This window comes from Dama dama, chromosome 18, assembly GCF_033118175.1.
Source record: "Dama dama isolate Ldn47 chromosome 18, ASM3311817v1, whole genome shotgun sequence".
Taxonomy (NCBI): domain Eukaryota; kingdom Metazoa; phylum Chordata; class Mammalia; order Artiodactyla; family Cervidae; genus Dama; species Dama dama.
In genome coordinates, this window is record NC_083698.1 from 10,809,292 (window position 1) to 10,881,380 (window position 72,089).

A 72,089-nucleotide genomic window follows, 5' to 3' on the forward strand; every position below is an offset into this window, starting at 1 on the left:
CAGTGGGGGGAAGATGGACTGTTCAGCATATTGATTTTACAAGTGGGGAAAAATGAATTAAGACCACATCAGGAATTATGACTCACACCATACATAAAACTCAGTGCCAGGTGGACATACATCTGGAAAGCAAAGCTCCGAAATGCTTGCAAGACAATATAGGAAAATATTTGTATGCCCTTAAGTCACAAAAAGATTGCATTTAAGACCTTTTACAAAAGCACAGAACATAAAGGAAAAGAGTGAAAAAATGTCAGCATTTATATCTGGAATTGATTATCACCAAAGACGTCATAAGGAGAATAAAAATACAACCTCCAACTGGGAGAGGTTATTTGCAAAACACACAACTGTCAAAGATGAGAAATCAAAATGTGGCAAAGACGTGTGTAAATCAACCATAAAAAGTCAAACTAAGAGAAAGAACAAAAGGCGCTTCATGGAAGAAGGAACACTGAGTGGTTCGTAGGCAAATGAAAAGATGCTTAATTGTATTAGCAGTCAAGGAGAAGCAAAATAAAATCACAGTAAAATGCCATCTCACCTCCCACAAACCAGCAAAACAAAAGAAAAAATCTAATAAGAGTACATGAAACAACAAGAACAGTCTTCGAATATCGGAGAGAGTAGACATCATCACAACTTTGGAGACAATTTTCACGCCTTCGTCATGTTTTACAATGCTTTGATGTAGCAGTGACCCTCTTAGGAGCGTGCTGGGTGAATGAGAAAACATACCTCATTTCTAATATAAAAGTCAAGCAACAATCACAACACTTGGTATATTCTATTTCTTAAGCTTGACGGGTGTTTCATGATTTTTATTTTCTGGCCACACCGCAGGGCATGTGGGATCTTGGTTCCCTGTGTGAAGTTGCTAAGTTGTGTCTGACTCTTTGCCACCCCATGGACTGCAGCCTGCCAGGCTCCCCTGTCCACGGGATTCTCCAGGCAAGAACACTGGAGTGGGTTGCCGTTTCCTATTCTAGGGGATCTTCCCGACCCAGGGATTGAAACTGAGTCTCTTGTGTCTCCTGCGTTGGCAGGTGGATTTTGATATTACTGTTTTATAATTCTGATAGGGTTGTGATAACCACAGCAAGTAGAGTTCATCATCATTAATGCCAGATGGCTGCAGAAAATATTGAAAGGGCAGAAGCCTCAAAAAAAAATTCCCAAACCTCATGCCTCCCCTTCAAAAATTATTAATTATACACAACTTAGAAGCTTTCATTTGAATATGGATGACTCACTGCCGCTGTGCCCCTGAAATCCCCTTTATCCTTAAGATTTTCTGCGGTCTGACACCAACAGCACTCTGGCTTGCAACAACGAGTTAGTCCTGTTGCTTTTCCAGTTTATGTAAGACATATTTCCTCCTGAATTGATCCCCCTGGACAGCGGTTTCCAGACTTTTTAGCTTACAACTTGGTATTTGATTTGAGGTAGATGCACAGCTTTCCAGAAAGTGTTGAATGCCACATAAATATTTAAAGATGATAAAAAGGAGTTTTGAGAATTTGAGGTTGAGTTCTCATAGAGCTAAAAAACACAGTTGAAATTCACTGACAGAGTGTATCGAAAAGCACACGAAGACAGACATGTCTTAATTAGGATATCACTGTTTTGGTGTAGAATCTTCTGAAATGAAAACATCACTGTGCCCACCATTCTCTTAAGTTCAGAATAACGAAGCCTGCCGGCCTGCACTGACATCTTCTGTTCCACATGGACTAGTCATTCTTTTATTCATTGTGTTCTTTATGAATTTCATGATCCTAATCTGACTCATATTTCAGTAATGAAAGGAAAACTTAGCTATGGCTCTCCAAAACAAACAAGCAAAAAAAACCATGTCTCTTGCTTTCAGCTATTTTTGTTTCTGTGTTCTTCATAAACTTTGGGAGTTTTCACAGTAAAGAGAAAGATCAGTTGTAGCATCCTCTTTAGGGAGATGCATCTGTTTATACTGGCTTCTTTCAACAAATATAGGAAGTATATTAAAAATGCAAAATATGATCTCTGTATCTCCTCTCATAGAAACTGTTAAATGTTATCATCCATAATGCACAAGAATTGGTAACTTTGTGCACATTTTCATTTTCTCATTATTTTCCTTCCCAAACTTAGAAAATTAAGTTGGCAAACAGATTTATCCAAAGCTTCAGAAGGTGGTTTCTTGGTCTTTGAGGTATTGACTTCATCAGCATCAAATAAACTGTAGAAGAGAGGAAGACTTGAGTGAACATGATTAATATAAATAACCATAAATGCAAGTCCAGATCTCTCCTTTTTCCTCAAATAACCTTATCAAGGCTCAGACAATTACCGTATTTCTCATTCCACTTAGTTTCAGGAATTGGCTTCTCTTAATTAGGTTGAATTACTATTGTTTTCTTTTAATTATAAAATAATTATTGTTCTTTTTTTGACATTTGAAAAGTATGAGAAACTAAAGAAGAATATGAACATTTGCTAATGTTCCACCTTCTAGGGACAATAAAAAGCTTCTGCACAGTCTAGGGAACAATTAGAATGAAAAGGCATTTTTACGGGATGGAAGAAAATGTTTACACATCAATAGCTGATAAGGAGTTAATATCCAAAATATATAAGAAACACCTTAAACTCAGTTGCCAAAAAAAAAAAAAAAACAACCACACACCTGATTTTAAAATGGGTAAAGGACTTACTTGAATAGACATTTCTCCGAAGAAGACGTACTAAACGCCCAAAGGTTTACGAGAAGATGCCCAACATCACTAACCATGGAGAAATGCAAATTGAAACCACACTGAGATATCACCTCATACCTGTTAAAATGACTACTATATATACATACATATATAATAAGAGTGTTGGCAAGGATGGGAGAGAAGGTGGAAATCATTTTCACTGTTAGTAGCAACCTAAATTGGTGCAGTCTCTATGGGAAACAGTATAGAGGTTCCTCAAAAAACTAAAAATAGAAACATTGCGTGTGTGTGTGTACACTAAGTTGTGTCTGACTTTTTGCTGCATCATGGACTGCAGCCCTAGGCTCCTCTGTCCATGGAATTTCCCAGGCAAGAATACTGGAGTAGGTCGCCATTTCCTTCTCCAGGGGATCTTCCTGACCCAGGGATCAAACCCAGGTCTCCTGTATGTCTCCTGCATTGACAGGTGGGCTCTTTGCCAATAGTGCCACCTGGTATGACCCAGTAATCCCACCTTTGTGTATATATCCAGAAGAGTTGAAACAAGAATCTCAAAGAAATATTTGCACTCTCACGTACCTGACAGCATTATTCATAGCTAATATGTGAAAAGGCTTTCCATGTGGCTCAGCGGTAAAGAGCCTGCCTACCAACGCAGGAGACGCAGGAGACACAGGTTCAATCCCTGGGTTGAAAAGATCCCCTAAAGTAGGAAGTGGAAACCCACTCCAGTATTCTTGCCTGGAAAATTCCATGGAGAGAGGAGTCTGGCAGGCTATAGTTCATGTGGTCACAGAGAGTTGGACATCAGTGAGCAACTGAATACACACACAAGATGTAGAGACAACCTACATGTCCACTGACAGATGGATGGATTAAAAAAAATGTGGTTCATTACAATGAGATGTCATTTAGCCAGAAAGAAGGAAATCCTGCCATTTGCCACAACATGGGTGAACTTGGAGGACATTCTACTAACTGAAATAAGTCAGTCACAGAAGGACAAATACTGTGTGATCCCACTTATATGAGGCATCTAAACTAGTCAAACACGTGGAAGCGAGTAGAACGGTGGTTGCCAGAGTCTCGGAGGGTGGGTGACATGGAGGAGCTGGTGTTCAGACGTAAAGTTCCAGGTATGCGAGATAATTGATTAAGTCCTGGAGATTTCCCTGGTGGCTCAGATGGTAAAGAATCCCCCTGCAATGCAGGAGACCTGGGTTCGATCCCTGTGCTGGGAAAATCCCCTGGAGAAGGAAATGGCAACCCACTCCAGCATTCTTGCCTGGAGAATTCCATGGACAGGGGAGCCTGGTGGGCTACAGTCCATGGGGTCTCAGTCAGATATGAGTGAGAGACGACCACTTCACTTCCTTGTGTTTAGATTGCTTACTAATACTATATGGTATACAAACAATTTTGTTGAGAAGGTAGAGCTCAGGTCAAATGTTCTTATTACAATTAAACAAGAGAGAGGAAAAAAACATTTTATTTTAACATTGTCTCTCTCTGTTGAATTTTGTTTTGTTTTCAAAACAAAACTTGAGCTCTTTAATACTGCATTACCACTGAATTACCTTGAAATGTAAAGTTGATTTTTTTTTTTTTTTTTTTGCAAACTGGCACATTGTTCTTCCTTTTGAATTTTAAAATTTGACTTTGCTGAAGGGAATTTCATTTTCTCTCATCTGAAATTACAAACAGATCTCTTCTGTGCCTGAGTTAAGCATGAAATTGAGGTAATTAAAGATGAGTAAAGCTGAAAGTTCCCTGAACAAAATCAAAGTGAAAAAAAAAACAAACCACTGTTGTGACTAAAGTGGCATTGCTCATAAATCTTCTGGGGATTGTGCTTTTGTCTTTGTTTTCGTTTTCCCCCTAGTTTCTTTTTCAGAGTAGGTCTAGGTAAAAATTTGAGTGCAAGAGACTGGTCAGAATGATTGCAAGCAGGTGGATTATTGCAATGGTCTTTTCTTCATTTCTGTAAATGCCTTGCTTGTTTGTCTAGCAAATGTTCATTATGTACCCATGGTGTGCCTTTCCACAGCACTAAAACGCCCGTGCATCACATATAGGCAGGCAGCTGCTGATTTATGAATTCCTAACCTCCTGTCAGCCAAAGACCACCAGAATCCCCTTTGCAGCTGACCAGGTTGGGTTTCTGCCTCCCCACTGCAGTGCTGAAGAGCGCAGGACACGGGGAACCAGGGGGCAGAGGGGTCTCAGCAAGAGGGAGTCGGAAAGAACATGTTACAAGATTTAGACTTGGCTTGGGTGATTGGTAAGAGGATCTAAGGAGGCAGAGTTGGCAGCAGACTGGATGTTGCTGAAAAAGAGACCATTTCTAGGTTTGGGTGTTCAGTGGGTGGCACAATAAGTTGGTTTATTTATTTATTTATTTTTGGTCTGTGCTTAGATAGAACGTAAAGAATCCACCTGCAATCCAGAAGACCCAAGTTTGATCCCTGGATTGGGAAGATCCCTGGAGAAGAAAATGGCAAGCCACTCCAGTGTTCTTGCCTGGAGAATCTCCATGGATAGAGGAGCCTGGCGGGCTACGGTCCATGGGGTCTCAAAAGAGTTGGACACAACAGAGTGACTGTTGTTTTTTTTTTTTAAGATAGATGCATGAAGTGGTCTCTCTCTGTTCCATTTTATCCATATCTCAGCATGACCTCGTCTGGAGCTAGAGATTGTCTGTGTCCAACGGGAAAATAAAATGACCTGGCTCTGAATGTTAGACCAGCTTGTAATAACATCACAGTCTACCTGTAAACATCAGTCGCTAAAATCAAGGGCTTCTTTCTTTGTTTTTCTTCTCTGCTGGCCTAGCCAGGGACTCTCCTCCCCACTGAGGACAGGACCCCGGGCATCACCCTGTTCCTTCCCTGCTTTGCTTAGGGTGGTTCCCTTTCCACCCTGGCCTCTGCTGTGGCCACCTGCCCAGGGACTCCTTTCCTGCCCTGTGGCCTGTGCCTGAACGGGGACAGAATCCACCTCCCACCCCCTCACCCCTCTGCACCTCTGGTATCAGATGAGGAGACAGGGAAATTGTGGACATCCCTGCAATCTCGAGCGTCCAGGCCATCCGGCCCCAGCTTCTCCCACACACCCCCCACAGTGCACCCATCTCCATCATCCATTCTATGAACTTGCTTCCATGCACTCCCACCCACCTCCACGGCCAGCACCTTAGACCAACCCCCTGTGCACTCTCAATAGCACTATTATCTGCTGATCTCCCTGCTTCCCAGGTGGTGCTGGTGGTAAAGAATCCGCCTGCCAGTGCAGGGGACACAGGAACCAAGGGGTCAGTCCCTGGGTGGGGAAGACTCCCTGTGGCGGGAAATGGCAACCCACTCCAGTATTCTGGCCTGGAGAATTCCATGGACAGAGGAGCCTGGTGGGCCACAGACCATGGGGTTGCAAAAGGTCAAACAAGACTGAGCACACACACACCCTCCCTGCTGTTATCCTTGACCCTTAAGACTCCTCCTGCACACTCTTTCTAGAATAATCTTCCACAAATGCAAATTAGTGGCGGTACTACCCACCTCTAACAAAAACCAATCTGATTCCAAAGCTTGCCATGAAATGACCTTTATGTGTCTTTCCAACATGTAGCTCTGAGTTCTTTTCACTCCTCAAATAGCCTCTATATGCATATTTCCTCCCAAGTCTTGACCTCAACACACGATCTTCCCTCTACTTGGAACCATTCTTCCTCCTTTTCCCTCCAGTTTACATCTATGGTTGTTGTTTAGTCAATAAGTCGTGTCTGACTCTTTGTGACCCAACGGACTGTGGCTCTCCAGGCTCCTCTGTCCTTGGGATTTCCAAGGGAAGAATACTGGAGTGGGTTGCCACGTTCGTCTCCAGGAGATTGTCCCGACCCAGGGATTGAAACCACATCTCCTGCATTGGCAAGTGGATTCTTTATCACTGAGCCACCTGGGAAGGCCCAGTTTACAGCTCAGTTGTCCTTACAACCTCAGCCTCGCTCTGCCTTAAATAAGAGGCCCCACCGAAGCATCTCCCTGTCCAATGCAACCGTCTCCACGGCCGCCTCTTCACAACACTTGGTGCCTTTATTACAGTCACTCAATGTCTGTTTTACCCAAAAGACCGTTTGTCCTGTGAGGAGCAGCCTATCTGAGTTCATAGCTATATTGCAGTGCCTGGCATGCAGTGACGCTCATCAGAATATTTGTTGAATATGTGAACATTAATTAATTGTGGTATCCAAGTAAAAATGCTATAGTAAGTGCCACTACATTATATTTCACTGTGAGTCCTAAGACTTATATTACATTTCATAAATAGGGTTATATAACCTATCTAGGGAAATCAATTAGTATATCAAATATGGTTCTGTGGGCAGGTAGGACCTGAACTCTGGTCAAAAACCATCATAAATAACTTTCTGTAATGTATCTCAGTTATAGTAGGTGGGCTGTCTGTGATTTCTCATGTATCTTTGTATTAAATTCTATTTTAGGTTGTGCCATTTCGTTTTTATAATTTTCATCTCCTTTCTATTCAAAGAGATCATAGGACCCTTAAAGACAGGGAATACATCTCACATTATTTGTATGTTCTAAAATTCCAAGCAGTTTCAGACGTACACAAGGACTAGGTTGAATGTTTGTCTGTTAGATTTGATTTCTGCCCTTAATGAATTGGGCTTGCTTAATAAGATAATCAGTTTCCATGAAATAAATAAGTGACATCTGCTTCCTCTTGGTCTTGTGAATTATTGCTCATTCATTATTCATTTGGCCACTCACTGTTCATAGGACCTTGGACTTAACATCTATGTTAAGTATTTGCTGTGCATTATGAAGGAAAAGCAGCTATCTTCTTTTGGGGAGTTAATAAATAAATCAATAATTGTAATGTGAAACATGCTAAGGTATAAGCATAGAAGCAGCGTTAACTAACTAAGGGAGTGTAGGAGGTCTTAAAGGGGAGAAGAGGGTGTGCCCAGGTTATTGCTTTCAATAGCATAAAGGTAGACTATATCACTGTTATGATTCTATCCTGTTGCATGATGTGTAGATGCCATAATGTGCAGCTCACATCCCCCTTTAAAAATAAATGATTTAGCTTTCCAGTTGCTAGGAGTACTGACAGCAGAAAGCCCTTGGCATGCGTGCCTGCCAAGTTGCTTCAGTTGTGTCTGACTATTTGTGAGCCTGTGGATTGTAGCCCACCAGGCTCCTCTGTCCATGGGATTCTCCGGGCAAGAATACTGGAGTGGATTGCCATGCCCTCCTCCAGGAGAACTTCCTCACTCAGGAATCGAACCCATGTCTCTTACGTCTCCTGCACTGGCGGGTGGGTTCTTAACCACTCTCTCCACCTGGGAAGCCCAGAAAGCCCTCAGCCCTCCACAATTGGCACCCTCCAAGGATTTCTCAGCTGAAGGATGCCATCTCATCCAAGATCATGTCTCCTATGGTGGTGTAGTTGTTCAGTCACTAAGTCATGCCTGACTCTTTGTGACCCCACGGACTGCAGCATTCCAGACTCCTCTGTCCTCCACTATCTTCTGAATTTGAATTTGCTCAAATTCATGTCCATTGAGTCAGTGATGCTATCTAACCATCTAATCCTCTGCCACCCTTTTCTCCTATTGCTTTCAATCTTTCCCAGCACCAGGGTCTTTTCCTATGAGTGGGCTCTTCACATCAGGAGGCCAAAGTATTGAAGCTTCAGCTTCAGCATCAGTCGTTCCAATGAATATTCAGGGTAGATTTCCTTTAGGATTGACTGGTTTGATCTGCTTGCTGTCCAAAGGATTCGCAAGGGTTTTCTCCAGCAACACTGTTCAATAGCATTAATTTTTTAATGCTTAGCCTTCTTTATGATCCAACTCTCACATCCATACATGACTACTGGGAAAACCATAGCTTTGACTAGATGGACTTTTGTTGGCAGAGTGATGTCTCTCCTATGGCAGCCCACCCTCATTGACTGATTGACATGGGCAACAAAGCCTGGTTCCTTGACCCCAATTCAGGACAACTCAGAAAGGTTATCCCAACCTCAGAACTCCTCAAATGAGGCCCCACAGGGACAGATTCTCAGTTTCACTTCTCCTCCTGCTTAATTTTGCATTTTTTTCCCTTCCTTTCCATCAGTGATAATCTTAACAGCATTCCCTAATGAAACTCCTACACAGTACCATTTCCAAGTCTGTTTACCAAGGAAACCAACCTGCAACAGGTGGTCGTAAGGAGTTATCAAGGGGTCTTAAGCAAGAAAGTAACAAAAGCCAATATATATTTCTTTAACATGAACTTTCCTGCACTTAGGAAAACCAATTAGGTTTTAAAGAAAAATGCACATCAATTAATTTATTTCATCAGGGATTATTCCTGAGGGCTGAAAAACCTGGTATGCCAGCTGCAAAATCATGTAGTGTTGATATTTTCCAGTGATGGATCATTTTTATTCATTATTGACATCATATTCATCTTTTTAGGATTTTTTTAAATATCAGAATTTGTTAAACTTTGTTTCTGAGCAAAGGCACTACAAAGTAAAATCTTTATACGTAGGATTTGATAATCAGAAAATTATCCTAAGATGCAAAATACATTTCTCATTTTCAGAACATCATCCTAGGTTAAAACAACGGGAAAACAACAAATTTTCCACAACATGTATACAAACTTTTAAAATTACTTGACTTTACTATGGCCAAAATTGTTTAAATTCTACAAAGTAGGATTGTTTTGTTCCACCATTGAAAGCTGCATCCTTTTAATTTTTTCTTTCAACTGTTTAAATCCTAAAGACAGATCATGTAGACCAATGGATAATTATATTAAATAAGGGATGCAGTTGACCAGTTATATTCTCAGTTTTTTTTCTTCCACCTCTGTTGAAAATTATCAGATTACCTTTATTTATTCAAACTGCAGTTATTGAGAATCTGTTATAAGGGAAGCACAGAGAATGGTCATAAATAAAACCCATCCAAACCTACCAATGGAAAACCCAACTCCTGGCTTTTCCTTCTCATGTATTATTGGGAGTGTCTCATGTGAGTTTCCATAAATCCAAACGCCATGGGGTCGACTGCCATGTTGGGAATCCTGTTTCTTTCCTCCCCTGCTTTGGCTCCCTAATGCTGAACATCACCACTTGTCCTTCCATGGGAGTTTCACATTCTCTACGGGCACAGCAGTCTCCTGAAGGCACCAGCAGGGTTTCCTAAGACCTCAAAGAGTGAACATTCACTTCTGCCAGTCTCTCCAGATTTCACTCAGCCCCAAGTGGAAGCACAAGTGTCCAGAAGTTGTCAAAATGCTGTGTATAGTTCAAAAAGAGGACAGACTCTTCCCCTGTTCTGGTTTCATTCTGCCACAGGAGTTTCCATGTTGCTCGCTCAGACATGAGTCCTCGTATCTTTGCAGAAAATGAGCCGGCACACAGACACCACGCTGAGTGCAGACTTGTCCTTCCCTTCAGGAACTAAGGCTTTGTCAACACTATTCCTGTCCAACTCCTCTTGGAATGATTTTCCTTCCAAGAATCCTCTTCGTTCCTTGTATGCAGAGATTTGTATGGATCTACCCATATTTTGGAGGCTTCCCGAGTGGCTCAGATAGCAAAGAATCCACCTACCATTCAGGAGACCTGGGTTTGATCCCTGAGTTGGGAAGATGCCCTGGAGAAGGGAATGGCAACCCACTCCAGTGCTCCTGCCTGGAGAATCCAGAGGTGCCTGGAGGGCTACAGTCCATGGGGTTGCAAAGAGTCAGACACAACTGAGCGACTAAGCACAGCATAGCACCCATAGTTTATTCGGTAATTCTGAACCCTGCAGTGATCACAGTTAGACTGGGGATAAGACAAAACAGTAAATTATCATGCTATGTCTGTCTTAAGCGATTCTCGAATTTTTTAAATTGCTAACATACTTCCAGATGAATTGCAACCATCAAATTATTTGTAAATGGTAAGAAGAGAACAAATTGCTGCTATTTTCAAGTACCCCAATATTTTTTCTCTCTCAGATGGTCATAAATTCCAGATTTTTATTAATATGTTTTTAAAAGAAGAGCTGATTCAGTACTGTTCCAAATTTTGAGAACCATCTTATCTTATAGGAACAAGATTTAGGCATTTGAGTGAATGAGGGAGATTTATTTAAAAGGTTATTGGGAATTTTAATACTTTAGAGTCTTTCTTGACAAAAAGTGATGGTAAAACGTTAAAAGGGTTATCATCTTAAAAGTGGAAAGAGAATTTGTGACACAAAGTCAGGCAAAAAAAAAAACCTTTTAAAAATTGTATTGTATGAAAAAATTATAACTTCTGAACAGAAAAAAATTAATCCTTATTCATCATTCAATATATTATCATTTAATATGAAGGACAGCAGAATGCACTTATGAAATACTGAATAAATTTGCATTTTAAAGTAATTTAATTTTCTCTAACATAATTTGGATGACTCAAGTGAAACATAAAGGAGTTAACCGAACAGATTATTTCAAGTATAAATTTTACAGGCAAAACATATGTCAGGTACAACTCACATTTTTATTCCTAAGAGAAATTTTGAACACTTTACAATGATAATCATGATGCAAAAATCATAAAATTCCAATATATTTGAATGATTTAATTTCAATAAGACTTTCTTTCTTTTGTAATCATGAGTTTAACTTCTGCCTCCAGCACTTTCATTATTCATAAAACTATTCCATGTCACTCAGAATTGTTTCTTCATACACTGAGGGTTTATTGCAGAGAATTATACAAGATATTAAGATTTGTTAGAATAAAAAAAAACAATCAGAATTGCAGTCAAGTAGACGGCAACACTGATGATAGCTATCTGTATTTCCAATTCCAGATAGCTAGGACTGCTTGATCTTTAAAGACATATAAGGAAGAATACTCAAGTGAGTAGCCATTCCCCTTCTCCAGGGGATCTTCCTGACCCAGAGATCAAACAAAGCCAGGTCTCTTTCATTGTAGATTCTTTACCGTTTGAGCCATCAGGGAAGCTCTATATAAAGAAGTCTACAGCTGCCCTGTATCACCACCTCCAGCAAAGAACAACCCATCCTGCCGAAAGTTGGATATAAATGCTGGTTGTGAATTACAGAGTTACACCCTGTGTTACTTAAAAAAAAAAAAAAGTCAATGTTATCCCCTTCTTTTCTTGAAGGACTGGGGGTTAAAAGCCTAAGAGACAGAAGTCAAAAGGTTGGTGATGTCTAGTAGAAGCAAGATCTTTACAGAAAAGCAGCAGTACGATAAGACATTTGATTGGCTGAGTTACCAGACAGAAAGATACTCAGAGAACGAATTTAAGGCTACCTGTATACACTACCATATTTAAAATGGGTAACCAACAAGGACTTTCCTGTAGCATCGGGAACTTTGCTCAATATCATGTGGCAGCCTGGATGGGAAGGGAGTTTGGGGGAAGATGGATACTTACATGTATGGCTGAGTCTCTTTGGTATCCACCTGAAACTATCACAACATTATTAATCAGCTGTGTATATGTTCAGTTGCTCAGTCATGTCCAATTCTTTGCAACCCTTTGGACTGTAGCCTGCCAGGCTCCTCTGTCCAAGGGATTTTCCAGGTAAGAATATTGGGGTGGGTTACCATTTCCTCCTCCAGGGGATCTTGCTGACCCAGGAATGGAACCAGAATCACCTGAGTCTCCTGCATTGCAGGCAGATTCTTTACCCTGAGCCATGGGAGAAGCCCATTAATTGGCTATATTCCAATGTAAAATAAAAATTTTAAATAAAAAATAGAAGTTACTGTCTATAAAAAAAAACTTATTTTGAATTTGGAAGTGGTCTTAAAAGAGCTTAGAATGCCTAAGAAAGACTGATATATATATATATATATATATGTGTGTGTGTGTGTGTGTGTGTGTGCGTGTACATATATATATATATATATTTAGCTTGGACTATATAATCCTATATGGAGCAATTGCACTAATATAGCTATGAGCCAACTGGTTCCTTACAAGTGGAGCTCATCAAGTCTGTGCTACTCACAGATTTCTGGACAAGTCTATCTTACAACTTACCACTTGAAATCTGCTCAGAAGACAGCTCATTCTTACTTTTAGCAGATACAGAAACAGTTATAAATTCTAGGCCAAGGTGACAAAAATATTTAAATTATACATTCTAGGTTTGTATCTTCCAAAGACCACTTAATTTAAAATGTGTATGACTATTAAGGTTTTTATGGGGGGAAAGCGTGTGAAACATATGCATACATTTGCAAAATATGTCTTTTAACCTCCTTAATACCTCTAAGTATTTGAGAATACTTTTAGCAATGTAAGCTGTATTTTTTTTTTTTGCTTTTGATCTGCCTGATTTCAACATTAAGTCATATGTAAAAATTAACTGTGATAATACTTATGATCCCCATGAAGTGTTATTAGAAATTTAAAATATAGCATTAGCCACACTGTTGGCTGACAGTAAATGTTACAAAGAAAGTCTTTTGAAAGTTTGCCCATGTTTGCATCAATAAGGTATAAGTAGACTTATTTGAGACGCCCACACTCTTTTAATTGAAAATATTTTTGTAAGAAAATATTTCTTCCATTGTATTTTCATGCATTTAACTTATTAATTATTTAATAAATCATCTATTGATGTATTAACTATTAATATTTAAATCATGTTATAGTATTTAATATTGATTAATGTATTATTATTACATTCATTTAATTTAGTTCTTTGCAGAATTTAATGACCATGGTTTTTGTGGTCTCTTCTGTTGATGTACAATTTACATAGTTTTAAATTTTATAAGGATTCTTTGTAAGAAGAATGTGCTCAGTTTTGTTCACTGTGAACAAATCTAATTTTTGTGGTGCTCATATTTCCACATAATTCTCACAAGTCACTTTTTTAAAGTAGACAGGCAATTTTAATGTAATTTGTGTTGATTTTCCAGAAATCCAGGAAGTTTAAGCAGATTTAAACATTCACTTCATACTGTTTCACAAATGAACCACATGCTGCGGCCAACTGCATTTAAATCTTATGACAATTCTCATGACAAGAATTTGTTCTGTTATTTGAATGTTTTATGCTTTGTGTATCAACTTGGTTTCTGGTTTTGAACACGATAAACCATTATTTTAATCATTATTTCTGGTTATTATGCTTTTGAATCAGTAAGAAACTCTTACTCATTAGCCATTAATTTTTTTATTTTATGGGCCAAGCAGTTTAACTGTATACCTCTAAAATAAATGTGATGAAGTTGAAACTATTCTCTGATGGAAAATGTACTAATATTATTAGCAAATTTACTAATAATTGCTGGCATACTACCATTCATAGCTATTACAGATCAAATGCAAAAGATGATTCATATATTCATATATATCTTCTTTTAATAAAAATATATCTCTGACATGACATATTCTTTTGGGTGTGACCAACCTTAATACATATTCTCAAGTGATGGTTCATTTCTCCTGTCAAATTATAACTTTGCTACTGGAGATTTGGGGATATGTTACTAAACTTCTCTGTGCCTCAGTTTCCTTACCTGTAAAATGGGAATAGACAGTACAAACTCATGAGCTGCTCTTAAAATTTATATTCATTTTCTATTGCTGCTGTAACTAATGACCACAAATTTAGCTTCTTAAACAATACCCATTTACTATCTCTCATGGTTCTCTGGGTCAGAATTCCAGGTAGAACACCCCTCAACTGAGTCCTGGACTTAAGAGTTTCACGAGGGCAAAACCAGCAGAACTATGTTCTTTTCTGGGGGTTCTCGGGATGAATCTGCTTTGGAGCTCACTCAGGTTGTTGGCTGAGTTCAGTTCTTTGCAGTCCCAGGACTAGGGTCCTCAAGCAGCAGCCTGTCAGCATGGGGTCAGTCTTTATTGTACAGGCTGCCAGTGTTTCTTCCCATGCTTTCCATGTGGCTCTCTGTAGCTAGGGTGCACTGAGTCCCTTTCATACTTTGAATATTTCTCACTTCTGCTACCTCTCTCATCTCCAGCCAGAGACAGTTCTCCATTTTCAAGGACTCATGGGATAAAATTGGCCCCATAAAGATAATCCAAGATAATCTCCCCAATTGAAGGTCCATTTGTTGTTGTTCTTAAATTACTAAGTAGTGTCCAGCTCTTGGGCAACCCTGTGGACTGTAGGGGTCCAATCTCCTCCATCCATGGGATTTCCCAGGCGAGAATACTAGAGTGGGTTGCCATTTCCTTCTCCATTAAGGTCCATGATCATATTTTTATCTACAAAATGATACGTAACATATTCACATGCTCTGCGAATTAGGATGTGGAAATCTTTGAAGGGCTATTATCCTGCTTATACCACAAGATTAAACAAACTAATTCATGGAAAATGCTTAAAACAATGATGCAAACTTGGTTCTTATTTTTACAGTTTAATAACTGTGGCATTTCGCATATACAGTGTTCCATGACATAACCTGCATCCAACATTTTGTAATGACCCATCATTAGTGTTTATTAGTGTGATGGGCTGTGGGTGCATTATTAAACCACAATATTTTTTAAAAAACCATCCCTCTGCCACAGTCATTTCTGTGGTGCCAAGCTAAAGTGATGTTTAAAAATATATTTAAAACCTGAAGTCAAATTAGAATATATCTGTCAACTGTGAATTATCACTCTAGAAGAGAAATTTCATGTTTGTAACTAGGAAAATAATTCAATCTGAGCACTTGACAGACTGGGCTTTTGCTATCACTGACATTAGAAAATTAACAACAACTAGGCAAGCTTACTAATGCATTAAAAAAAAAAACCTGTCACTTTAGGGTTCCAGTTTGATCAAAAACTGAAATACAGACATATTTTAAGTCCACAGTGGTTCTTGATTATAGGAAAGTCATCTCAATGTGCTTGAATAGGATTTTCTTATTTCCAAAAGATTTTTTTGCTATTTTTCCATTAATTAATTTATTTTAGTTGGAGGATAATTACAATATTTTGATGATTTTTGTCATACATCGACATGAATCGATCACAGGTACACATGTGTTTCCCCATCCTGAGCCCCCCTCCCACCTCCATCTCCACCCCATCCCTCTGGGTTGTCCCAGAGCACTGGCTTTGGGTACCCTGCTTCATGCATCAAAATTGTACTGGGCATCTGTTTTATCTATGGTAATGTACATATTTCAATGTTATTCTCTTTAAAATTACAGCACAAAATGTAAAATATCTCATAGAAAACTAGAGGATCCCTTGAAAATACACGGAGTCCAGTTGGAGAAATATTTAGGCCTGAAGAAAGTTTTTAAATAAAAATATATTACATAAATATATTTATGTGAATCCTTTTCTCTGGCTTAATCTTTGAAAAAAGAAATTGCACTTTTTTTTTTACATTTTGGAATCCTTATTTCCACATAGAAACTTGCTGTCTAGAGTTAGTTAAGTGGAACTTAACATGTTGCTTAATAAACATAGCAAAGTAAAAGGAGAATTAGCTAGGTTTCAATATCCATAAATATGTTAGGATTTCCACTTTGGTTTTCATATAAAGTATGACTAGTTCTTCAATTTCACAGAGTAAAAATCAAAATGAAATAAACAGGAAGAATTCCTAAGGTACTATTTCCCTCCAGTCACATCATAAGATTAAAATCTGGATATCTGGAGTGTTACATATTTTCCAGATGCCTTTCAAGCATTTAATTTTCTATTTATTACAGTAAGAGTCTGTCATTTCACTGTGGCAGATAAAGAGGCCAGAAAGCTATTTAATATACTAAACGCTAGTAGACAAAGCAGAGCAAAAAGAGAAAGAAAGAAAGAAAATATATATGTATATATATATGCACACACACACATACACTCATACACAAAATGCCCTGATGATCAGTATGACCCTCATCAACTTTAAGTTTGACATCTCTCAAACCCTTTAAGTAACATGATGATTTATAAATAAATACATACCTTGTTAAATACAATGGCAAATTGATTTGTTCTGGAAATAACCTATAGGGCTGAGAGGAACTAAGAGTCCCAGGTTCTGACTCTGAAATATACGCTAAATGGAAAAGTTCAAACAGAAAACCAAAACCTCAATAAAGGGGCATTGAGAGAACAGTAAAAAGGAAGCATTCAAAAAGAAAAACAAACCTCAAAAAAAAAGTTGTTCAAAACATGCCTACAGAGCCATTTATAATTCCTGGGTATAGCTCAGTATTTGAATTACGTGTCTCTTAATTATCTGGGCTGCAATTTATCACCTGGTCACGTGTTTCAGGCAGAACACAGGCTAGACCAGAACAAAATAGTGATCAACGGGAGTTAGTTCCATGATGTACTGTTGATTGCATATAAAACAAGAAGGGTTTAGGGTTTATCACTTTGTTGAAAACAGTTTGTTTTCTTCTACAGATGCAGCCATTAGTTAGCATAACATATGGCTGGAGGGTAATTAAGAAGCGGGTACCTAACAGAATATGAATAAATAAACCCCATTCCACCTCTTTGCCCCTACTGGTCTTTATAGCAGAACTTTGGCCCATAAATATTGGTTTTATTTAATGACATGAGGAATTTCGAGGAAAAAGCAAGTTTAGGGAAGAAAGGAGAAGAAACCCAGTGGAGAGTTTGCACATGCTAAGTCTGAGATGTCTGTTAGACATCTGTCTCCTGGGATCAAATAGATAAATCAAGAAGAAGTCTGGAGATATGAATTTGGGAGTGGAGCATATGATGATATCTATGGCCACAGGGAAAGGACAAAATTTTCCTGGGAACAAGTACATGAAATAAAAGACAGCTGAGGACTGAGTCTGTGGTTCTTCAGCATCAGATGTCAGGCAGAGAGGAAAAAACAGAGATTGATAAGAAGCAGCCAATAGGTAAGAGGAAAAAAGAACGGTGCCCTGCAATATAAGTCCTGAGGTGTTCCAAGAAGGAGAGAGTGACCAATGATACCTAATGACAGTGAGAGGCCCAGTGAGTTGAGGACTGAGAACTGACCACAGTGCTTGGGAGCAGGGAAGTCTTCAATGACTTGAAAAAGCAGTTTTAGTGGAATGATGGAGATGCAGTAAGATAAAGGGCTTGCAGTTGGCGCCAGTGGTAAAGAACCCGCCTGCCAACGCAGGAGACATACAGATGCGGGTTCAGTCCCTGGGTCAGGAATTCGATCCCTGCGTCAGGAGGGCATGGCAACTCACTCCAGTATTCTTGCCTGGAGAATCCTATGGACAGAGGAGCCTGGTGGGTTACAGTCCATGGGGTTGCAAAGAGTCGGACACGACTGAAGTGACTTAGCACGCATCCAGTAAGATAAGCGAGTATCGGGTAAGGAAATAGACAGCATGGCTTGTAAGTATGTTTTGCCATAAAGGGGAAGAGAGGTATGTGGTAGTAGACAGAGGATTTACCATCAAGGGGCAGAATTGTCATTTATTTTATTGGAGATTCATTGCATTTGTGTTTGCTGCATCGGGAGGGAAACATTGATAATGCATAAGAGAAAGGATAATCACTATCAGATCAGAGTTTTAGGGCAGGTGAAAATTATATTTCTGGAGAGATTAGTCCTAAACAAAGCTAGGAGGTCATTGTCTATTACAGGAGAGCTGTTATGGGTAATGAGAAGGGCAAGAAGACAAGAAGGTCTTGACCACTGGTGTGGGTGACTGACATTGGGTGGAGGACAGGATCATTGGAAATGTGAATATGAAGGAATTGGGTGGAGGGTAAGCTAATAGATGAATCATCTTGGCACAACTTACTCTCCATGGGAAACGATTATTAGAAGTTCCAAAAGAACGTTTTTCACACACCCATTAATGAGAGCAGAGTGCCTCTTGCCTTTGCTCCCAGGTGGTACTAGCAGTAAAGATCTGCCTGCCAACGCAGAGAACCTAAAAGACGCAGGTTTGATCTCTGGGTCTGGAAGGTCCCCTGGAGGGCATGGCAGCCGCTCCAGTGTTCTTGCCTAGAGAATCCCATGGACAGAGGGGCCTGACGGGCTAAGTCCATGGGGTTGCAAAGAGTTGGACACGACTGAAGCGGCTTAGCAGGCACGCATGCACGCACTGGGGACTCTTACGCTGGCTACAGATGCTCCTAACTCAGAGCTGGGGGCAGTTCTGCCTCAAAACAAGAAAGGGAAACGTTTACCCGCCTCTATGTTGCCTCCATGAAATTAAAAGATGCTTACTCCTTGGAAGGAAAGTTATGACCAACCTAGATAGCATATTAAAAAGCAGAGACATTACTTTGCCAACAAAGGTCCGTCTGGTCAAGGCTATGGTTTTTCCAGTGGTCATGTATGGATGTGAGAGTTGGACTGTGAAGAAAGCTGAGCACCAAAGAATTGAGGCTTTTGAACTGTGGTGTTGGAGAAGACTCTTGAGAGTCCCTTGGACTGCGAGGAGATCCAACCAGTTCATCCTAAAGGAGATCAGTCCTGGGTGTTCATTGGAAGGACTGATGCTGAAGCTGAAACTCCAGTACTTTGGCCACCTCATGCGAAGAGTTGACTCATTGGAAAAGACCCTGATGCTGGGAGGGATTGGGGGCAGGAGGAGAAGGGGACGACAGAGGATGAGATGGCTGGATGGGATCACCGACTCGATGGACATGAGTTTGAGTAAACTCCGGGATTTGGTGATGGACAGGGAGGCCTGGCATGCTGCGATTCATGGAGTCGCAAATAGTCGGTCACGACTGAGTGACTGAACTGAACTGAACTGGACTGGTGTTACACTGTTTTGAGTGTTGGGCCTGAAGACGCTATTTTCACTTTCGAATAACAGCATGTTTCTTTGTTTTTTCAACTTCTTTCAACAGTCTGATGGTTTTCTGTATACAGATCTTTAACCTGCTTGGTTAATTTTTTTCCTAGGTATTTTATTCTTTTTGTTGCAATTGTAAATGAGATTGTTTTCTTAACTTCTCTTTCTGTTCATTCATCATGAATATACAGAAATGCCCCAGATTTTGGTATATTGATTTTGTAAACTGCAACTTAATTTATTTGCTATTTCTAATATTTTTGTGTGATATCTCTAAATGGTGAGAAAAATGGGGACACACCCTGGCCAGACAGATAACATTATCTCTTGAAGAATGAGGGACAGATACTAGAACTCAATCAGTTTCCCAAGCAGGAGGCTGAATTGATACTCCTAAACTTCTGGGGATAGCCAATTTGGGAAGGAAAGCAGGAATTACCAAGAGGAAGGCAGCTGGTTCAGGTCTCCTAAAGATTTCTTGTCTCAGTCAGGACAGGATGAAGTTGGGGGCAGAGGCTGATAGCACATGACCTCATTGTTAGTACTGTTGATGTCTCATAAGGCAATTGATTAGAGATGTCGAGAAGGAGAGGATAAATACATTAGCAATTGATCTGGAGTTAATACATAATCTATGAATATTAAAATGTATAATGGATATTGCCATGATTTTCAATATAATTCTCCATAATGAAATTAGAAATCATATAAAATCAAAGTCACAGCTAAAAAAAAGAATTAACTTTTTTTCCTTTTTGAGGCAACAATATTAAGACTTTATAGCTCATGGAGACACCAGAATCTAGGTACACGTTTCAATGAATCTCAATTTATTAGACATTTAGCCAAAAGGGGAAAAAAATGTACTTGTTGAAAGTGTACCTTTTTCTCTTTTCCTTTCACCAGGGAAAGTTCAGCTAGCTCGAGAAAGAGATGGTTTGGAAGTCTACATTGTTTCTCTAATTCACATCATGACATTTGGCTGTCAGCTATTATTTCCAAGCTATTAACTTTTATGAAAGCTCTTTGGACAATGATGTGTATGGTTAGTAATATTGGCTTCAAAAATACCAGTGGATAAAGGACACAATTCTTATGGCAGTTCTTAAATTCTGAATATTTCCTTTCTTTCTTTTTTTTTTGGAGTAAAAATTGAGGCAATATTTCTAGAATCATCACAGTTTCTTTCACTAAGAAGCATTATTTTCTTTTATTCAATACTAGACACCTTTAAGAGTGATGTTTCTCTGAGAGCACTGTGAGAAGATTTTTCAAACTTCAGGTTGAGGTGCCTGGCACTGGTGCCTGGCACTCAGTAGGTACTCAAGATCCAGCTGCTGAAAGGGTTAAATAACTGGAGCAGGTGCTTTATCCCACTTGAGACTTGATAGTGATTCAAGTATTAGGCAGGAAAAGCCAAAGGCAAAAACAAACACAAAATATACCTCTTATTCCATTAATTTCTTGGCTCTACAATTCCTTTCACAGTTTCTGCTCATAATGTTGTAAACAGCTCCAAAATTCCTAAGCCAAGCCAGTGATTAATTCCTTGAGAAAATTCAATTTTATTTTATTAAAAAAAAGCACAAATTTCTCTAAATCTTGTTAGCAGAGTTATTTAAGTTTCACCTAACAAATAATAAAAACTCAGAGATTTTAAGGGTATTAACGAGAGATAATTTTAAGGATACTTGGCGATTCTGTGAACCATAAAAAGGGCTTGTTAGACCCTAACTTTTTAAATTCATTTTTCAAATATTAGCCCATTAAGATTTCATTTCTCTGATCTGATTTTTGTTTTTCCTGAGGCAGTAAAAAGTGATATATTTGATTATGTAAAGGATCAATAAGAAAGTGATTCTCAGAAAGGAAAATCATTAAATTCTTATCCCCAGAGGTAGATAGAGGTAGATAGAACTCTACTCAATAAGGCACGAAGTAGCTGTATTTCTTATTAATAACTCCAGACAAACACTTCTTCTCTAGGATTAAGGCAAAATGCTCATGTTCTTGTTGGCCACTGTCTCTCAAAACACAAAACAGAGCCTTGGTTTTTGCGCATCTTCATTGGGAAATGTTAAGAGCATCCACTCAGGAGAGCTAAGTCCCCTGCCTATGATCATAAAAGAATCTCAGACTTTCAGAAGATGTCAAGTCCATGGGACGGGAACCTGGAAACCATCCCTAAGAGGTTTTGATGCAACACAGAGGCAATTTCAAGGCACTGAAAAGCCACATTCAGAAAATAGCCAGAAGTAACCAATCCTCCTTGGAAAAATAAGGTCTACTGGAGGCTGAGTAGTCTCAGTCTAAGCGGGTTATCATTTTTGTTCCCTTTATCAATGTGTATTAGTAACTCAAAAGTTTGAAGAAATATCACCTGGAACTGATATTGTTGTTCAGTTGCTCAGTCATGTCCAATTTTTTGTGACCCCATGGACTGCAGCACACCAGGCTTCTCTGTCCTTCACCATCTCCTGGAGTTTGCTCAAACTCATGTCCATTGAGTTGGTGATAGCAACTTTCAATTTTCAAAAATATTTTTATTGATAGTATCTCAATGTGATCCTCAGAACGTATCTGTAGGAGACATTTTGTAAATGAGATCACTGGGGTATATAGAAGAGAAGAAACTGTTCTGTTGAAAAAAATCACATGGAAACTGAGTGTCCAGGTGACATTCAGATCTCATGATTATGAACATCAGGCTCTGTGCATAGTTCACTGCTGCCCTTTTGCAAGGAAAGAATTTAAAATTCTCATCTTTGCCCTCATGACAGAGACATTTGGAAAACACAGACTCACTAATTATCTACATCCCAGAGCAAAATTTGAGTTAATTGTCATCATTTATTTTCATGGAGGAATTTAGTTGAATAATTACGAAGATTATTTCAAAGAACAAATCTGTTAGCAATGATGGACTCTAATGAGCAAATATTAAGCTATTACTTTAGTTCTCCAAAACCAGTGCCCTTTCTGTTTCTTTCTTAAATATAACAATTTCTGCCAAAAGAAGTAGATATTATTAGTCCTTGACATCAGAAAGCCACAGGGAACTAATTGCATAAAGTTGAATGAATACCTCAGCTTTGTTGTGTGGAAGGCCTTGGCCAAGCTGATTCATGAAAAGCCCCTAAACAGATATAAGACTCAACAGGCACAAAAGATGAACTGTGTGGCCGAAGATGGCCAACTGCCCAGAGAACCCTTTTTCTCTTCCTACTGTGCTACTCACTTACACTGTGTTACTCACTAGAGCTGTAGCCAACTGAATCTAGAAACAGAGTGCTGGGCGTCGATTTCAGGCCTGGCCCATAAAACTTTTTAAAGCCTTTTCCCATTTGCCTGCTTGATGAGGCAAGCCCAATGGCCTTAGAAGCCATGTGCTAAAGATGACAAAACCTGCAGAACAGAATAAACTCGGAGCACCGATTACCATGTGGACAAGAGTTGTCTACCAATCAGGAGCACCAATTTTGAAAGTGATGTAAGCACTAAACTTCTATCATGTTTGAGATGTTACACAGGAAGGAGTTTGTGACAGCAGGTAGCATTACTTTAATTAATTAATGCGTGTAACCCCAGCATAGGGCTTCCCTGGTGGCTCAGATGATGAAGAATCTGCCTGCAGTGCAAAAGACCTGGGTTTGATCCCTGGGTCGGGAAGGTCCCCTGGAGAAGGGAATGGCAACCCACTCCAGTATGCCTGCCTGGGAAATCTCATGGGCAGAGCAGCCTGGCAGGCTTTAGTCCATGGGGTCAAGAAGAGTCGGACATGACTGAATGACTAACACACACACACACAAACAACCCCAACATACGTAGAGAAAAGAGTAGTTTGCATGAGAATGGTTCAGCAAGATTTCAGGGCTTGGAATGTGAACTACTGCAGGCCATGACTGTGCTGAATTATTATCCGACATGGAATCATAGTCCCAAGAGTATCAGTGTGGGCCTTCCAAGAGGAGTGAAGGGTAAAGTCCAGTGCAGCCCTCTGTCCTGCTGCCCCTTTGTTGGTTAGGTGTGTTCAGTTGTGTCTGACTCTTTTTCAAGCGCCAAGACTGTATCCCACCAGGCTCCTCTGTTCATGGGATCTCCCAGTGAAATTGGTACATTTCATTCTTCTGTAGGAAAGCCATCTGCAGAGCAAGAGGGGAGAACCTCTCTTCCACCACCTTATATTTAAAATTTGTTACAAGGACTTAGACTGAGAGGAATAGGGGGCATGGTAATTTAACTACGTGAAAATATAAAACCTGATATCTAATCTTCCAAAAGTATAAAAGCAATATAACAAAAGTGACAATATCTAAACTTAGATAAAAATTATATTAATTTTTTTCTCCATTAATGGTTGTAGTCATATCTTAGCTACTACCCGTTAGAAGTTGTTGAACATCAGCCAAATAATAATTTCAAACTCTAGACCTTAAATCCTAATTCCATCCAGAAACACTAGTGCTTGTTTTTAGGAAAATATAATATATTTTCTCACTGAATTGTAATTCAATGTGAGGATGTGTTACCTCAGGCAACCATATGAGATACTGTTAAAAATGAAATTTATTCTACCAAATAAAAAATAAATAAAAATGCTCCAAATCACAGAAGTGATGTAAGCAATGAACTTAAACATATTTCAAGTCCATTAAAATTCAAAGTATGTTCATTCTAACATACATAAATACAAACTAGCATTCAAGAAGGTCAGTGCTGTTTATTCAAAACTAAATTTCATTAAAAATAGAAATGTTTTGAAAACTGTTGATAATTGTTGAAGCTAGGTGAGGAGTGCCTGGTGATTCACTATATAGTGTCTCAACTTTTATGTATGCTTGAAGATTTAGGTCCATGAATCAAGGTAAACTGAAAGTGATCAAACAGGAGATGGCAAGAGTGAATATCAACATTTTAGGAATCAGTGAACTAAAATGGACTGGAATGGGTGAATTTAATTCATATGACCATTATAACTACTGCTGTGGGCAAGAATCCCTTAGAAGAAATGGAGTAGCCCCCACAGTCAACAAAAGAGTCTAAAATGCAGTACTTGGGTGCAGTCTCAAAAATGACAGAATGATCTCTGTTCATTTCCAAGGAAAACCATTCAATATCACAGTAATCCAATCTATGCCCTGACCAGTAATGCTAAAGAAACTGAAGTTGAACGGTTCTATGAAGACCTACAAGACCTTCTAGAACTGACACCCAAAAAAGATGTCCTTTTCATCATAGGGGACTGGAATACAAAAGTAGGAAGTCAAGAGATACCTGGAGTAACAGGCAAATTTGGCCTTGGAGTACAAAATGAAGCAGGGAAAAGGTTAACAGTTTTGCCAAGAGAACGCACTGCTCATAGCAAACACCCTCTTCCAACAACACAAGAGATGACCCTACACATGGACATCACCAGATGGTCAATAATGAAATCAGATTGATTATTTTCTTTGCAGCCAAAGATGGAGAAGCTCTATACAGTCAGCAAAAACAAGACCAGGAGCTGACTGTGGCTCAGATCATGCACTCTTCATTACAAAATTCAGACTTAAATTGAATAAAGCAGGGAAAACCACTAGACCATTCAGGTATGACCTAAATCAAATCCCTTATGATTATACAATGGAAGTGACAAATAGATTCAAGGGATTAGATCTGATAGAGTGCCTGAAGAATGTTCGTAATATTATACCAGAGGCGGTGATCAAAACCATCCCCAAGAAAAAGAAATAAAAAAGGGAAAATGGTGGCCTGAGGAGGCCTTACAAATAACTGAAAACAGAAGAGAAAGGAGAAAAAGAAAGATATATCCATCTGAATGCAGAGTTCCAAAGAATAGCAAGGAGAGATAAGAAAGCCTTCCTCAGTGATCAGTGCAAATAAATAGAGGAAAACAATAGAATGGGAAAGACTAGGGATCTCTTCAAGAAAATTACAGATACCAAGGGAACATTTCATGCAGAGATGGGCTCAATAAAGAACAGAAACGGTATGGACCTAACAGAAGCAGAAGACACTAAGAAGAGGCGGCAAGAATACACAGAAGAAAGATACAAGAAATATCTTCATGACCCAGATAACCATGATGGTGTGATCACTCATCTAGAGCCAGACATCCTAGAATGCAAAGTCAAGTAGGCCTTTAGGAAGAATCACTATGAACAAAGCTAGTGGAGGTGATGAAATTCCAGCTGAGCCACTTCAAATCCTAAAAGATGATGCTGTTAAGTGCTATCCTCAATATTCCAGCAAATTTGGAAAACTAAGCAGTGGTCACAGGACTGGAAAAGGTCAGTTTTCATTCCAATCCCAAAGAAAGGCAATGCCAAAGAATGTTCAAACTACCACACAATTGCACTCATCTCACACACTAGCAAATTAATGCTCAAAATTCTCCAAGTGAGGCTTCAACAGTATGTTACCAGAGAACTTCCAGATGCTCAAGCTGGATTTAGAAAACACGGAAGAACCAGAGATCAAATTGCCAACATCCATTGGATCATAGAAAAAAGCGAGAGAATTCCAGGAAACATCTACTTCTGTTTCATTGACTACACTAAAGTCTTTGACTGTGTGGGTCACAAAAAAACTGTGGAAAATTCTTAAAGAGATGGGAATATCAGGCCACCTAACCTGCCTCCTGAGAAACCTGTATGCAGGTCAAGAAACAACAGTTAGAACCAGACATAGAACAACAGACTGGTTCCAAATAGGAAAAGGAGTACATCAAGGCTGTATATTGTCACCCTGCTTATTTAACTTATATGCAGAGTACATCATGAGAAATGCTGGACTGGAGGAAGCACAAGCTGGAATCAAGATTGCCAGGAGAAATATAAATAACCTCAGATATGCAGATTACTCTATACTTATGGCAGAAAGCAAAGAGGAACTAAAGAGCCTCTTGATAAAAGTGAAAGAAGAGAGTGAAAAAGCTGGCTTAAAACTCAACACTCAAAAAACTAAGATCATGGCATCCAGTTCCACCACTTCATGGCAAATAGATGGGGAAACAATGAAAACAATGAGAGACTTTCTTTTCTTCGCCTCCAAAATCACTGCAGATGGTAACTGAAGCCATGAAATTAAAAGACGCTTGCTCCTTGAAAGAAAAGCTATGACAAACCTAGACAGCATTTTAAAAAGTAGAGACGTTACTTTGCCAACAAAGGTCCGTCTAGTCAAGGCTATGGTTTTTCCAGTAGTCATGTATGGATGTGAAAAATGGACCATAAAGAAAGCTTAGTGCCAAAGAATTGATGCTTTTTGAACTGTGGTGTTGGAGAAGACTCTTGAGAGTCCCTTGGACTGCAAGGAGATCAAACCAGTCAATCCTAAAGGAAATCAACCCTGAATATTCATTGGAAGGACTAATGCTGAAGCTGAAGCTCCAGTATTTTGGCCACCTGATGCGAAGAGGTGACTCACTGCAAAACACCCTAATGCTAAGAAAGATTGAAGGCAGAAGGAGAGGGAGACGACAGAGGATGAGATGGTTGGATGGCATCACTGACTGGATGGACATGAGTTTGAGCAAGCCCTGGGAGTCAGTGATAGACAGGGAAGCCTGGCGTGCTACAGTCCATTGGGTCGCAAAGAGTTGGATGCGACTGAGTGACTGAACTGAAGATTTACATAATGAAAAATTTTGTTTTAATAATCATGAGCACTCTTATTCAGATCAAAGGTATTCATACTTGAGACAATTTATTTAATGACTAGCAGGAAGTCAGTTCTTTTCAGGCGGCACTAGTGGTAAAGAACCAGCCTGCCAATGCAGGTTAGATGTAAGAAATGTGGGTTCTATCCCTGGGTCAGGAAGATATCCTGGAGGAGGGTATGGCAACTGACTCCAGAATTCTTGCCCGGAGAATCCCATGGACAGAGGAGCCTGACAGGCTGCAGTCCATAGGGTCACACAAAGTAGGACATGACTGAAGTGACTCTGAAGTCAGAGTATCTCTTTCTCTGGAAGTCAATTTCCAAAAGGAAATAAGATAAGTAAAGAGGTAAAAATCATGGAACAGAAATAGTTGTCAGTCAGAGTGTCAGACCATTTCTAGAATGTACAGAAGACTGGGTATACTCCAATACTGGGTTCAAGTGTAGAATAAGAACCAGAAAAATCTGAAGGTATCACATTTAGTGTACATCTTTATTAAGATGAAGAACCCGAAAGGTACAAATTGATCTCCTGTGCCAGTCTGAATTAAGTGGCCATTTGTTTCAAGCACTTTCAGTGTATAACCACCTATAGAACTATGTATGGGCTTCCCAGGTGGCTCAGTGGTAAAGCAACTGCCTGCCAATGCAGGAGATGCAGATTCACTCCCTGGGTTGGGAAGATCCCCTGGAGGAGGGCACGGCAACCCACTCCAGCATTCTTGCTGGGAAAATCCCATGGACAGAGGAGACTGACAGGCTACAGTCCATGGGGTTGCAGAGTCAGACACAACTGAGTACTCACTCACACAAATACACACACACACACACACACACACACACACAGCTGTGTGTAACCAGAATCCTGACTTTTAAGATAACTAGTGCCCTGTCTCTTAATATTGCCATATATAGATGCATCCCTAAATGATATATTGCTTAGTTTTTATCTACTTCTGAACTTTATGTAAATGGAATAATATTATATGTGCACATTGTTGACCTGCTTCTTTCATTTAAAAAGGCATTTGAGAGGTTCAGCTGTGTTGATGTGCTTAACAAGTGGTAGTTGCTCAGTTCAGTTCAGTTCAGTTCAGTCGCTCAGTCGTGTCTGACTCTTTGCAACCCCATGGACTGCAGCACGCCAGGCCTTCCTGTCCATCACCAACTCCCAGAGTTTACTCAAACTCATGTCAGTTAATCAAAAAGCCAGTTTAAAATGAGTAGGCATACAAGGAATACATATACCTTAAGCATTGCTACATAAAATAGACAAACACATATTCATTTGCCAATCTTTTCATTAAACACGGATCAGAAGATCAAAGTTCCCTATCATCTTCAACCAAACCAATATTACATCATCCTCAAGTTTCAATTTCACTTTCTTTAACATGGAGCAAGAAACTTAAAGATACTTGTAAAGCAACCTTACTGCAAAAAATTTCCCTACACACACCCCATATTTTACAGTATTCTTAGCCACATCTAATATGGCAAGGCCTATGTGAACAATTCACTTTATCCAATATTTTCAAAGTATGTGACTTAGGTCCCCTAAAATCCAGAACTCTTCAAACATATTTCATCGGTTTCTTTACATCTAACGAAATATCGTAATTTCAGTGTCACGCACATGTGGTGCTCACAGGTTTGGTAACAACCACAACGACACTTAGAACATGTATAGCTCAGCTGGAAGTAGTGGAAGCATGTGGGCTGGCCACAGAGTAGCCTAATAACCATGAGTGCCTTATATACACTGAATGTCAATGGGCTTGATTCACAGAAGGAGTGGAGAATGGCAGAAAAGCCAAGTGGTTAATTCAAAGGAAGCTTCTATTGTATTTCTAAACCTGAAGTGTTAAGTGAATTATTCTCAGATTACCTGTATTCTCAAAACATTAATTCACTCACTTTTCCAAAATGTTATTTAATTTTCGTAATTTTTATCCAATGCTCCTTCCCCAATATACCTACCAGCAATATCTATTGTTTCTAAAGTATTGTGGAAGAATTCTGTTCTACATGATCATCATGCTACTATAGATTTTCATAGAATGAACACATAGAGAATTAGCCAAGTATGTGAGTGTGTTTGTGTGTGAATGAGGGAGTATGTTATATTGGTGAGGCCAAACTCAAGAGATATTTCAAACATTTTACATTTTTTAAACCTTTGAATTATTTTCTGAAGAAATATCAGTGATTCCTGGTGACAGATTGAATTTTGATGTTCCTTTCTCTATATTAGTATCTCAGGGGCTGGGAACGAGCTTGCAAACTAATTTTAGCCAATGTGGGATTATTTTATCACTAATTACGATTTTACATACTGTGGTCAGGTACCATCATTTTAGGAGAAGAAACTGTTTTTCTTAAGGAATCAGAATGGATAACAGCTTAGAAAAAAATAAACACTAATCAAATTCCCTGACTCAGAATTAAGAATGAAAACTTCTAAGTAAATTTGTGAGATAAACATATACTAATTATTTCTCTAAAAGTAGAAATATACATAGGAAAAGTGAATGGTAGAGAGAGGTAAAGTGGAAGTTACTCAGTTTGTCTACTCCCTCTATCCATGGGATTCTCCAGACAAGAATACTGGAGTGGGGAGCTATTCCCTTCCTCAGGGGATCTTCCTTACCCAAGGACTGAACCTGGGTCTCCTGCAGGGCAGGCCATCTGAGGCAGCGGGGAAGCCCAGAGAGAGGTAAGAACCACCTCGGTGCTTAACATGTCTTCCTTTCCTCAGTTTCCAAGTGCTCCCAAAGTATGGATAAGATTAGGTCAGAGCTTTCTAAGAATCCCAAGAAGAGAGAAATGAGTAGCAATTCCTCTAAATGCTTGGCTCCAAAACAGGTCAAACTGACAATACAATTCAAATGTGTGCATGCTAAATCACTTCAGTTGTGTCCAACTCTGTGCGACCCCATGGACTGGAGCCCACCAGGCTCCTCTGTCCATGGAATTCTCCAGGCAAGAATACTGGGGTGGGTTGCCATTCCTTCTCCAAGGGATCTTCCTCACCCAGGGAATGAACCCGCATCTCTCATGTCTCATGCATTATCAGGTGGTTCTTTAACACTAGTGCCATCTGGGAAGCCGTAATACAATCCATACACACACATACAAAAGCTCTAAATATCATGCATGTATTATCTGAAAGTATGCATTGTTAAAACAGACAACTAAACTTTAAGCAAGTTTTATTTATTTACTTATTTATTTTAATTTTTGGCTGCACCCTGCAGCATGTGGGATCTTAGTTCCTGGACCAGGGATCAAAGCTGCACCCCCTGGCATTAGAAGGCAGACTGCCCAAGACAACCAAACTTGATGGAAGAAGCTTTGGAGAGTGCCACTGTGTCTGGCGACTACCTTAATAATTCCACCTCCCTGCCCAGCAAAGAACATTTAGTGAACCTGAAGAGAAGTCTCAAAAGGTCTCTCTTTGACCTTGGATAGCAATTCTTCCCCTAACGACTAAAGAATGGCCTGACATTGGGTAGATGGTCCTCACTGTGAGGGAGCTCATATCTGCAGCTACCACAAGTGGAAGAAGGAGTTAAGAAGATTGACTTGTGACTGTCAGGTTCTGTCACAGTTGTTCTCAGTCTCGAAAAAGCACCCACAGGAGATGAACCAAGTATATTTACTTAATCTTATAAGTCACAGTAAATTATACTAGACATTTAAAGAAGTGATTTATGTTAACCTTTTTCTTACCCTTTTAATAGATTTTGGACATTTTGAAATTGTCTGAAAAAAATCTAGCAAGATATTTGAGACCCTAGCCAGGAGTCTGTTTTACTCCACTGTATGAAAAAGGATCCGGCACGGTGAGAAACACACATTTCTTCCTCGTACTGGAATGCAAAAGTAGGAAGTCAAGAAACACCTGGAGTAACAGGCAAATCTGGCCTTGGAGTAAAGAATGAAGTAGGGCAAAGGCTAATAGAGTTCTGCCAAGAGAACGCACTGGTCATAGCAAACACCCTCTTCCAACAACACAAGAGAAGACGCTACACATGGACATCACCAGATGGTCGACACCGAAATCAGACTGATTATATTTTTTGCAGCCAAAGACGGAGAAGCTCTATACAGTCAGCAAAAACAAGACTGGGAACTGACTGTGGCTCGGATCATGAACTCGTTATTGCCAAATTCAGACTGAAATTGAAGAAAGTGGGAAAACCACTAGACCATTCAGGTATGACCTAAATCAAATCCCTTATGACTATACAGTGGAAGTGAGAAATAGATTTAAGGGACTAGATCTGATAGACAAAGTGCCTGATGAACTATGGGTGGAGGTTCGTGATGTTGTACAGGAGACAAGAATCAAGACCATCCCCAAGAAAAAGAAATGCAAAAAAGCAAAATGGCTGTCTGCGGAGGCCTTACAAATAGCTGTGAAAATAAGGGAAGCAAAAAGCAAAGGAGAAAAAGAAAGATAAACCCATTTGAATGCAGAGTTCCAAAGAATAGCAAGGAAAGATATGAAAGCCTTCATCAGCGATCAGTGCAAAGAAATAGAGGAAAAAAATAGAATGGAAAAGACTAGAGATCTCTTCAAGAAAATTAGAGATACCAAGGGAAAATTTAATGCAAAGATGGGCACAATAAAGGATAGAAATGGTAGGGACCTGACAGAAGCAGAAGATATTAAGAAGAGGTGGCAAGAATACACAGAAGAACCTACAAAAAAAGATCTTCATGACCCAGATAATCATGATGGTGTGATAACTCACCTAGAGCCAGACATCCTGAAATGTGAAGTCAAGTGGGCCTTAGGAAGCATCATTACGAACAAAGCTAGTGGAGGTGATGGAATTCCAGTTGAGCTATTTCAAATCCTAAAAGATGATGTTGTGAAAGTGCTGCACTCAATATGCCAGCAAATTTGGAAAAGTCAGCAGTGGTCACAGGACTGGAAAAGGTCAGTTTTCATTCCAATCCCAAAGAAAGGCAATGCCAAAGAATGCTCAAACTACCACACAATTGCACCCATCTCACACGCTAGTAAAGTAATGCTTAAAATTCTCCAAGCCAGGCTTCAGCAATACATGAACCATGAGCTTTCAGATGTTCAAGCTGGTTTCAGAAAAGGCAGAGGAACCAGAAATCAAATTGCCAACATCTGCTGGATCATCAAAAAAGCAAGAGAGTTCCAGAAAAACATCTATTTCTGCTTTATTGACTATGTCAAAGCCTTTGACTGTGTGGATCACAATAAACTGTGGAAAATTCTGAAAGAGATGGGAATACCAGACCTCCTGACCTGCCTCCTGTGAAATCTGTATCCAGATCAAGAAGCAACAGTTAGAACTGGACATGGAACAACAGACTGGTTCCAAATAGGAAAAGGAGTACGTCAAGGCTGTATATTGCCACCCTGCTTATTTAACTTATATGCAGAGTACATCATGAGAAATGCTGGACTGGAGGAAGCACAAGCTGGAATCAAGATTGCCAGCTTGAAATATAAATAACCTCAGATATGCAGATGACACCACCCTTATGGCAGAAAGTGAAGAAGAACAAAAGCTTCTTGATGCAAGTGAAAGAGGAGAATGAAAAAGTTGGCTTAAAGCTCAACATTCAGAAAACTAAGATCATGGCATCCGGTCTCATCACTTCATGGCAGATAGATAGGAAAACAGTGGAAACAGTGGCTGACTTTATTTTTCTGGGCTCCAAAATCACTGCAGATGGTGACTCCAGCCATGAAATTTTTAAAAGACACTTACTCCTTGGAAGGAAAGTTATGACCAACCTAGATAGCATATTAAAAAGCAGAGACATTACTTTGCCAACAAAGGTCTGTCTAGTCAAGGCTGTGGTTTTTCGAGTGGTCATGTATGGATGTGAGAGTTGGACTGTGAAGAAAGCTGAGCACTGAAGAACTGATGCTTTTGAACTATGGTGTTGGAGAAGACTCTTGAGAGTCCCTTGGACTGCAAGGAGATCCAACCAGTCCATCCTAAATGAGATAAGTCCTGGGTGTTCATTGGAAGGACTGATGTTGAAGCTGAAACTCCAATACTTTGGCCACCTGATGCGAAGAGCTGACTCACTGGAAAAGACCCTGATGCTGGGAGGGGTTGGGGGCAGGAGGAGAAGGGGATGACAGAGGATGAGATGGTTGGATGGCATCATCGACTAGATAGACATGGGTTTGGGTGGACTCCAGGAGTTGGTGATGGACAGGGAGGCCTGGCGTGCTGCACTTCATGGGGTTGCAAAGAGTCGGACATGACTGAGTGACTGAACTGAACTGAACTAATTCGTACTGAATTTTTTTAAATATTACATTATTTTAAGTGCTTAGAAGAGAAAAAGAGATCTGTTGGCAGGAAGTAAGCAACACAGTTTTCTTTCAATACCTGTAGTGTTTATGTGATAGCCAAATTTACCAAACTCCAAATCAGACGATTTGTTTTGATCAATATGAGTATATTTATGCTAACATACTAGAACAAATAGATTCACCAAAGACAAAACTATGCAATCAAAAATTAGGACAATTTTCAGAAATTCTCTAGAAAATATATCTTAGCATGTTAAGAAATTTCATACTGACATCCCAAAATTTTCAGGATCAGCCTTCAATAAACCTACATTTCAGAATACAACTTCAGTTCTCTCTGTAATTTCTAGGGGTCATATAATAGCAAGATCTGTAGAATAACAGGCCTGTTGCCATGTCTATTGATTACTAACTAGCTCTTTTCATCTTTAGCAAGCCTCTTAAATACTCTGCTGCAATTCCTTTCATTTGTGAAATGAGCAACAATGATTCCTATCTAGAAAGTCAGATTGAGAATCAAAATCTACAAAGATGATTTGAAAATGAATTATAATCACATTTATATAGGGCTTCCCAGATGGTGCTAGTGGTAAAGAACCCACCTGCCAATGCAGGAAATAGGAGATGTAAGAGATGCAGGTTTAATCCCTGAGTTGGGAAGATCCTCTAGAAAAGGACATGGCAACCCATTCCAGTATTCTTGCCTAGAGAATTCCATGGATTGAGGAGCCTGTTGGGCTAGAGTCCATAGGGTCACAAAGAGTCAGACATGACTGAAATAATAGTTACAATTATATAAAGTATTATTATTGCACAGAAACCCTTCATTAAGGTAAGGAAGAATCAGTTCAAGCTATCTCATTTCAGTGTGTGGTATAGCCGGGAGCCTGACTGCATAAATAGATCACCCATCACCATTTCATTTTCTCCCTGTCTTTCCTAGTAAAACAGAGATCCCTTTTTTGGACTTCTTCCACAGTCTCTTAGGCAATTGCCATACTCCAAACCCTTGCCATGACATTTTGACACATCCTCCTAAATCCTCACTGATCCCTTTAGATTTTCTGACACTTGTTAAGTAGGAGAACACAAATAGCTTCTATGAATTTAAAAAACAAAAACAAAAACTGGTGGTGTTGTGGGGGACTCCCCTGGTGGTGAAGACTTTGCCTTCCAACGTAGGCAGTGCAGGTTCGCTCCCTGTTCAGGAAACTAAGATCCCAGACACCTTGTGGTCAAAAAACCAAACATAATACAGAAGCAATATTGTAACAAATTCAATTAAGACTTTTAAAAAATGGTGGCATTTTCTTTTGACCAATTTCACATTGACAAAAGTCATTTTGACATTTCTAAAACTGCTTGGTTCTATTTTGAAATTCAAAACCAGCACAATTTCACATAAGCAGAATGGGACATCTAGATCTGTAAGCCTATTTATTTTTGAACAGGGTAAAGGGCTTGAGTTCACCAAGACTTTGGTAAGCAGGCCGAGTTCCTTTCTCAAATCGTGTGCAATAAATCATTCACAATGATTTATAAGAACTAGCGCAGTGATCACAAGAAGAAAGGGAGTATATGAGAGGATCAAAAGCCCTAAAGAAAATGGAATCAACAATATTGATAGGGACAGTATTTACTTAAGGAGGGGAAAGTCAATAGGTAAATAATTCAATAAATAGTGATACTGTAAACTCCAGTGCAGAATTCTCCCCTCCCTCCCCAAAAGTCTAAGCTAGCAAACCATAGACTATACTGGGTTGCTGTTTTCTCTCTTTGAAACCTCATGCATTTGCACAAACTTTGTACTAGAGTCTCTTTCTTCTCTGACCTGCCTAGGAATCTCCTTCAAAGTCATCACATAAGTTTTCATCTCTTCTGGGGAAATTTCTCTGAGGCATCAGGCAGCTGCAGGCTCCTTTCCTCTTGCTTCTTGATCTACTTTCTACACTTCTAATACCTATGTTTTATACTATAACTATTTACAAGTCCATCACCTGATCCCCAAGGACAGGGTTGAGTTTTACTGATCAGAATGTCCCCAGGGCAGCCAACAAGACCTGGAATAGGCTGTAGATTCTACAGATATTTACTAAAAACATGAATGAAAAGATAATGAGTTGGAGTTGCTTTCTTGACTATCTATGAACATAGAGATGTTAGTAACACAGTTGAACATAGAAATCAGGGCCAGAGAGATGATGCATTCTGCATCCAATCCAGAGATATGGATTCAGGATTAATTTACATCACTGAGAAAGAATGTGGTTCAGAGGGACGGAAACAGAAATGGACAAAAGGTAACAGAGACAGGAAAAGAGGGCAAAAACAGTCTCCAGACAAGGCAGAGAATCAGGACAGAGTAATCAGGACAGAGTACTCCAGGTATAGGAAGCGGTTAATGGTATCAGGCAAAGCCGTTTCCTTTTCTAAAAATATGTGGAATATAATACCTAATACACATGACTGTGTTGAGGACTAAAGGGAATACGTGACAATTCCTAAAACAATACCAGGGACAAGATGGTGCCTGAATAATTATTTCAAAATCAAATGCAGTGAAAATGGAGATGAGAAAGTCAGATCTGTCAGTTAGGAGGCAGATGGAGATGACCACTGGGAGAAGAGCTTCCTAAGAGAGAAGGGGACTGAAGCTAACTTTCTATGGGGTTGGGTCGCCATTCCCTTCTCTAGGGGATCTTTCAGCCCAGGGATCGAAACCAGGTCTCCTGCATTGCAGGCAGAATCTTCACCATCTGAGCCACCAGGGAAGCCCATCTATTGGAAAAGCAGTGAAAATGGAATGAGAAAACAGAAGGCAAAATGATATTTATCTTTTAAGAACTGTACTGATGAAGGAGGTTGGTGTCCTCGGAGAGAGGCAGACTTGAGTGGGAAATGTTTGGTTGTAGGAACTTTGAGCATGTATGTGGCAGAGGCAAAGAAGCCAAGAGGGAAAGAATTATTAGACCGATAGGAGGACAGAAAGGAGATTTGGAGAGAGCTGTACATTTAATGGAAAATTAAGGGAAGTTATAAGAGTTCTCTCTTTTCCACAGGATGGAAAGTTCCGTGATAACAGTGAGGGTGGCTTGGGGGTTTAAGAGGAGTCACACATGTGTGAAGTAGCCACGATGAGAGTGGGAACAGAAGCTGTTAAGGGGTAGGTAAAATTAGATCATTAAACTGCTTAATTTAAATGAAATGTAACTTAAATTCATTAGTAGCTTATCCCTGTCTGCCACTCCAGTCTTGTCCATCTGACCCCAAGTCTTGCTTGCCCCCCCAGGGCCACCCCTTCATCACTGAGGGGCCGTGTGTCCTGCTAGGGCAGGGGAATGAGTCAGGTGATGATCTCTTCTTGATTAGAACCTTTCCCTCAAGGCCAAAGTCACAATGGCGCAGAGCCCCCGGCACTGAGAGCTGGTTCCTGTTGCCCACAGGACTGAACCAAGCGATGAATCTCCAGAGGGTCAAGCTACGTGAAGGCTAGCTAACCTTACCTGGATTCAGGGGATAATTTTTTAAAAGGTCATCTTCACTTAAATAATATAATCTAACCCTAGTGTTTCGAATATGATGCTCCTAGCCTCCCAAAGATGACACAGGGACTCTGACTCAGGGCTTTACCAAGTCTTTCTAACCTTAATAACAGGAAAGTAATTTTCATGGGTTTTATAGGTGGTGTTGACGATAAAGAATCTGCCTGCCAATGCAGGGGACTTAAGAGATGTGGGTTCAAACTCTGGGTCGGGAAGATCCCTGGAGGAGGGCATGCCTACCCACTCCACTATTCTTGCCTGGAGGGTCCCATGGACAGAGGGACCAGGCAGGCTACAATCCATAGGATCGCGAAGAGTCAGACATGACTGAAGTGACAGCACGCACTCACAATTGTCATGTGTTTTGCTCCCTCCAAGTCATTTCAGTTTTCAGGAAAACTTTGCCATGGGAGTCAGGGTCCTCAGCTCTTCTCTCTTTCTATAGAAACTTCCTTACTACCCACATCTCCCAATAAATTTCAATCAGGGACTCTTATGGAACAGACTTCACTGAATCCTTGACTTTTGAAATAAGATAGGTCCATAAAGAGAATATGACCTGCAAGAATGTTACTAGTTTCAGATCTGTCCAAGGACTAACCCCAAATTCTGTTTCTCCACACTTTTTCAGAATTTTAGTTCTGAAGCACTGACAGCAGGATTTAAATTGCTGGTTCATAAGCAATGAATTATACAAGTTGCTCATTAGTGACATTGGCCTAGGATTTATTGGTTAAGAATGTCTTTATTCAAGTGGATATAAAAAAATAAGTTTTACTATCATGTAAGAAAAGTTCCTGGAAAGGAAATTTGCATAATCTTTAGGCCGCATATAATCAAAAATAGGTATTTATCATAATTCTTACTGGCAAGCACCTAAAATTAAATCCTGCAGTTAGTAATGATGTTAAAACCCATAATATTCTTCAATTATTAGAATAATATTTTACCTTTAGCAAATGCATTACAAGTTTCAAAACACTTCAATTTACATTAGTTCACTTTTAATGCGTGCATAGTTCTTGCCCTAATCTCATTTCCAGTTGGCCCAGAAATTGATTTATTTATGCTACTTAGCCCTTGGGATTAATCAACCCTCCACCTGTTTTGAATTCACCTAAATAAATAGAGCTTTCCTGATACAATTAGTTCAGATCATATGAAATAACAGGGGACTGAACATGAAAAGTGCATGTCCTCCTAGGAAATGTCAGACTTTTCTGTAGTGTAGTCTAGTCAATGTTAGCCTCCTGTCTCAGCCCATTTAGCATTTACAACATATGCATAACAGCAAATGGTGCTATTATCACAACTCCTAATCAGATAAGAGTTTACTTAATATCTATGCTCATGGATTTAGGATTTTTGAAGACGGTGTATGAATTTGCTACTATATTGCTGAATCCACTTGCCAGAACAGAATCCTATAACAGGAGTTTCATATACACTGAGCCAAAGGGTGTATCAGTTCTGCTAAACCAACTCTCACAGCCCATAGCCGCCTCTGGCTGTGGGTAACTTATGGGATGGACTCCTCTCTGTAAGTCCCAGGTCATCTGAGCTGGACCTGTAACATGTGCTCAGCATTTGTTTCCTAACTCGGAAATGTTCCAGTGTGATGATGCAACTCTCTTGTGCTCCATCCAGAACATTCTATGTGTATCCTCAAAAGAAATCGATGGAAACTTGGGCACATGCATTTGACACATAATGTGTCTCAACACCCTGGACTGGAGGCGGTGGGGGAGGGGGGCTGCCCGCTTCCTGTTAGGTCAGAATTCTTGGAGCTGTACCAGTGAGGAAGTTCCATTTTGTTGGAAATTACTGACTTTATACTTAGGATCAAAACTGAAAATGGCTTCTCTCTACTGCATGGAAAAGTGGGTGTAAAACATTTCCACAGACCAAGTGCCTTGGAATGCTTCCAATAGCTTCACACCCAGTCTTACAGAGCAGAATGCTAGAAAATGGCATGCATTACGATGTAAAGCATTTAATTTTTAAAAAAAATTTGACCACATCTCATGGCATGCAAGATCTTAGCTCCCCTACCAGGGACCAGACCCTTGCCCTCTGCAATGGAAGTGCAGAGTCTTAACCACTGGACTGCCAGGGAGGTCCCTTTTAAAACTAATTTTTTAAAACAATGTAAAGCATTTAAATAATCATTTAAAAATAACTTTTTACAGATGGTCATATGAATATCGAGTTTATTGACAAACTTCTCATTTCATTTTGAAAATTATTTTAATTTTTAAAATTCTGAACAGTCTGTTATCCAAAGACATTTAGACATCACTTAATAGTGATGATAATTTCATCTCTTGCCCTGTTGTAGTAACTGAATTCTTACAAACACTATATATTATGAAGACATGTACACACATGTGCATGTTCACACACACACAGAGCTTCTTGTGATAGCATTTCTCTCAGCCCTGTTTGTCTTATGGAGAAAAATATCCAATTTTAAATAAATGTAGGACATGAAGGTAATTATTTTGAGATTTTCTTTGAAGTCCCTGGCATAATTTTTGTAAACAATCTAAGATCACGCCTAAAATACATTTATTTTTAATATAACCATTTGCTTCTAGCCAGTTCAGATTGAATTATTAACAATTTTCCCTCTTTATTTAAACTTACTTGATAATGAAATGTCACTTTGCTGTCTCGTTTTTTAAAACATTTTTTAATAACATCACAGGAAGGTGAGACTCCTGTTGCAGAGAGTTCCAGAAAAACAGGTCAGGTCAATACACTGAGACATCATTTCCCAGGACCTAATGAGAAAACTTGTAACAAACAGGGAAAGTAAGCCTAAGACCACAGTCCCCCAGAAATCCCTGACAGGACCATGGAAGCACTGCCGGCCTCTGGTGCACACTCCTGCCCCCACCCTCCTTAGATCTTTTGTAGCCAATGAAGTGGAAGAAGCTTCCTGTCCAAACCACACGTGGATACACTTGCCTGATCTCTAGAGCAATGATGAAAAGATAGGAAAGCAAGTTGACTCCACCGCAAGTTAACCACCAGAAGAAATCCTTCTGTGTTAATGAATCATCCTTCTGCTATTGAACCTTCCTGTCTTTTAAGAAATCCTGTCTGCGTCATTCCAAACTGATCCAGTTTGGAATCCAGATAGCACTCTCTTGCGTCATTAAAACAAAAAGAAAATTATGGGGAACACAAGGCACTCATGTTGCGTTTACTATGTGTTAAGATAAATCTGAAGTGGTGATATTTGGTCAAATTCCCTGTAATATAAACAAGCAATCTGGGAAGAGCATTTGTTTTCACCAAAATCCTGTTATGCACAGGATCTGTTTACAATGAACTTTTCAAAACTCAGTTTGTTGGATAAAATATTGTTCAAAGTTGATGGAATTTCAGCTGGAGACTGAGCATCATTTTGCCATATGGAGACTTGTGTGGGTAATAGCTTTACTGAGATATAATTCACATACTATACAATTCATCCATTTAAAGGGTACAGTTCAATGGTTTTAGTATATTCAGAGTTGTCCAATAATAATCATCGAACCCGGGTCTCCAGCATTGTAGGCAGACGCTTTACCATCTGAGCCAACAGGGAAGCCAATAATAACTACAGTAAGCTTTAATTTTCATTACCCAAAAAGAAGTGTCTTAGCCTTTATCTACCACCCTCACAATCATCTCCCAACATCCCTAAACCCAACCCCCAGCCCTACCCAAGCATTCATCTACTTTCTGTCTCTATAAATTTGCCTATTTTGTGCATTTCATATAAATCAAAGATTATAACAGCTGGTAGTTTGTGACAGTCCTCTTTTATTAGCATGTTTTCAAGTTTTATCCACATTATACATTGTATCAGTACTTTATTCTTTTCATGGCCAAATCATATTCCATTATATGTATATTCCACATTTTATTTAACTATTCAGTAGTTAATGGACATTTAGATTGCTTCCACCCTTTTACTGTTATGAATAATGACTACAATGAACATTCTTGTACAACTTTTTGTGGGAACATGTTTTTATTTCTCTTGGTTGTATAACTAGGAATTAAATTGCTGACTCAAATGATAAGTGTTGTTTACCTTTGTGAGGAATAGCCAGAATGCTTTTCAAAGGGGCTACAGAATTTTACATTACATATGGAGCTTTAATTTATCAGAATTTGACCCTGTTATTAACTGCTGCTTCAGTGTTTTGAACTGGTACTTAGTCTAACGTATACTACGGAGTAGGAAATGGCAACCTGCTCCAGTATTCTCACCTGGAGAATCCCATGGACAGAGAAGCTTGGTGGGTTACAATCCAAAGGATCACAAAGAGTCAGACACAAGTGAGCATGAGCACAGAGCCCTGGAAAAATTCTATAAACTCTCACTTTTAGTAAACTCATTTTTTGTTTGGGCTCATTTTAAAAGCGTCTTTTCCTGATTTCCTGAACTCATAAATATTAGAAGAAACCTAGCAATAGAAAATTGGTGAGAGTTTCTGGAGACCAGATTATCAATGGCAGCAAGAAAAGACAACGATATGCCTCACAGTGAGAAAAAAACTGAACACCCAACCATAAAAGAAGACCTATTCTCAGTGAGAACTATTTAATTTCAGGGAAGAAGTCCTTACAGACATGTAATTACTCTAAGATGTCACTGTATTGTATTAATATCATGGTGCAATTATTAATACTTACTTTTTCTCTTTAGTAATTAACAAGTAATTTCCACATTAAGAAAAATGTGGAAGTTTTCAATAACACTTTTAAGGGTTACATCCAAAATGATGTGATTTTTGAAAGCTCATCTGTTAAAATCATAGACTCTCAGGGCTGAATCAGACTTTCGTGATCATCTTAGGGCTTCCCTGGTGGCGCTAGTGGTAAAGAAGCCTCCTGCTAATGCAGGAGACTCAGGTTTGATCCCTGGGTCCAGAAGATTCCCCAGGAGAAGGGAATGGCAACCCACTCCAGTGTTCTTCCCTGGAAAACTCCATGAAAAGAGGAGACTGGCGGGCTACAGTCCATGGGGTTGCAAACAGTCAGACACAACTGAGCAACCGAGCACCATCACCACCTACTTAATGTAATGCCACAGGAAAATCTAATAGAGGGAATTACAGAGAGAAATCTAATAGGGGGGATTACAGAGAGAACTGGTTGTAGGCTTGTAGGTTTGTGAAGAGTACAGAATAGTGTATTTGGGTCTTTACTAACACTTTCATTGTCTTTCACTTTTTCATCATACATGAAGTTATGGGAGGGCTTCCCTGACAGCTCAGCGATAAAGAATCCCCCTGCAGTGCAGGAGCCACAGGAGACATGGGTTTGATCCCTGGGTCAGGAAGACCCTCAGAGAAGGGCATGGCAACCCACTCCAGTATTCTTGCCTGGAGAATCCTATGGACAGAGGAGCCTGGCAGGCCACAGTCCACAGGGTCTCAGAGTCAGATACTACTGAAGTGACTTAGCATGCAAGCATGCACAAAGTTATGGATCTGAAATAGACAACATACAAAGATTTAGATTTTAGATTTTTTTATTCAGAAAAAAATTTATTAGTGTTTATTCAACCTCATCTTCATAAGGAAGGCTCTAGGAAGGATTAAGAGTATTCTAATTTTCCCAAAGAAAGTAAAAGAACAAGATACTTCAAGAACTTGGAGAATGTTTTTGATCTCATAGACACTTCATTTAGAAATGGTCATTCAGGAAGCTTTAAATATCCAAGTGTCAAGCTTTGTGATAGGCTCTTGAGACAGAAAGATGATGAATGAAACCTAGTTCTTTCCCTCAAGGGCATGCAAAATATTTATCCAGTAACTATCATTACAGGTGATAGAAGTTACATGGAAGTAATGATGCTGACAGTAGATCACATTTATTGATCATTTACTATGTATCATAATTTAATTCTTTAATTCTATGGGTTTCCCTGATGCCTCACATGGTAAAGATCTGTCTGCAGGCTGGGAGACCCAGGTTTGATCCCTGATTCAGGAAGATCCCCTGGAGAAGGAAATGGCAACCCATTCCAGTGTCCTTGCCTGGAAGATTCCCTGGACAGAGGAGCCTGGTAGGCTGCAGTCGAGGGGCTTGTGAGCGTTGGACACAACTGAGCAACTAAGCCACCATCACTCTGTGAGGCAAACACTATCATTAATTTCAGGGACAGAGAAGTCCAGTAAATTGCCAAGAATCAAAGAGGAGATGGTCAGGTTTTGATTCTAGAGGAAAAGCAATAAAAAGAGAACAATTACATGCGGTGAGGGGCGGGAAGATGCACTCTCAATACATTTAGTCCTCTTCTTTCCTAAGCCCTCCAGCAGGACTACACTAGAAGCAAATGATAAAGATGTATTCTACTATTGTGCAGAAATTCAGCTGCTGGTAATAGAAAATATACTAGGTGTTTTTAGCAGAAAAAGTGAAAATAAAAGTTTCTCAGTCATGGCTAACTCTTTACAACCCCATGGACTATTGCCTGCCAGGCTCCTCTGTCCATGGAATTCTCCAGGCCAGAATACTGGAATGGGTAGCTGTTCCCTCCTCCAGGGGATCTTCCCAACCCAGGGATCAAACCCAGGTCTCCCTCATTGCAGGCAGATTCTTTACCATCTGAGCCACCAGGAAAACAGAAAATGATTTAATATGTTTTTAGCAGAAAAGAATTTAATAAAGCAAATTTAAAAAATTAATACAGGAACTAAGGTATTTACAAAATTGTTATAAAAGCTGAGGGATCAGGTCATTCAGGGATGACTCCCAGAACCACACAGTAGATGTGACCTGCCAAGAGAATTACAACTTCTGGGAGACAATTCAAGAGCCAATTCCTGACTCCAAAATCACCCTTGGCTTGGCTGTGATCTGGGACCAAGAGACCCATCCTTGCCACTGTTGGCCCCAGAATTATGCAAATTCTGCTGAATCTGCACCCACAAAATTAGCATCTCACGTACTCCATGAACTCAGTTCTGAACACGAGAATCATTTGACAGCATCTGATTGGCAGGATGTAAATCACATCTGGAATTCTCACTTCAAACCCATTTGGAATTTTTAATTTTTATTTTCAGCCTCTGCCTATTAGAAGAAAGTTGAAACAGATGTTTAAAACAGCCAGTCTAGCATATCTACCACAACCAAGAAAGAATTCCTGGACAAGCCCACAGCCCTCATCGGTATTTCATTCCAATATTTAAAAAATCCTTGTGATTTCCTCCACCATTCTTGATGGATCTTTCCACGTTTCAAAATGCATTTCCTTTTTAAAGATTTATTTTTAATTGGAGGATAACTGCTTTACAATATTGTGTTGGTTTCTGTCACACAATGACATGATTCAGCCATAAGCATACATATATCCCATCCTTCTTGAACCTCCTCCCCACCTCCCAACCCCCACCCCATCACACTCCTGTAGGTTGTCACAGTACCACCTTGAGCTCCCTGTGTTTTACAACAACTTCCCATTAGCTATTTATTTTACATATGGTAGCGTATATGTTTCAATGCTACTCTCAAGATATCTCCCCCTCTCCTTTACCCACTGTGTTCAAAGACTGTTGTCTATGTTTGTGTTTCTATTCCTATCCTGCAAATAGGTGCGTAAGTAACAGTTTACTGCATTATATGTACATGCGTTGACACTACATATGCATATGTTGATATATGATATTTGTTTTTCTCTTTCTGACTTACTTCAGTCTGTGTAACAGGCTCTAGGTTCATCCACCTTATTAGAACCGACTCAGATGTGTTCCTTTTTATGGCCAAGTAATACTCCACTGTGTATATGTACCACAACTTCTTTATCCATTCATCTGTCAATGGACATCTAGGTTGCTTCCATGTCCTAACGATTGTAAACAGTGCTGCAATGAACACTGAGGTACATACATCTGTTTCAATTATGGTTTTCTCAGGGTATGTGCCCAGTAGTAGGATTGCTGGGTCATATGGTAGTTTTATTCCTAGTTTTCTAAGGAATCTCCAAGTGTTCTCTGTCACAGCTGTATCAATTTACATTCTCATCAACAGTGCAAGAGGGTTCCCTTTTCTCCACACCCTCTCCAGCATTTATTGTTTGTAGAATTTTTGATGATGGCCATCGTGACTGGTGTGAGGTGATACCTCCTTGTGGTTTTAATTTGCATTTAAAATGCATTTCTTTTTAAACATGCAGCATCATTACAACTTCATTTTTCATTGTTGTTGTTTTGTTTCTATGTATAAATTGACAAGCAAGAAACATTTTAAATAAAAGTATGTATTTGGTGGCTTATCCTTGAAAATTAACTCAAAAATTACAGTATTTTTTGAAAGAGTAAGCATCTTCTAATGTTCTTATTTTTTCCCCTCACAAGTTGTTGGTTTTTTCAGTAAAATTGTTATTTGTACTTGAGTCTAGCAAGCTGCCTGAGTTTTTATGATGCTTATGAGGTCCGGGGAGAAACAAAATGAGAAAGTTCCAGGTTTCTTATGCTCCCTTTCTGTGGAGGACATTCCCAGGGTTCTGACATCTGCATTCCTAATCCATCTTCAGGAATCCATTGCAATGTTGGATGTCACTGGGGTTATGAGCTCCATCAGCAGTGCCCCCTCTTAGAGATCCTTGGCTATCACTAAGATCCTTCACTAATCAACCCGTATTCTTGTCCTTTGACAATTCACTTCCTTGACCCAATACACAAATACACATCTCTGTTAAGCAGAAAACTATACTAATGTACAAAAGGTACAGGTATCACCTAGTGATACCAGTCCGTCTTTATAGAGGGTCAAAACTGATATTTCAAAAATGCGTGCAAAAGAAAGCTAGGGTCCCTCCAATCAAATGAAACCTTGATGAACTACTGTAATGTAGTCCAGGTTTCTAAATTTGTAATCCCATATCTTCAAAAACAATTAAAAGAAAAAGATATTCTATAGGAAATGTTAATGAAAGAAGGCTTATACCTAGACCCTAAAACTTGGAAAGAACATCATCATTAAAAGCAGAACAATTGAAAATGCTGATAGACAATACATTCTTTAGCAATGTCTGCTTCACTTCTTACATATTTAAATTGTTGACTTTTTTTCTGATTTTTAAAAACTTGTGTCATTTAAAGAAAATATCCTGGAGTACCCCTAACACCCAATCTCTGCTGTTATGTAGGAAGATAACGAGGCTGCAAATATGCTGTTTTTCTGTAGCTTATTTCCTGTTTTCCAGCTCTACAGGGCAATTTTAGGTTCTTGTGCTTGCAACCAGAATCACTATATGCTTCTGATTTTTTCTAAATGTAAAATATCATAAAAGAAATGAAATAACAGGTCTAGTACACCATTTTCATTACTTTAAAAACCACTTAATCACTATCTTAAGTTCCAGCCTCTGGGTTCTGCTAAAAAACTGTAGTGCCCTCACAAAAAGGCCAAGATCACATGTTAACAAAATGTTCATATGACCGAACATACAGTTAGGTACTTACAAATCCGGTTCTTATGAAATTAAGATGCATAAATAAAATTATGTGTATATGTGTGAGTAACTAGCTGTTATGTATGTGTATGTGAACAGTGTGTGTATATATGCACATATAAGGGGGGCATTTTTTTTCACTTGATCAATTTCATCTGTAACAAAGATTTGGAATCTTTTTTGACAATAAGACTAGCGGGAGACATGATGAGTTTCAGTCTGGTCTCCTCTATCCTGACCTACACAACCATGGGAAAGCTCCTGATGCCTGTGGGATCCACACTTTTTCATAGGTAAGAGAGGAGTTAAAATAAATGCTAAGAGTCTATGTGTCTATAACTGAAGATGTCAGAACACCGTTAACTCAAAATAAGAGTATTTGAAAGGTCTCTTAGAGGAATCTATCAGAGATGAAAGTTTATCTATTATCTGCTTGACTTCATGCTTTATACTTTATACTTTTAGTTTTCTATAAATTTTTCAATTCAGTAGACTACAATTATTATAATTTGAAATCTACAAAAGAAAAAATATTCGGGGAATAATGAGAGAGGTACCATTCTTGCTAAATTCTATCTCATTGTTGCATTTTCTGAAATACCTAAAATCGCCATTAATAACCAAAGTGCTCCATTCCTTACTACGCTATTCGAGTTTCTGAGGAATAAAGTGACACACGGGGTTACCTCAATCATAATTTCCCTACATCTGATTGCAGTTTTCTAACAGCTAGTTTTCAGAGTCTTTCATAAACTGTATTCCTTGGAAAACTTAGAAAATGTGTTCCATTATCATCTTGAAATCTCTTCTAAATGACTCCTTTTTTGATCAACTCAAGTAAACTGTTTCTGACGTTAGTTTAATTGCATCAACTATTTCCTGTTTATAATTGTCCTAGAATTTAATCCTTTTTTTTTAGGATGATCCAATGACTTTTTTCTTTCATATAATTATGGTTTTAGCAGGAAACAACATACATTGTATACTAAATAGCATCATTTATTTTTAAGGAACATTTACATAATGTTGCCATATGGATATCGAAAACAAGATGGGTAATGTAAGCCTATTATGTTGCTTAAAATATATTATGAACATAACTAAAGGAAATATTGAGCCAATTTGCCACAGTTGTTTATTCTAAAGTAAAGGGGGAAAAAGTCTTTGTTTTATAATAAACAGATGGCTGTATCAGTGTTGGAATTTAAATGACTTTGGTACTCCTTTTTCAAATAGCCTAGCTTATTTGTTGTAACTTTATCAATTAGATATTTTTCAAAAGAGAAGTTTTAATTGATAAGTTCATTGAATAAATATTAAGATGTTCACAGTTGTGGATGTGAACATAATATAACGATTTCTTATAGTATATAGCTTATCCCAGAGGTGAGCAGATTCTTTCTCACAAAGGCTACATTCTCCTTTATAATTACAGCCCACTTGAACCTCTAAGACCTTCTGGATACTCATCATGTATTTGCCGAGCACCTTGTCAGGGGAGTGTGTAAATTCCTCAGTTCTGTCTTATGGCAGCAAAAATTTAAACAACGGATGGACCAGTGTTATAGCTCAGTTTTATTTGGCAAGCAAAAGAAAATACATCCCCGAGGCGTGAGGGTGGGCCAGCCCAAAAGACGCCAAGAGAAGAGAGGCCAGAGGCCCAGTTTTGGCTCCTCTTTTTATATGTTTTTCCTCCTACCCCTGAGCCTGCCTATGTATTTGGCTAGCCAGGAGGGCTGTTTGTTTCACCTGAGGTTCTCACTCTGGTCCTCGGACCTTCCTTTGGTCTATTCTCATGGGTTTTTCCCTTCTGTGTCTTTTAGCCACCACCATTCTGGACTCCTTTTTCCTATTCTAACTACCCAACATTTCCCCCTCGAGAGGTGGGAGGCCCAATTCTTTGGGAATAAGGGGCATTGAGGTCTCTCTGGCTACTTCCTGCTGCAGGACGTTTTTAAAGATGCTGAAGAATCAATAAAAGCAATAAAAAGGCTGAGAATCATGCTTTCATAGGGGCAGAATTCTAATGGTGAATGCAAAGAATCCACAAAATAAATAAAATTTACTGTATTTTAGAATGTGATGAGTGTCTTAGGGAACAAAAAGATGGGGGTATATGAAATATCAGTGGAGGTAGCTACTAGGCGTTAAATGTTTGTGTCCCCTCCCGAAAATTCATACATTGAAATCCTCACTCCCTAACTCTAACTCCTTAAAGCCTAACACCATCACTCCTTAAGTGATGGTGTTTTGCGGTGGGACTTTGGGGAAGTAATGAATTCTGGATGAGCTCCTTACAAGAAGAAGAAGAGATGGGAAAGCTCCCTCTTGCTCCAGGCACACTCACCAAGGAAAGGCCACGTGAACCCTCAGCAAGAAGGCAGGTTTTTACAAGCCAGGAAGAGGGGCTTACTAGACACCAATCCTGCTGGCACCTTGATTTTGGACTTCCAGTCTCCAGAATTGTGAGGAATAAATTTCTGTTGTTTAAGCCACCCAATGGATGGCATTTGGTTGTGGCAACCAGAGCCAACTAATACTGGATAAATTCGAAGTTTTCGGTAGAGGAGCCAGTGAAGTAAAAAATGAGAAGGAAGTGAGGAAGGGCATGCGTGCTAAGTCGCTTCAGTCACGTCTGACTTTTTTCAATCCTATGGGCTGTAGCCCGCCAGGCTCCTTTGTCCATGGGATTCTCCAGGCAAGAATACTGGAGTGGGTTGCCCATGTCATTCTCCAGAGGACCTTCCAGACCCAGGAATTGAACCCGTGTCTCCTGCATTGAAAGTGGATTCTTTACCACTGAGGCACTGCAGATACTGAAGTAGGAGTATTCCAGGCAAAGAGAATAGCAAGTGCAAAGGCCTTGAGGGGAAAAGAAAATGGAATGGCGAAAATAACAGAGAAGGTGGTGCAATATGAGGTCAGAAAAGTAATCACGAATGATCTTGTAGCTCAGAGCAGCTGCTTGTGTCTTTATTTTGGGTGAGGTGGAAAACCACTGAAGGGCATCAGAGAAAGGAGAGACATAATCTGCTCTATGTTCTAACTGTATACATTTTGCTGCTTATTGAGAATAGATTGCAATAAACCAAGGTCAGAAGTGGGAGACCAGTTTGGATTCTATTATCATCAGACAGGTATGAAATGATTAAGTCAGGCTAATAGCATTTGGGATGGTAAGAAGCGGTGGGATGCTGAGTGTGTTTTGGAGGCAGAAATGACAAGATTTACTGTCAGACTGGATCTGGTTTATGCAAAAGAGAAATTAAGGATGACACCAAAGTTGACTGGAGCAACTGAAAGAGTAAAGTTATCACTGAAAAGAGCTGGCTTGTGGGAAAAAATTATCAGAAACTCAATCTGAACCATGTTTAAAAAAGGAAAAAGTGACCAAATACTTGTCTTATCCTTTAAGATGAAAAAGAAAGAATGATTTTTGGCCCTGATAGCTGTGGTAAGAACAGTTTTCAGTTAGTCATAGAACAAAAACTAGATTCAAGTATGTTCAAGAAAGTATGGAAGGAGAGAAATTAAGGATAGTGAGCAGAGATTCCTCTTTCAAGGAGTTTTGCTGTAAAACAGAGCACTATATGGGAGTAGTGTATATAGAGGGAAGGTGGTTTAATAGAACTTTTTCATAGGTTTTTTTTTTTTTTTTTTTTTTTTTTAGGGGGGGTTGTTTTTTGGGTTTTTTGGCTGCACCCCGAAGCACGTAGGATCTTATTTCCCCAACCAGGGATTGAACCCATGATTGGAAGCATGGAATCTTAACCGCTGGACTGCCAGGGAAGCCCCTAAATGAATATTTTTAGAGCGGAAAAGTAGCAACATATACGTAACCTGGTAGGAAAAATCCAATAGTGAGTGAGAAGTTAATGGTCCCCCAGGGTGAGAATGATGAATGAACAGGCGAAAGAGGATAGAATCTAATGCATATGTAGGGGATGACTGTAGCTTAAGTAAGTTCCTTGGGAAATAGGGTGAATCTAGGTCAAAGGTTAGAAATGTGTAAAGTGAGCCTAGGAATTAAGATGTGCCAAAAGGCAAGAAACTTTTCAGAAAACCATTGGAATTATATCAAAGGAACAATAGAGTCAGTTCAAATGGGTTTCCTCTAGGCCACTGTAGATAGTTTGTACAACAAAAGGATAATGACTGCAATACACTGAAATATATTAGGAATATGAAAATCCACAAGTTAAAATGAAATAAGCACCATATATGCATTCAGTGACAACTACACTTCTTGGAAACCAACTCACTATTCTAAAACAGTAACAAGTAGAGGAAAAGAATCAAGCCACTCTTAGCCATACAAAATCTATCTCAGTGTATCAATTAGTTGATAAGGGAAAGTTCTTTAAAGAGTTCCAGCTAATAAATGCAAAGGGAATGATAGAAAATCACATTTTGCAATCCCTAATGAAATAATGGAACTATGCAACTATCAACATGGAAATACAACAATTAGTGAGGAATTACTGGGGCATTTTATAATGCATGCATCACACTGACATCATCTGAACCCATCTGGATCTTATCATTTAAACAGAACAAAGCATTTTGCAACAGGAAGTGCAGGGTATTATTTATGCAACACTACGGTCATAAACTTTTAACCAAGTCTATCATTTTACAGCAAATATAAGGTGAAAAAGTTAAATAGCATATTGGAAAGCAATCAGCTGAATTCAGTATGTGGCAAATTCTACAATATAAATGAGCAAGTTTTTTCAATAAATCAATGGCACTTAAAAGGAGGGAGAGGAGGAACTGTTACAGATTTTAAAAGAGAAGAAACTCCAAGGCATAATGAACCAAATGCAATATATGAAACTTAAGATTTTAATTCAAGCAAACCAATTCTATACGTATTTTTGAGAAAATGTTGGAAATTAAAACATGGGCTAGACATTAGCTAGTATTAATAGCTTATTCAAGTTATGTTTTATTCAAAGTCTTTATTTCTCAAGTGCACATACCAAAGTTTTTATGGAATATATTATATTGTTTAGGGCTTACTTTAATAAACTGTATCTCCATACTCAAATGAAAGTGCAAGCGCTCCCAAATAAAAGTGCAGAAGAGACAGACAGATTTAGCAAAATGTTAATAATTGTTGAAACTGGGTGATTTAGTTAATTATACCATTCTCTTTCTGCTCATGTATGGTTAAAATTTTTCCATAAAGGAACCTGAACCTTTTTTTTTTTTTTACAGAAGAGAAATACAGAAGCAGTGAACATCATTGTTCATGAATCCTTGTGCTCGTGTTTATTTATCCACTTAGAATAATTACTTAGAAGTGTAATTGCATTATTTCAAGCTTTGTCATATATTTCTAATTTGTGTTCTGGAAAAATGTGTCAGTTTTTACACTCTCTCCAACAATACATGAAAAAGTCAATTTCCATTCTCTTGCCAATCTAAGTTTGATTAGTCTTTTAAAATTTACTAGTCAGAAAGGTGGCAATATCTCATTATTGTGTTTGCTTGCATTCATTAGATTACTAAAAAGGCTGAAAAAAATACATAAAATTCACTGACCATTTATATGTCTTTGGTGATTGCCTATTTATATCTTTTTGCCCATTTCTTTCCAGATATTATCTATTCTGCTTTCAATTTTAACAGCGCTTTGAATATTTTAAACATTAATTGAAGATATTTCATGTTCATCAGCCTTGTTTATGGTGTTTTTTGCAGTATAAAAGTTTTCAATTTTTATGCAGTCAACATTTTAAATCTTTGGTTAGATATCTTTCTGGCTTTTATTTTAGGCAAAGGTCTTTACCATTTATATATTATAGGGTACCCCTTTATATATTCTTCTAGTTTTTTTTTTTAGACAATTTTATCTTAATACTTAATCTTTGTTCAATCTGGAATTTGTCTTTGTATGGAATGCAGTTATCTAGCTTTATTTTTCTTTCAAATAGTTGGTTAATTATCCCAAAATTGTTTATTAAAGATATTAAACAGTTTTTTTTTTTTTTTACAAATTTTAATGCCACTTTTACATATGCTTATTTCTCATCTATACCTAAGCAAGCAAGCTAAGTCTCTTCATTTGTGAACGTCTTTTTGCAACATTATGGACTGTAGCCCTCTGTCCACGGGATTCTCCAAGCAAGAATACTGAAGTAGGTTGCCATTTCCTCCTCCAGGGGATCTTTCTGACCCAGGGATCAAACCTGTGTTTCTTATATCTCCTGCATTGGCAGGCAGGTTCTTTAACACTAGCACTCCCTGGGAAGCCCTATATACCTAGCTCTACTTCTTATCTATATTATTGATCTTCTATCAATGTATGCATCAAATTGACACTGTTTTAATTACTCCAGCTTTACAACATGTTCTAAAATGTAGTAGGTAAAAGTCACTTTTGAGATCTTTCTCTTTTAATATCTGATTATTCTCATATTTTGTCTATATGAGCATTGGAATAAACTGTCATGGCTCAAAACTAAATAAGATTTCATTAGGATTGGAATTTTTATGGCATTACAATCATATATTAATTTTTTTAAATGGACAATTTTGTAATAATGAATCCTTTTATCCGATATTAATGATGCAAGATGAGTCCTGGTATAGCCAAATATTTCTATCCCCAATCAGAGTCTTGAAGTTCCTTCATAATTGTCCCCAATATTTCTTGGTAAATTTATCCCTAGGTAATTTATACTTCATCTTGTTATTCTAAATGGCACTTTTTTCTTCTATATAAATAAACTGTACCTTGTGTACAAATTTTTAAGTTTTGAGATATATGTACACTACAATCAATATAGTGAACATATCCATCACCTCCTCACCTATGTCCCACACCTCACACAACCATCCATCTTATCTTTTCTTTCACCACAAATAATTTTGCATTTCCTTAAACTTTATATATATATGTGTGTGTGTGTGTGTGTGTATATATATATGGAGCAACACCATACATACTTCTACTTTTTTGCCTAGCTTATTCCAGTCAGCATCATTATTCTCCGATTTAACCATGTTTTTAGGTGCATCAACATTTCCTTCTTTTTTTGTTTGTGTTTTACTGAGTAGCTTTCTATCATATGACTATATGTTTAGCCATTTATCTGTTGATGGACATTTGAATTGTTTTCTATTTAGGCTATTACAAATAAAGCTGCTATAAACATTCTTATGCACGTCTTTGGGTGAGCATGCGCTTTCATTTCTCTTTAATAAACACCAAGGAATAACATGGCTGGATCATGTGGTAGGTATATGTGTAAGTTTTTAAGAAACTGCCAAACTGTTTTCCAACGTGGTGTCATTTCACATTCCTACCAATAGAGTATGAAAATTCTAGTCCTTTCATATCCTCACTGATGCTTGCTATGGTCACTCTTTTTACTTATATATATATATATTTTCATCTCTTGGCCCCGCACATGGCATGTGGGATCTTAGTTCCATGACCAGGCATTGGAACCTGTGCCCCCTGCATTGGCAGCAAGAAATCTTAACCACTGACCACCAGGGAAGTCTCTGGTGGTCTAGCCATTTTAATAAGTATGTAATGACATATCTTATTTTAAATTGCATTTCCCTAGTCACTAAGGCTATTGAACATCTTTTCATGCACTTATTTGCCATCTGTATATCTTCTTTGGTGAAGAGTTTGTTCAAATCTTTTTCATATTTTTCTTGGACTGTTTATCACTGGAGTTTTGAGAGTTCTTTTAAGTATTCTGGATACCAGAACTTTTTTCAGCTGGATGATTTACAAATACTCTCTCCCAGTCTGTGGCCTGTCTTTTCATTCTCTTTATGGTGTCATTGAGAAACAGAGACTTTAAGTTTTATTCATGTATAATTTATCAAATTATTATTTTATGGATCATGCTTTTGATTTTCATATCTAAGAAATTTTTCCTAACCTAGTGGTTTTCAAAGAGAGCTCATTTTTCTTCCCAGGAGAAGTCTCTGGAGACTCCAGACAGTCTGAAGACATTTTTGCTTCACACAAATGGAAAGGGACTATCAGCTTCTGATGAATAGAGACCTTGGATGCTGCTGGACTTCCCCCAATGCATAGTTCAGCCCCTCACAAAAAGAATTGTGTGTATGCACTTAGTTCTTCAGTTGTGTCTGACTCTTTGCGGCCATTCAGATTGTAGCCCTTCAGGCTCCTCCGTCCATGGGACCCTCCAGGCAAGAATACTGGAGTGGGTCACCATTTCCTTCTCCAGGAGATCATCCCAACTCAGGGATCAAACTTGTGTCTCCTGTGTCTCCTGAATTGCACACAGATTCTTTACTGGCTTATCTGGCCTCAAACGTCAATAGTACTGAGGTTTGGGGGCATTTATTTTGAATGGGTTTTACTGTTTTCTTTGTGTTCTTATCTCTTATCAGATAATTACTATGTTGTTGTTATTGCTGCCGCTGCTGCTGTTTTCCATCTCTGCCCTTTGGAAGGTATTCAAGCAGTTTTCAGCTCCGTTACCTAGTTTTGAGGGAAAAACAGTCTAAACTTTCTATATGGAAAACACGCCGCTTTATAGTCATTACTTTTCACAGAAACCTTTTTGTTGTTATTTAATTACGCTTATGCCTATCGTGTATTTACTGTAATCAAGGACCTGTAATCTATGCTTATTCTGTCATTATAGGTTTTTGGACCATGCATTGGAACTTTTTGTACAACATCGGGATGTAAAGACAAAGCATCATCCAAGGGCACTTTACACACATTTCATAACAGGATAATCTTTGTCATATTTTACTACCATCTGTTAAAATACAGACAGCAGTTTTTCCTCATGAAAGAGTTTCAAGGATCTTATTATTCCAAGGTGATTATCACTTGTCCTGAAATGAATAATAACCATCTTGGTCAATTGCTAGCCAGATAGGAGTTACATTAAAAAGGAATATAGTCTATGGAGTTGTTATCCTGGCAAATATTTTTATCAAGCACCTGCACTAAGATGAATATGGCTCCTAATTTATTTACCTTCAGAAACTTGTTTCAGTGGATCAATTTATTGTTTACTACGTGAACAGAAATGATGGTCTGGCTGATCAATCAGATAGCTTTTGATGTCCACACAAACGTTCTGCTTTTTAAGCAGACTACTAATTTCTTGGCTCAGTTAGGAGTTAAAATCTAACTTTCAAAGAATATGTGCTATTGTTGTTCAGTCACTCAGTTGAGTCCGACTCTTTATGACCCCGGAACTGTAGCATGCCAGACTCTCCTGCGCTTCACTGTCTCCAGGAGAGAAGTTTGCTCAGACTATGTGCTATATGTGGATAAATGCAGCACGTCTATAAGACCTGTAGGCAGCTTCAGCAGCTGTCCTCAAAGTTACCCAAAGGAAGGTTGAAGGAGAACAGAATATAGTAGAATATAAGATTTAAAAGTCAGCTGTTCAGTCAAAAATAAGTTGAATTAATAAGTAAAGAAGTCTTTGAGAAAGCCTTCATGTGACAAAGGAGAAGTATCCATCTTCTCTCTCATTTATACTAGGACTTAGGAAATACATTTATATTACAAGTCATTCCTTAGGCAGCACATCCAGATAAATAGATACCAGAAAGGGCTCTGAGATAAATAGATACCAGAGCTGGCTCTCTTTTTTGCTTTACGAAGCTTTATTTCCCGAAGGCACATCAACAATGTGAACTAAATGGTATCATTCCACAATTCACTTCTCCGTGCTTAAGTCAGGTGGTGACAATCCTGAGTTTAGCCACCCTGACTAATAGGTTGGGGAAAAATATATATATAAAGAGTCATTGGAAGCTGATAAATAGACTCAATTCTTCTATTTCTCAGATGGATGAACTAAAAAACAAATCAGGCTAATCTGAGACTTCACTTGGGAGCTATGTGAGTTCTGAGTTTAAGCTGCCACTGAATAATGTCGTGCCAAAAAATAAAGTCCTGCAGTCAATCCTTCAGTGTATGTGCCTTCCAAGGCACTGCCTTCATGACTTTTTGTGCTAGGTTGTCACGATGATTGAATTGTGAACTTGTTCTCTTTGACCTCTAGAAACTTGGAGACTTGTCTGAAAGATTTCTTTGAGGTCCAGATTATACTGAGAGACATTATTCTATGTAGATAAATCCCATGGAAAGAAGGATAAAGGAATGAGTTGTCAAAATGTAAAAGATTAAAATATGAAATGTAGAAAATGTTTTTTACAAATGGTGTGTGTGTGTGAATGAGAACCTTCTGCAGAAAGCAAGCGTGCATTGTGAAGGAAGATTTAGAAAAAAAAGGTTGGAGAGTTTCCTCATATAAGGAATGTTAAAAACCCTCTTATATCGTAAATGAAAACATACTTAAATCATTGATTAATATTTAAAGATTCTTAATTTAAGAATATAAAATTAATTTTTTCTGAGAAACTACCCCAGAGATTGAAATTGCTCCAAAGGACATCTGTTCTTATGCTTTGAGTTAATAGCTAGTTTGAAGTTAATAGCTAGTCAGTATATTGTGTGGGCTTCCCAGGTGGCGCTAATGGTAAAGAACAGAAGTGCCAGTGCACGAGACCCAAGATCAGACCCAAGAGTGGGTTTGATCCCTGGGTCGGGAAGATCCCCTGGAGAAGGGAAAGGCTACCCACTTCAGTATGCTTGCCTGGAGAATCCCACGGACAGAGAAGCCTGGTGGGCTACAGTCCACAGGGTTGCAGAGTCAGACATGACTAGAGTGACTTAGCCCATACACACACATATTGTGTAACTTCCAGGCATGGAATGAATTAGGTCTTTAATAATAATTAATTTTTTCCAATACTAGTACAACATTGATATGGTGTCTGGAATTCCCTAAAAATGTCATTGGAAATTCTCTGTATATTTTTTTGCACTGTGAAAAAGTCAGGAAATTATTATGAGATTATCAAAGTGATATGATTGCTAATCCCAAAGTTAAGAAATCCAAATTCCTTCCAATATATACGATGGTGGAAACAGAACTGTCAAGAATGATATTCCACTGGGTAGGATGTATGCAAAGAAGGAGTTGAACTTCCCTTGTGGCCCAGTGGTTAAGAGTCTGCCTTGCAATGCAGGGGACGCCGGTTTAATCCCGGGTCAGGGAACTAAGATACCACATGCCACCAGACAACCAAGCCCACTCACTCATAGCTGGAGAGCCTATCTGCTACAGCTACTGAAGCCAGAGGGCCACAACTAGAGTCCATGTGCCACAATAAACGATCCCTCATGATGCAACTAAGACCCCTTGAGTCACAACAGAGACCCAATCAGCCAAAGAAGTTAAAAAAAAAAAAAATTAAGAAGGAGCTATTGTAAAAGGGAAGGGAAAAAGAAGTGCTTAGACGTGATCTGATGATGTAAAGGATTTCATGCCAAAGAAAATTTAACACTAGAAATGTCAGGAGATTTGCATTTGGCTCTGCTGTTTCTATGCAATAGAAACATGGGAAATTTAATGGATCTCTCCAAACCTCAGTTTCTCCTTTCATAAAATGTGTTTAATGTTACTTATCTTGCTGTGTTAATATGACGATAAGGCAAAATAACACAGTAAAAATACATCAAAAACTGCAAAGCAGCTGCTGCATTTGTTGCCATTCTGCTTTTCTTGTGGTTTGTATACACTTTATCAATATTTCTTAAACAAGGCTGTGTATTAACATCCTCAGTGAAACATCTTCCAGATTCACACACCTGGAATCCATCTGAGTGTTGAAGGTGGGCTCAAACATACCTATTTCGAAAAGACTATCTAGACAATTCTAGTGTGCAGCCCTTGTTAAGAACCGTAAGGTTTCTACTCTACTCTCAAGGCTCAGACGTGCTGGTCCCGAGTGTATTATAACTACCATGAACTAGACCACAAGCAGGCATCACTTCCTTTTCACTCCCAGAACTTAATCAAGAGTTATTTTGTCCTCTGAGGTTTAAGTGAACTGCTGAAATGTAGAACTTACTACAGTGGTGAAGAGTTGTAGTTTGGGCAGTAAACAAGTCAGCAACGTAAAGAATGTCAGTACTTACCTTCTAATATCTAGCTAGATATTTATTTCGATTCTATGTGACCTACCTATCACAAAACCTTGTATCAGAGTTTGTTTGTTTGTTTGATTGACAGTGGTCTATTCCTGAAGATTAGGCATTCTTTTCTTCATGTCACTATTAGGGGTATGGAGGTATCAGGGTACAGGGCTCTATTTACTGCTTAGGTTCACTGGATATGTTACTCTTTATGTTTCCAACATCTTTCAGTGGAAGACAAAGGAGTTGATAACTGCCCTCTAAACACACACACACACACACACACACACACACACACACACACAGAATCACAAACACTCATTTTACTATATCCATGTAGTTGGCACACAATATTGAAAGGTTGAAAGGCACTGGATTCCAGTTAGGGAATACATATAGGTTGGGTTTTGCTGTTGAGGAATTCCTGCTGAGTGGATTTGCCAGACAGAAAATAAGAATGCCAGCAATTGTAACTTTGTGTAGGTATTCAATAAAAGAAAGATGAATAGTGTCTTCATGTTAATTTAAACCAACAGCAGGGCTTGAATAGTGTATTGACCATAAGGAAAACCCACATCCAAAGCTGTGATGTCTAATATTGATTGTATCCGCTAATGGGAGAGGGGGCGGTGGGATGAACTGGGAGGTTGTGACTGACATATGTGACTCCTATGTATAAAATAGATAACTAAGGAGAACCTACTATCTAGCACAGGGAACTCTACTTAATGCTGTGTGGTGAACTAAATGGGAAGGAAATAAAAAAAAGGGGGGATATACATATATATGTATAGCTGATTCACTCTGTCGTGCAGCAGAAACTAACGTGACATTGTCAAGTGACTATATGCCAATCAAAATTAACTTTTAAAAATATTGGTGGTATCCACTAAGGCTTCTAACCCTTTCCAAGGCTTATCTCTGCTTAAAATAACACTTTGTTATTCTTTACCGAAGGTAAGTTTCCCTAATTTTCTGATCCTTTCCCACCAACACAGTTTGTGCCATTTGTTCACACTGGAATCTTTTGTCTGGCTAACTCATATCCACCCGTCAAGTTCACATCGAGTCTCTTCTCCTCTAAGTTATCCCTGGGCCATTTCCTGTTCCCTAAACTTAAGAGGATGCTCCTCTTTTCACCCCTCCTTGCTGAGTTCACAGTATGCTACTGAGAGCTGCCCTCCTGATCAAAGTTTCAAGGTGCTACTTTTCCAATTCATGAGTATGGAAAAGATCTGCATTACTTTAACTTTCTTTCATTCCTAGAACTCTTTGCCTTTCCCTTCCTAACAGTTATCACTTTTCTATATTCCTCATTTTTATGATTTTGTACCAGTCGTTAGGTAATTGTTAAGCATTTATAATTTATCTTTTAAACTGGCTCAGAGTTGACTAATATGTGACTTCACATCCTTTCACTAAAGAAATAATGAATTGACATGATAAACATTCATAAATCCAACAACACTGAAATACTGTTTTGCTCCAAACTCTCAAAGAAGATAACTTAAACTGTATGGTTGTGTGTGTATGTGTGTGTCATCTACAAAGCAAGACCAAAACATTGTCCCTTTTTCAAAATCATGATACCAACTCATAAAGTCTGAATCAGTCAAATGACATAAATCCACTCTTCTCACTCAATAAAGTATTATGGACACATTTCAGTGTCATATATAAGATATATTTATGTGCATAACAGTGGTATAATATACTAGTGAATATATTCAGCACTCTTAGAAGAAATAACAGTGAAAAAATACAATGAAATAAGAGAGCATCAAAACTGCAGGGTCATCCCAGACCTATCCAGGGCAGGAAATGACTTCACCGAGCCATCTGCAAAGGCCCTAGCTCGTGAGCCAATATCCTGTCAAGGTCATTGCTGTTCATGCCTCAACCATGTTTGGTCCCAAGAGAAGGCAAACAGATCCGTGATTCCTCGGCCTCACTCTAAATGCCTGTCTAGCCATCTGGCTTCTTCATCATCCCTGGTTTGACTTAATAATCTATCTTAAGCTTTTAACTGAAACTTTCATTGATACCACATGGTCTTTCAACAAGCTTCAGTTTTTGTTCCACACACGCAACAGATACCCATAAATCCAGCTCAAATGAGTGGGTAGCATATGCATCTTGAAGGCTCCACCATGAGTAGACCTAAAAAGAACAGACTGATAAATATATCCACACTAAATATTCAATGAAGACAACCGAGGAGTCAGAAGACACACACACACACACATTTTCTCACATCCCATATACCCTCAACCTAGGAAGCAGGACTAATGTTTTCTTGTTCTCCGTTGCTACTTTTGGATCATTAATCTCATACTCCTGAAATGGAAAAGGAAGGGAAGGAAAGGGAAATAGTCTTTGAAGCTTGCATCATTCAGTCACATCAAACTCTCCACCTTTTAAAGGCTGTTATCTTCTGAAGTCAGTAACACTACCTGTAGATCACCAGAGAATTTCATTCCTGACTGTACTTGTCCCCATCAACCACAAGATACCATGCTTATGTGTCATACAAGTTCCCTTGGATCACCTGGCCCAGTGCCTTGGCCTCTTAGTTCTTCAGTCTCTGCATCTCCAATGAGCATGACCTCACCTTGGACTTCTCTACATCCAAAGAAATAATTCATGTACATGCTATTCTTTGACTCAGTCTTATTATTTCAGTTTGGCTTTTTCAGTTACTTCTGCTACAACAATCCTTTAACTTCATCATGGTCTCCAGTCTAATGATCACTCATGTATGTGTGTGTGTGTGTGTGTGTGTGTGTGTGTGTGTGTGTGTATGCACGCATGCTAAGTCAATTCAGTCATATCCAATGCTTTGTGACCCCATGGACTGTAGCCCACCAGGCTCCTCTGTCCATGGGATTCTCCAGGCAAGAATAATGGAGTGGGTTGCCATGCCTTCTTCCAGGGCATCTCCCCAACCCAGGGATTGAACCCATGTGTCTCACATCTCCTGCCTTGGCATGTGAGTTCTTTACCACTAGCGCCACTTGGGAAGCCCAATGCTCACTCTACTTCCTCCCAGTTTATCTCCCTCTTATCTCTGTGTTTTCCTTCTGAGACTATTTAGAATACACGCTTCACTGCTTCAATAATACGCTTGACAATACTATCCATTTCATTGCCTTTCTGCTTTGTTCATTACTCCCCTCTAGGAAACCCCCAAACTGTGACTGCTTTCCTGATGCCTACCTCTCAGCAACTGAGTGCAGTCAGAGACGATCACATGAGGCCAGATAGTCTCCATGGTAAACCCACAGTCGCCAGGCTTCAGGGGGACCTTCAGCACCACCTGACAATCTCATCATCTCTGTCAGGCTGAGTTCATCCACTCGTACACTCCCCCCAATGATAGTGTCACAAGTTTTCTTTTCTCCTCAAACCACTCTCCTCGTCTCTCAAACTCAGCAAATCACCTTCTCATAAAGAGGTGGGAACTTTACAAAGAACATAAAGAGCAATGAGAAGGATTGGCCTCATTTCCTTGATATCAGATAAGTACCCATCTACAGGTCCAATCATCTAGATTTCTTTCTTTCTGGAAAAATGAAAGAGCTGTCTCTTTTCCTAGCTCAATCTAAATTCTCTGCTTTGGACTTGGTGCTTTCCTGTATGATTTAAGAACCTTTTGCTGTTGATTATCTTTTCTCTCTTCTGTATATTTCCTTCCTGTTATTTGAACTATTCAATTAGTTTTACGTGAAATTTCAGCCATTAAAAATGAAAAAAAAAAAAAAAAAAAAACAGACTTCATCAGTTCCATATTCCTCTCCAAGTACCACTTCAAACTCTCCTTTCCCTCACAGTCAGGCTTCTCAAGTTGTCCGAACTTTTTGTCTGCGTTTGTCTTTATTCCAATCTAATCTATTATCTGACCAAATAATTCCCTGAAATGGTAAAGTAACAATGTCCATAATAGCCCTTAGCCCAGCTAACATTTTCATCCTATTTGATTCTTCAACAAAGTATGTCACCACTAACCACCATGTCTCCTTCATGAAACACTATATTCTCTTGATAGATTAGGGGAGGGGGAATTAGACCCAAGAAGTCTCATCACTGGGACTTCCCTGGCCATCCAGTGGTTAAGACTTCACCTTCCAAGGCAGGGAATGAGGGTTCAATCTCTGGTCAGGGGACTAAGATCACACATGTCTCACACCAAAAAACCAAAAGGTAAAACAGAAGCAATATTGTAACAAATTCAATACAGACTTTACAGATAGTCCATCTAAAAAAAATCTTAATTAAAAAAAAAGTCTTGGGAGAGAAAAACGGCCTCTTGAATATAGCAGACTAGGCCTATGCCTTGTCATCTTTTCAGCCACTTAAATTTTCACTTTGGTAATGTTACCTGTATCCACAGCTTCAATAGCCAATACTTACATGAGGAGAAAGCTTGTGCCTCCAACCCATGGGTTCCCTCTGAGCTCAGAATACCATCCTCAGCTATCTACACATCTAATTTAGGATATTTCAAAAATATTTCAACACATATTCAAAACCAGCCATCAAATATTCCCCCAAACCTGATCATTTTTCATTATTTTTAAGCTCGGGACGTGGCACCACTACCCAAGCAATTGCTCAAATCAGAAATCTACCTGCTTGTATTGACACCTCACTTTCCCTCTACCCTACATTCCAAATCCTCATCAATTTCTGTTAGGATCATGTCCTAAATATCCTGTAACATGGTCCACTTTCTCCACCTACACCACCAGCTATCTGTCCTGAACACACAGTTTCTCCATCTCGATTCCTCATCCACCCTCTTCTTCCCTAGTTAATGCCTCAGATCACAACTCAGGCATCGCTTTTCTCAGGGAAAGAGTTCTCTGATCTTCTCTGCAGAGTCAGCCCCCTCTGTTCTCTACCCTGCCTCTCTACACAACTGCATTTATACAGCTGTTTCTGAAATTATGTGATTAATGTCTGTCTCCCCATGTTCAATGGCAACTGACCTAAGGACAAGGACAAATCTGTTTTCTGCTCATTGATTTATCCCTGGATTTAGAACAGTTTTTTAAGCACAGAGCCAGCAGTCAGTAAATATTGGTTGAATTGGTGAGCTGCCTGAAGAGGATTGAAACCCTCCCAACTCTAGTGTGACACTGTTTTATCCCAGAGAATTATCTTATGAACCACGCAGCTCCCAGAGTCAGTCCTCAGTTCTCTGATTCTAGTTCCTGTGATTCTATGTCTCCTCTCAGAAGTAGGCACTTCTCTTTGCTCGCCCACCCAAGAAATGTCATTGATAGGGAAGATAAGTAAGGAAAGAATTGAAAACAAGAGAAGTCATGCCCCTTATTTTTCTGTTAAAATTATAAAAGTTAATTTTGCTGCATACCTGGTTCAATGTCATCTCCTTAAATGTATTCAAGTGCACCCCAAAGCACATTAGCGGCTATAGACAGGGTGTTCCTCCATCCTAGGGAGGAACAGTTTAATGAAAGCCATGCATGGCAGAGCTTCATCTAGTATTTTAGGAAACAATAAGCTTGAAACAACTCAGCACTATTTGTCCTTATGATACATGTGGAACCCTCAGCTTTAATTGTTTATCTAACATATCTGCAAACTCACATAGCATGAATTTCGACTTTGGCAATCATCACTTCTACTTCACTCTATTATGAAGGGTATGGTCTGCATTAGTCTATTTAGCACATTATATTGGATGACATTCCCAAGGCACACATGATGGGTTATAGTCCCAATAACTTTTTAGGCACCAGCGCTGACTCTGGTAATTTAACCATGACCCTATCTCCAAATTTGATAATACAGCCCTTGTGCACTTTGGCAAAGCAGTAAGTCTCCAGTAACCAAAAAGAGGCAAAATTCTTAAACTATAACACTCTAGTCTTGGAAGCAGCCATTTTTAGAATAAATCTCATAGATAAGATCTCTAATTTTAAAAGAAAATGAGGTAAAACCTTAGTAACAGTGGGTATAAATTGGTAAACTGGCACAACCCCAGGGTGCTGCATTAGAGGTGGAGTGTGAGAGAGATGTGTGTTGCAGCCTGACTTCTCTGCTAAGCTGGATCCTTTTTCAGTCTAACTTTGAGCTATCAGCTAATCTTTACATGAAAGGAAAGCCACAACCAGTGTAAACCGACACTGTCTTTCTGGGAAGAAGTTTAGCAGACTGCAACTGGAGATTTGAAAATCCTGTGCTTCAACTCAGAATTTCCATCCTAAGGAAACATTGTAGGAAACTGTAAGAAGAGTATGGTGGCAAAAGTACAGAGATTCTAGTTAAAGTATGATTTATAACAACAAGAAAAGCAATTGGAACAAATATAGAGTTGCTAAAATAGTTATGAAAATGCATATGATAAAATAAATATGAAATGCCAAAGATAGTTATTTAAAAATCACTAATTTAACAAACTAGGAAATTTAGAATATTTAGCAGCCTATAAAAATTTCATAAAATATTGAATTTAAAAATCATGTTAAAATTATAATTATGATATTAGCTTAATTAAAGATATATAAGCACATAAGGTATCAGAAAGTGTGAGTTGCTCAGTTGTGTCTGACTCTTTGTGACCCCATGGATTATATAAAGCCCACCAAGCTCCTCGGTCCATGGGATTCTTCAGGCACGAATACTGGAGTGCGTTGCCATTCCCTTCTCCAGGGGATCTTCCAGACCCAGGGGTCAAACCCAGGTGTCCCACATTGCAGGCAGATTTCTTTACCCTCTGAGTCACCATTCCACTCAACAAGATATCAGAACTCACCCCTCCCACCCAGTATTAAATGGTTATTTGTGGGCAGTGGAATCATGGGGCTATTTATTTTCTAACATGTATTTTGGTATATTCTCAAAACTTTCTTCAATAAGCAGTCCTACTGTCAAATATGATTACTTTTTAAATGAACAAGAAAAATTAACTTCTAAAGATCTTTCCACCACCCTAGCAAATCACAGAATCAGCTAAGAGACATGAAGGGTAGCAAGAGAAGAACCTAGATTATAGCAGAGGGAATACACCAGCAGAAAAAAAAAAAATTAATAGAGTCCTAAGTCAAGGAAGAGACTCCACTTGTTCATTCAGACTCATGTGTTGAAGTTTAAGTGACAGATCCTGTGCTAGCTGCTGGGCATATAGTAGTCCAATTCTACTGCCCAGTATAGGATGGTGAGGCATATAAGTAGGGGAAGAAACAGTAGATATATTAGAAGACAAAAGGAGGACAATATGTCCCCCGGCCTTATCCGTATGATTTCATGAATTCTTATTGAAGAATGACTGGAAGTTACTATCACAATTTCACTGTTTATTAGTTGCCGTTGTGTTGCATATTAAAGGCATATAACTTGTATAGAGTTCATTGCTCACTCTTAGTTCAGCCAGTCCTGTCTAGTGATCTTGATGAAGTTCATAACAGGAGGCCTGTTGGATCATAGTAGAACTAGAAGCCAAATAATTTCACAATTTGTATGGAAATACAAAAAACCTTGAATAGCCAAAGCAATCTTGAGAAAGAAGAATGGAACTGGAGGAATCAACCTGCCTGACTTCAGACTTTACTACAAAGCCACAGTCATCAAGACAATATGGTACTGGCACAAAGACAGAAATATAGATCAATGGATCAGAATAGAAAGCCCAGAGATAAATCCACGAACCTATGGACACCTTATCTTAGACAAAGGAGGCAAGGACATACAATGGAAAAAAAGACAACCTCTTTAACAAGTGGTGCTGGGAAAACTGGTCAACCACTTGTAAAAGAATGAAACTAGAACACTTTCTAACACCATACACAAAAATAAACTCAAAATGGATTAAAGGTCTAAATGTAAGACCAGAAACTATAAAACTCCTAGAGGACAACATAGGCAAAACACTCTCCGACATAAATCACAGCAGGGTCCTCTATGACCCACCTCCCAGAATATTGGAAATAAAAGCAAAACTAAACAAATGGGACCTAATGAAACTTAAAAGCTTTTGCACTACAAAGGAAACTATAAGTGAGGTGAAAAGACAGCCCTCAGATTGGGAGAAAATAATAGCAAACAAAGCAACAGACAAAGGATTAATCTAAAAAATATACAAGCAACTCCTGCAGCTCAATTCCAGAAAAATAAATGATCCAAACAAAAAATGGGCCAAAGAACTAGACAGACATTTCTCCAAAGAAGACATACAGATGGTTAACAAACACATGAAAAGATGCTCAACATCACTCATTATCAGAGAAATGCAAATCAAGCCACAATGAGGTACCATTACACGCCAGTCAGGATGGCTGCTATCCAAAAGTCTACAAGCAATAAATGCTGGAGAGGGTGTGGAGAAAAGGGAACCCTCTTACACTGTTGGTGGGAATGCAAACTAGTACAGCCACTATGGAGAACAGTGTGGAGATTCCTTAAAAAACTGGAAATAGAACTGCCATATGACCCAGCAATCCCACTCCTGGGCATATACACTGAGGAAACCAGATCTGAAAGAGACACATGCACCCCAATGTTCATCACAGCACTGTTTATAATAGCCAGGGCATGGAAGCAACCTAGATGCCCATCAGCAGATGAATGGATCAGGAAGCTGTGGTACATATACACCATGGAATATTACTCAGCCATTAAAAAGAATTCATTTGAATCAGTTCTAATGAGATGGATGAAACTGGAGCCCATTATATAGAGTGAAGTAAGCCAGAAAGATAAAGACCAATACAGTATACTAACGCATATATATGGAATTTAGAAAGATGGTAACGATAACCCTATATGCAAAACAGAAAAAGAGACACAGATGTACAGAACAGAATTTTGGACTCTGTGGGAGAAGGCGAGGGTGGGATGTTTTGAGGGAACAGCATCAAAACATGTGTATTTTCTAGGGTGAAACAGATCACCAGCCCAGGCTGGATGCATGAGACAAGTGCTCGGGGCTGGTGCACTGGGAAGACCCAGAGGAATCAGGTGGAGAGGGAGGTGGGAGGGGGGATCGGGATGGGGAATACGTGTAAATCTATGGCTGATTCATGTCAATGTATGACAAAAACCACTACAATATTGTAAAGTAATTAGCCACCAACTAACAAAAATAAATGAAGAAAAAAAAGTATATTAACTTTGATGCCTAGTCAAGCTAACTTTAAAATTTGAAGACATATTTGTGCAAAAGAAGGTATCTTTTCTACATGCTAAGGTGATGGGGAAGAGGGTGACTGTTATGAAATGGTGATGAGGAAAGGAGTTGTTAGGGCTTTTCACTATTACCAACTTATCAAGAGGATAAAGACTTGAATAGATCTAAACTTGCCCACCCATGTTTTTCTTTTTTTTTTGAAGGTGGGGGAGGTGGGGCAAGTGGGTGAAGATAACATCTTCTGCATACACCTTCTGACTGCTTCAAAAGGGTGGGGTTTCTAATATAATTTTATAATCTTTCCTAGGTAAGATACAAATCACTCAGTTAACCTCAAAATGTTATTATCTTTTATGAGATGGATGCAGTAGTTACCTGCCTCTTTTCTCTTTTACCTGTTTAACAAGATTAAACAGCAAGCTACAGCTTGAGAGAGGAACTTATCACTGGAAAATCTTAAGAATTATATGGTTCATTTGTTACACGATGTAAAATATATCTTCTGGGAAATATGCACAGTAATCTTAGTGTGACTAATGCTAGAGTCACAGAGGAAATCACCATTGGTTAATTCCATTTGTTTCCAGAGAGGGGGAGAAAAATCATTAATGGGATAGGAAATGTTAGAAACTTGAGCCCTATGAAGGAGCATTTTACCAAAGCTTTCCTGCAAACATCTGGTTTAGATAGTATTTGGCTGGTGGTGTCCTAGGAAGTGGAGTGAAGTAAGCAATAGCTTATGTGATAGGATGTGAAGAGGACGAAAAAGAGTTTTTCCCAACAGGACAATATAGTGCCTAAAATTCCCATCACTAATAGTTCCTATGAATTAAATGTTTTCTGTCATATATATATATATATATATATATATATACACACACACACATTATATTTTCAATTACTTATTTCCCACTGCATGTGTTTATAATCATTATAATCCTAATAAGTTTACATTACAATTAGTGGACCATCAGAAGATTCAAGTCATAATTTCATCGCAGATGACACAGGTGCTAAGACCCAGGTGACTTTCCTCTTAGCGTGTGTGTCAGTTGCTCTGTCAACCTGTGTATCCTGCATCTCCTGCTTCGGCAGGGGGCTTCTTTACACGGAGCCACCGGGGAAGCCCTTCCTCTTCGTATATGCATGCATGTGTGCTAAGTCACTTCGGTTGTGTCCGACTCCCTGTGACCCCATGGACTGGGCTTTTCCACTCATGGGATTTTCCAGGCAAGAAGACTGGAGTGGGTTGCCATTTCCTTCTCCATGGAAAGTTCACAGGACTGATAAAAAGTATGTATTTTGCAGCCTGTCAAGCTGGGTTGAATCATAGTTTCACCCCTAACATTTGATCTAGGACCTCACATCCCTCATCTATAAATAAGAACTTAAAAAAAAATTTTCACTGGTAATTAAGAATTAAAAAAAAAAAACCTACTTAGAAGGCCATTCAAAGATTAAACAAAATAATCCACATCATGACATACCATGTACAAATAACTATTAAATATTATTACACACAGAAAAACAATTCCATAAAAAATGTGAATATTTCTGTTTCTCTAGTGCTTATAGCTTGAAATGTGATGTATATTTCAGACAAAAAAACCACCTACAAATAATTTTTAGAGTATTTTGTTGTTGTTGTATACCTTCTTCTAGGGAGGGGTCATCTCCTCCATGTTACCTCTCAACACCTCAGCTTTCTTATCCAGTAAATCAGATGTATAAACTAAATTTTTTAAAATATTTGGGTTTTTTTAAGTTGACGACATACTGTTTATTCAAAATTTCCCAGAAGCTCAACTATTAAAAATAGATAAAACTGAAGTTGCTCTATTTAAAGTTGGGGTTGGGGTTGGATTGGGAACAGAACTTACCTACCACCTTACTTCTGTGAATAGTATATGATTCTAAATATAAGAGGAAGTCATGGCAACCCACTCCAGTATTCTTGCCTACAGGAATCCCACAAACGGAATATCCTGGTGGGCACCAGTACATAGGGTCGCAAAGAGTCAGACACAGCTGAAGCAATTTAGCACAGCACTAAATATAAACTCAATATTTTTCAAAAAACATACAGGCACAGATCAAGGCTACTGCTGGTAAATGAAGTGATAAATCAAGAAGGAAATTTTAATAGTATTATTTGCTTACTGGTTTCATTCTACAGGTTATTTTAAACTAGGTTTTAAAGACACAGGCTTGAATTTCCTATTGCAAAACTTTTTCACGAAGCCATATTTCATCAACAAATGAAAAGCTGGCATTGTGGAATAAGATCTAGCATTTTTAAGTGTTGCAATTATGAAGAAATAGTAATAGATAGCTACTATTAATAAATACTGAAGACCTAATTATGTATCAAGGAGACAGTTCTAAGCATTTTATATGGATTAGTCCATTTAATTCCCATGACAATGCTATAGAATCAAATGTCTTTTATAATATTCTATTTTACAAGTGAGAAAATTTCAACAATATTAAGTAACTTGATTGAGGCCACATAGTTTGTAGAACTCCTGGGATTTAAACCTGGACAGTCTAAAACTCAAGTAATGTGGCCTGAAAAATATTTCAAAGATCTTATTCAGTTTCAATAAACATAAAAAGAATCTCATAGGCATATGCATGAAATAATAAAGTCATGTACATACAAATAAAATACACCAAGCTCCATAGAGGCTAGAGTACTTAGTTGGTGTTTAAAAATTTTTTTAGTTTTTCATTCATAATATCTAACACTTATTCCTATTTCATTTCCACCATTCAGTTTTTTAGTTGTAAATTACAAAGTAATTTTTAAAAAGAAACAGAAAATATGAACTCTAACAAAGCAGATTACTGCAAATCATAAAAACCATTTTGACTCTAAGAAAACTTGGATAAAGTGTTAGATTTCATATTAATAATGTTTTCTTTCCTACAGTAAGGCTATAAATAAACTCAAGAGCCTCCGCTGTGTGATCTTCCTCTACAGAAAAGGAAACGATACTAGTTGCCCAGAGGTAAGGACTTGTCAGTTTCCCTTGATGAGGTCTGCTCTACTTTCCTTTGAGAATATCCCCATCTTGTGGAGTCTCCAACGCCCGAGGGCCTGTCATGTGGAAATCCCCGTCTGCTTTTCAGCCAAGAGGCTGAAGATTCTGCCGCTGAATACAATCCCTGATGACCTGGGCCATAATCTACAACTCCTAAGGGGAGGCACCAAGTTTTGAGCCTATGGGCCCCAAAGCATCTCAACCAGGGAGAGATCCTTTGAAGTCTTAGCCTGTTCCGATTACTTTGGTTTGCCAACAGGAAGACTGTCTTGCTCGATTAATGTACAGGAGATGTGAGGGAGATGAATGATCTCTTAGTTGAGAGGCGCAGGCGGGCGGGCTGCAGTGGCAGATGCTGTCTGTTTTAAACTCCCGGCTCCCAGCCTAGGTGCCGGAGTGCTGAGACCCTGATGTTGGAATCAAGGTTGGCAAACTCCAGCAAACTCCCTGACGGTGCTTTGCTGGGCCTGTTCTTTACGACGGCGTTAAATTCACAGAACCACAGGCTTAAGAGCCAGGTCCCGGCTGGGAAGGAGGTGGGGTTATTTGGGGGATAATTAGTCCATATCATTAAAAATAGAAGAAATAAATTAAAACCTTCAGAGCAACTAAGAGGAATGTTTTCATTTCCGATACGTGCAATACAAATCGTTTTATTAATACAACATGAAGACAACGCATCCATCAAGTATGAACTGCTTGAAGGCTTAGGAGGGAGGACAGCTTGTTCCCACTGCCCGTGGGTGAGGGATGCTCAAGGGCAGCTTTTAAAAAAGTAGCTCATGACTTATAAGTGAGCCATGAAGTCAGTTTCATGAAGCGAAATCATGTTTTAAAAACTGCAAAGGATGAGAGAAGAATTAAAACACCCACAAGCCACATTTTAAATTTCTCATTTACTACAACAGATTAAGCATAGGTGACATACAGCCCTCCAGGGCTTCCCTGGTGGTTCAGTGATAAAGAATCCACCTGCCGGTGCAGGAGATGTGGGTTCCATCTCTGGGTCGGGAAGATCCCCTGGAGAAGGAAATGGCAACCTACTCCAGTATTCTTGCCTGGAGACGTCCATGGACAGAGGAGCCTGGCGAGCTGCAGTCCTTGTGGTTGCAGAGTCAAACAGGACATAGCAACGAAATGATAACAACATACATACATGTAAGCTATGAAGCAAATGAAATCAAGCCCTTTTGCTTGAATACTATCCATCCCTATGTTCTTTCCTGTGACATCTTTTGCCTTCCCATAGCCACACAGAAGTAACTATCATCATGAATTACCTTTCTCATTCTTAGTATTAATGTTCAGGACTACAATCCCCTTATCGAAACTCTTAAAATCAGACATGTTTCAGATTTGGATTTTGTTTTCCCTAGAAAGATGATATAAGTCATACCCTCTGTATTATGAACACTCTTAA